This window comes from Cupressus sempervirens, chromosome 5 (assembly GCF_028749045.1).
Source record: "Cupressus sempervirens isolate cs-2001-9-10 chromosome 5, ASM2874904v1, whole genome shotgun sequence".
NCBI classification, from domain to species: domain Eukaryota; kingdom Viridiplantae; phylum Streptophyta; class Pinopsida; order Cupressales; family Cupressaceae; genus Cupressus; species Cupressus sempervirens.
The window spans coordinates 43,177,455-43,249,543 of record NC_143122.1 but is presented as its reverse complement, the minus strand read 5'-3'; the positions used below and the strand labels follow the sequence as shown (position 1 = coordinate 43,249,543).

At 32.9% G+C, this 72,089-nt stretch overlaps 1 protein-coding gene across 4 annotated transcripts; it reads right to left on the bottom strand.

Annotated features, from left to right (window-relative positions):
• Positions 1-13,589: 13,589 nt before the first annotated feature.
• LOC149554468 (agamous-like MADS-box protein AGL11) lies at positions 13,590-65,408 on the bottom strand. 4 transcript variants are annotated; one of them, XR_016365235.1, is made up of 4 exons: positions 65,252-65,408; positions 64,918-65,126; positions 21,776-21,915; positions 13,590-14,055 (listed from the first exon to the last, which is right to left on the bottom strand). XR_016365235.1 is itself a non-coding variant. In XM_089833478.1 (3 exons), the coding sequence occupies exons 2-3, from the start codon at positions 65,097-65,099 to the stop codon at positions 14,043-14,045; spliced, it is 186 nt and encodes a 61-aa protein (XP_089689604.1). In that variant the 5' UTR covers positions 65,100-65,126; positions 65,252-65,408; the 3' UTR covers positions 13,590-14,042. The 4 variants fall into 4 exon arrangements, 3 of the variants coding, with proteins under 3 accessions (XP_089689604.1, XP_089689603.1, XP_089689602.1); XM_089833478.1 differs by lacking the exon at positions 21,776-21,915 and having other exon boundaries at positions 13,590-14,046; XM_089833477.1 differs by lacking the exon at positions 21,776-21,915 and having other exon boundaries at positions 65,252-65,400.
• Between the last annotated feature and the right edge of the window lie 6,681 nt (positions 65,409-72,089).

Genomic DNA, 72,089 nt, shown 5'->3' with positions numbered 1-72,089 from the left:
GAAATCATAATTTTGAAATTAGTGATGAGGTAATGGTTCATTTGAGAAAAGGAAGAGTTCCTATTGGAGCATACAAAAAACTAAAGATGAAGAATGTTTAACCTTGTAAGATCTTGATGAAGTTGTCTAGTGGTAATGCTTATGAAGTTGAGTTACCTAATGACATGGACATATCTCCTATATTCAATGTTGTCATTTTGTATAAATATCATGAGTCAAATGATGAAGCTGTGGTATCAGATAATGATCCTAATAAGTCGATTGAAGATGTTGAATGGATATTGGATGAAAGAGTTGGTAAGAGCATATGAGGAAATGATTACTATAAGTATTTGACAAAATGGAAGAACAAACCTATAAAAGATTGTACATGGATTTCCTGATCTACGTTAGATTCACTTCATGTTCTGACATCTCAATGATTGAGGAGAAAAATTTTCTTTCAATCCCTATCGTCATATGTAGGAGCATCCTAGGTTGCATTTCTATCATGCATATTTTCTTTCTTTCTTGTTGCTATCGAGTTGCAATGTACTACATTGCTAAGTCTCTTAGTTGTTCCCAACTTTGTAGTTGGTGCCAAGTTCATAGTGGTTGTTGAGTTCTCTATGTCTATCAAGTTCATAGTTGCTAGCAATTTATCCTTTGTTTATTGAGCTTTATTTGGTTTCCAAGTTATTCTTTTGTGTCCAAGTTCCTTTAGTGTCTAAGTGCTACCGAGTTTCTTTGGTTGTTGAGTTGCAACATTTTGTTGGATTCTTTGGTTGTCGAGTTGTCTATGTGCAACTTCTTGTTGGACCCAAACTTTGCATTTAATTTAGTAATAGGTATCTATTATGAGCTAACTTGTGGTTTATCTAAGAATTTAATATGAGAATTTTTTTTTGGTTGTATTGAACTAGGTCAACTTGTGGTCATACATGTATTTAAAGAGGGCATTGGTAGAGTATTAGATATAGAGTTAAGATGGTAGAAATTTAGTAGGAACATAAGCAATCTAAGATGCAAAGTTTGATCATTGAAGATCAAATTTGAATTCTAATGTTCCTAAAACCTAGAAGTCCTTATAGCTAGCCATGTATCTAATATCTTTGATGAATATGTGAAAGCATTTAATCCTCTATCTCCTAATTTTGCTATTATTTGTTGTTTTTTATTTTGCATAGTGTTTACTCTTTTAGGTGGTTGTATAGTTTTAGGTGTGCCTTTGGCTCTAGTTATCTCATCCCTCCATAGGTCAATGAGATACATAATTCTATTTCTTACTACCATATGTATCTAATTTTTTATACAAGAATAATGCATCTCCAGTTGTACTCATTATTTAATCCACATTTCCTATCCATTTTGCATGATTATAGGTTCATAAGGTGAAATTTTTAGCTTTATCATTTGATATGTCAATATTGATTATGCATTTCAGTTATTTGAATATCCTCTTCATAGAGACTTTGTGTGATTCATTTAGTTTAGGTTGAAATTATCACTACAAAAGATTCTACATTTATGATATCAAGCCATGTGTTAGTCAAATATAGTAAGCCACTGATCACAAATTAATACCTTGTCTATATTACCTTCAATGAGTAATCATATTTTTTTAGCTTAAAACTAGCCACTATAGGATTTCAAAAAGGTTTAGAGCTCTCCATTCTAAAATCCTTTAGTTATTCCTTTACATGGATTGAGATAAAAAAATAATATCAAGTTTTTAGACTTCTCAACTTGTTACAAATGAAGAATTTAACCTCTCCTATAATAAAGACATCAATGTCAATTTGCATTTCATTTGTGAGCTTCTTTCTTGAAACATATTTACCTCAAAATGTAATTTCATTAAATGGAATTTCAATGATGATCATTATACCTTAATAAAATTTATAGTATATATTATTTTTAGTATTACTTTATTAAAATTAATCTTTAGGAGATAATTTTATAATTTTAATCCATACAAATCCTTTTACAACTTGACAACCATACTATATTCATATGATAATGTTGAAACATCAAGTTGTTCCATGGACAATTCTACTTTGAAGCCATTTAAGAATTTAGACTTGACATCCATTTGGTAATTGTTGAGATCCTCCAAAGTGGCATAAGAAATAAATAATATAATTTCCTTAAACATAGGAATAGGAATTTTTATTTATTGAAGATAATTGCTTCCCTTGATGTATATCCATTGCAAACTAATACGGCCTTGTTTCTTATTACTTCTTTTGCTTTGTTTTATCTATTTTTAAACACATGGTTTGTATTGATTTCATTCTCATCATTAGGTATAGCAACCAAAATTGAAGTATTTTCCTTGTGAATATTATTCATCTCCTTTTCATGGAATCAATCTAAATCTCATATTTTTATTCTCTATAGATATTTTTTTGGTTCTACTTTTTCAATAAAAGAAATTTATTCTTTTTCTTTAGTTAACTTCCTTCTAGTTTTCATAACTTTATTTTCTCTTGGAATATCATTATTAGAATGATTCACTATTACATACCTTGATATCTTTAGAGTTTCTTGAATTTTTCATTTTTGGCTCTCATCTTTTATATGAATATCTACATTTTAAACATTTTGTACAATAGGAATAATTTGACGTCGACTCCATGGTAAGGTATATTTTCATTGATTTGTATTTGTATCTTATTCATCTAAATCATAACACCTAGCTCTTGGCTAAATCTAAATTTCCTTATCCACTCTAACATTTGAACTTTCATTTTTTAACTTTTTATTGTAATCATTTTTGGTCTTACTCTTGGCATACTATCTGACAAATATTCATTGACCATTTCAAGGATAAAGAATTTCTCAAATGGTGTATCTTCATATAATATTTTCTTCAAAAAAAAAAAATTACATAGCAGATTTTCTACCATACTAGATTCCATATGGAATCTTACAAATTCTACTCTTCATCTATATATTGTTAAAGATATAGTGTCTTATCAGTGTTGCCTCTCTCAAATAGGTATTTTATTTCACAACAATTTAGAATAAGTAAATGTAGGGGGATTGAATGAGTTAACCTCAGGTACAAATGTACAAATTTAACTTTTATTCACTTTGAATACTTCAAATCTAATCATTAAGTAGCTCATCCTTATAGAAAATAATTAGCAACATAAAACTTGTAGTCCACTATCCTAATTGTAAAATACTTGTAGAATGTAAAACATTAACAATAAAACATCTTAGTAATATATACACAAGTATGATAGAAGGATTTAATGTGGAAACCCAATTTAGGAAAAAACCACCAATAACATGTTACCAAATTTTCACTCTTCTCAACTGAGTTTTGTGAGAAGCAAACCATGTTAATGGTTATAAAACATACTATTAAATATGACCATTTTAAAGGATTTAATCACCCTATTAGGTGTGGCCTTCTTAGAGGGGTTTAGAATATTCCATTAGAATGTCACCTTGATTAAATGATTTCAAACTTATATAATGGTTAGAAAGTAACAAAATGTTGATTTGATAAATACAAATCACTTTGCAAATACAAATCACAATGTAGCTCATACGTTGATCAAATAGCTGACCTCTATTATCATTTACATGTATGATATGTTTGACACTCCTTCAAGCTATCACACTTCACTTCTTCATAAATATTCTCAATCTCCTCCTTTATTTTGCCAAGAAATAGCATGAACAAAAAATCTAGTTGTTCATCTTGTTAGGTCAAATTTATGACTCCTTAAATAGGTAGTTCTTATCTTTTTTGACTTAAACATCATCATGCATCTTAGAGTTTCGTTAGATTCACTAAATCCTTCCATATTTTCATTTTCTCTTTTCTCTTCTCAAAAATTCTTCAAACTTCTCTTTGAATGCATGCATAAAAATGCTCAAATATAGTTTTTAATGCATTAAATGCTCCTGGTCATCCATTCTTATCTTCAAAAACACTTTCCATATTCTAAGAATTCAATTGTGTTGGACAAAAATTAAGATTTCCTCACAAACTGAAAAATGTTGTCACTTTTCCAACACTTGGTTTTGATGCTCAATCATCACTAAATTACTTGGTCAATACTAATTGTTTTGTCCAGCATACTCTCTGATACTTGATCGACAATGATGCTTGGTTGACGCTGCATTTTTCTCCACTTATACTATTGCTTGATCAACACTCATGTCACTTGGCATATACTTCTAGTTTCTTAATCTTATGCTCTTTTTCTTGATCAAGCCTATGTACTTGATCTTCTATTGATAATTTCTTCTAGGCTTCAATACAACTATCTTATCCACTTGGGTTATGTTTAAACAATCATATTATCTTGTCAAAGTCCAACTGATCAAGCTCCCATTCTAGTTTCCCAAAACTCAACATTTCATCTAGGTCCTTTTGATATCTCTTCTTCTCAAATCCTCTTCATTAATCATCTTGATATGGTGCTCTCCTCAAATAGAAACTTTCTCACCAATAATATTTGACATCAATGGAAACATTAGAATTATTTGAATTATAGATCCAAAAATCTCCCTCTTTGGTATTGATGGCAACACCTCTAGTTACAATGAAATAAAAAATATTCAATTGCTTTGATAAGCTCCATCTATATTTAGTATCAGATCTTCATTAATATCCTTATTTTTACTTTTATTCACATCTTAGTGTCCAACAATCATGTCTCCTTTTAGTTTCATTATAATTTCCATCCATCCAAATTTGATCTTCAACACAAAGACTGCCTTTATCTTAACAGATCATAAAATTAACCACCTCCATTTTTAATTGCTCAGAACACGTTGCATTGATTTGAAAATTCACTTTACTTTATCTCTTTATAAAATCTTCCTCTAAATGTCTTCATATACTCTCCCTTTGGATGGTACTATCATAACATTCTTTCTCTTTGATAACAATGCTAAAGAAAGCTCATCCTTCATATTCACCATGTATATATCTTCATGTTACTATTCTAAATTTTATTCATCATCTATCATCATTGTTTCATCATTTATAAAACATTTGTGCTTCTCTATTTAATACTTTATGAAACTCCTAAAGTATGATTTTCTTCATCGACATGTAATATATTATGATCAACACATTGTTGTAATTCTTTAGAATAATGGAGAGGGGGTGAATTAGTTATCCAAGGTCCAAATGTACAAACAAAACTTTTCAATGCTAATTAGAGACATATCCATAACACCATAACATGCATGGATCCATTAGATCATACAATACCTTAACATAGTAGTGGTGAAAATATAAGAGTAACTAAGAGGGGAGGGGTGAATCAGTTACCAAAAAAATAAATCACAAATCCCTTATATGTATATACTAATCAAAACTAAAATATTTTGTAACTCAGTAAACACACAAGAAAAATGCTTAACATGAAAATCTTAAGATATTATCTTTGATTGATCCTACTTTAACTTAGCTACATAAAAATAAAAGAAATAGCATGAACACAATTGACACTAAGAATTAACATGGAAACTCAATTTGGGGAAAACCACTGATTGAAACTAGTTACTAATTTTCACTCTTCTAAAGTGAGCCCTATTAAGAGTCAACCCTGTCAAAGGTTACAAAACACACTATTAGGTGTGACTCTATTAGAGGATTTAGTCACCTTGTCAGAAGTGGCCTTTTTAGATGTCTTTAGAAAATTCAATAGAAATTCTAGCTTGTTAGAAGTTTTACAAATACGTGATAAGCCAACTCTATTAAGAGATTTGGATCACTACTACAATGGTTAGAGAGTAACAATGTGGAGACCTAATTTCTGATGCAACTAAATTGCTGATTATAAATCTCAATTTTGGCATGTATACTTGATCATTCCTGATTCAATGTATCTTTTCATATAAACAAGGATATTATATTCATCTTTCTAATTTTCTTCCTCTAAGCATCATTAAATCTTCAATTATGTTCTAGACATTCAATCTTCAACTTGACCTTATATTTATATCTTACACATTATCAAGTTAGCTTGAATACAACTTATATAAGTGTCATTTTATCTCCTTCATCACTAGATTCATCTTTTATAGCAATACATACCATTTCAACTTCACTATTATCATAATCTTTATCCATAAAAAAATCTTTTTTACCTTTTTCCTTGTAGTCCTTGTAGTTTTTGAATTCCTTCTTGCCTTCCAACTTATTCTTTTCTTTTCATCCTTGTTTTCTCTATTTGGGTGCCTTGCAGCAATGTGACCAACTTCTTCATTAGAAAAATAGATTAGAGGAATATTACCTTTGTACTATCTTCTACCTTTGGAATATTTTATTGAAAGTAGGGCTTCAACAACTTCAAGATCACTATTTGAACTTTCTTCTTCTTCACTTTCTAATTGACTGGCCTTTTATTTCTTACCCTTTTTCTTCAATGAAATCTTTGCTTCAAATGAAGACTCAATACCTTTGGTACTAGGGACATAATTATCATAGTAATCCAACTCAAAAGCTATCAATCTTCCAAATAGAGCATCCAATGATATAGTGCTTTTTGGATCACATATCATTTCTTGAATAGTAGACACTCTAATTGCATAGATAGGATGAAGGATTCTAAGTACCTTGCTTACAATTATTTTGTCATCAATGTCTCCTACATATGCTTTTATTGCACTCACACTTGCTTTAATTCTCTCAACATGTTTTGTAATGTTTTCATCTTCTCTCATCTTCATCTAATCAAACTATCCTCTAAGACTTTATGCTTTAGTTCTTCTTACATTATCATCTCCTCCATAGATAACTTTTAGTTTGATCCACATATCATAAGTTGTAGTGCAACTTTTGACTTCATCAAAGTTAGCATAATTAAGAGTAGAAGCAATGCCAATCATTATGATTTTATGAATTTTCTTTTCAACAATATCTTCAACTGATAATGCTCTAGTAGGAGTTATTCACTATAAAGATATTTACAAGCTAAATCACTTATAGTTTCCAAATATAACCTCATAAATCCTTTCCATGTTGCAAAGTTGTCTCAGTTCAACTTGGGAATCTCTCTTTTGTAAGACATCCTAATCTTTAGCTTTTTTCTTGAAGACCTTCACTACAAGTACCAAAAGATTTGATAAAAAATGTTGGAAATATAAGAGGAGTAACTAGGAGGGGAGGGGTGAATTAGTTACCACAAAACTAAATCATAGATCCCTTAGACATCAATATAAATCAAAATTGAACTCTACTGTAACTTAGTAGACAGACAAGAAAAATGTTGTAACTTGATAAACACTGAAATAACTTGGCATATGCTTAGCAAGAAAATCCTAAGATATTATTTGTGATTGATATTAATTTAACTTAGTTTCATACATATAAAAGAATATTCACTCTTCTGAAGTGAGCTCTTTTAGGAGGAAACCCTGTTAGAGGATTTAATCACCCTGTTAGGAGTGGCTTTTTTAGAGGTCTTTAGGCAATTCAATAGAAATGCCACCTTGTTAAAGAATTTATAAATAGTTGTTAAGCCAACTCTATTAAGAGATTTAGATCAGTGCTACAATGGTTAGAGAGAAACAATGAGAAGATCTCATTTCTAATGCAATTGAATTACTAATTAAAGATCTCAATTATGGCTTGTATACTTGATCTTTCCTAATCAAATTTATCTTTGCATCTCAATAAGGATATTATGCTTATCCTTCTAATTTTCTTTCTCTAAGCATCACCAAATCTTCAACTATGTTCTACACATTCAATTGTCAACTTTGCCTTATATTTATATCTTACACATTATCAAATCAGCTTGAATACAACTTAGAATAATTAATATTTATCTTCTTGGTTGGTTAGAACAAACAAACAAAACTATTTAACTCAATATGACAAAGCAAGAAAATTCTTTGTTAGCTGACCTTGCTCATTAGATACTAACTCAAAGTGATTTTTCTATGTTAACCAAGTGAACTCAGTTAACATAGCATATTCAAAAAGTTCCTTTGGTAACCAAGTGAGATCAACTAACACTAGTTCCATCCAACATTTTCTTCATAAACCAAGTGAACTCAGTTAAAGTCAACTTCTGCAAACATTCCTTTGTCACCTAAGTGAACTCGGTAGACATTGTCTTCTAAACTAGGAAAACTGTAGAGTGCTTAATAGACACAAGAAAATTTCTTCAATGACTAAGTGAGCTTGGCATACATTGATTGGTAATGATATGACATTCTATGTAACATCAAAGATATTACACAATTAATCAGTTGTTTCCAACAAGTAGGTTCATGTCCTAGGTCAATATAACATTTCATCAATGTGAAAATGAAATACTATAAACACATTCACATAATTTGACTCAAATATTTTACATGGAAACCCAATTTGACAAAACCCAAGTTAGTAACATGCTACAAATTCTCACTCTTGTGAAGTGATTCCCTATGAAAGGCTAACCCTTTTAAAGGTTATAATACACACTGTTAAATGTGACCTGGTTAAAGGATTTCAATCACCGTGTTAAGAGTGATCCTTGTTAGAGAAATTTAGAACATTACATTAGAATGTTACTCAATTAAAGGATTTACAAATGACTTTTAGGTCAACCTTAATTAAAAGAATTTCATCCACATTAGTACAATTGTTAGAAAGTAACAATAGGACTTGATCTAATAAAAACTTACAATATAGATTATAGATCTCTAGTTCAATCCTTCATTCTTCTTGGTGTTCATATTTTTTTTTAGCTCTAATAGCTTGTTCACCCTTCAAGGATTCATCCCCTTTAGCCTTCTTTCTTTACATGCCAACTCCAATCTCTTCTATTCATCCACTAGACAAAGCAATGCCCCATACTTCTTGTTGTCCTTAGGTTCTTTCACATGACAACCTTTTCTTTTGGCCAATTATCTCTATATATAGAGAATTTAGATCTTTTGTTTCTTAACCACAATTGTCCATCATAGGGTTAGGTAGGGTTCAATGAATCTACACAGTTTTCCATTTCACCTCAAAATGGGTTACCTTGAGTTATGTGCCACCAGTTCATCATAGTTATCTTCCACATGCCAGCTGGTTCAAATTTGTCAAATCTTCAATGTAACATTGTTTGTTATCAATGAACATCTATGTTGTTCTATCACTCAACTAACACTAGTTCACTCAACAAACACTAAAGTGTACAGATGCTTGACACCAGCTAAAATTTTCTCAACATATACTATATTTCACTTGGCTTGCACTATTTTTCTTTTTTCTTAGAACCTATTGATTTATGCTTAGCTTGCACTGATTGCTTGACAAGGCTTGGTAAACATCTTATTTCATTCTTTTATTGGATAATATTTCATTTCAAACTTTAATTAAATAAACAATACTCTATAGTATCAATTTTGTTTCTTAATAGTCATCAAATGATTCTCCTTAGCATTTACAAAAAATCTTGTAACAATCCAACAACTAATACAATTCATATATGCTATGTACTACATTTTGCAACTTGTCAATCATAGACTTGTAAAATGTTTGATTTACTTTAGTAGAATCATTAGTTTTTGAATGTTTGTGTCGTCTCACCATAAGAGTAATATAAATACCATATTTCATCTAATATTCTTGCAAACCAACAAAGAACTTGATCTCTCCAAATAGGGACATCTCAAATTATTTCTTCATTTCATTTGAAAATTCCTTACATAGTTTATTTTGACCTCCAAATATGATATCATCAACAAAAATTTCAGCTACTAAAGTAACTTTACTTCCTTCTATCTTCAAATACATATTGTTTTTATTATCAATCTTCTCAAAACCAATCTTGACACGATAATTGTGAAGTCTTTTATACCATGCCCTTGGGGCTTGCTTTAAACCATATAAAGCTTTTTTTAGTCTACATACCATGTTATTTTTGTTTGAATCAACAAAACCTTCAAGTTTATCTATGTAAATCTCTTCTTCTAATATACCATTTTAAAAATGTAGACTTCACATCTATCTGATAAACTTTGAAACTAGTGTGTGTAGAGTAAGCAAGCAGAGTTTTTAATACTCCTTCCAATCTTGCAACTGAGGAAAATATTTCTCCATAGTCAATTCCTTCTTCCTATGAATACCCTTGCAAACTAATCTTTCCTTATTTCTTGTGACTTTACCATTCTCATCTAACTTGTTTCTGTAGACTGACTTGGTTCCAATCACACTCTTATTCTTTGGTCTAAGTACTAGAGTCCATGTTTTGTTCTTCTTAATCTAATTAATCTCTTCATTCATGGCTTTAGTCCATTCTTCATTCTCTAATGCATCTTTCACTGAATTAGGCTCATGCATGCTCAAAAAGCATGTATCACTTCTCAACCTGTTCCTTCTCAATGGTATAACTTCTTTATCTCCAATATTTTTTTAGTAGGGTGATGTCTTCCAACATAATTTGACAATCTTGTTTCTACTCTTATTTTTTTAATGGGTTTTTCAACTTTAGAATCACTATGTAATTCTCTATTAGGTAGATGGACATTCCTTTCATGTACACTTATCTTAGAATTAGAATGTACCTCAACTTTAGTCTACAACTTGACTCCTGAATGTAACTTGGTTCGTAGATGCAACTTGGTTCCTAAATGAAATTTTACATTTAATGTATGTGATTCAATAGTTATTGAAACTTGATGTTGTTGATTTACAACTTGGTTTATAGCACCTTCATAAGTAGGCATATCTTCATAAAAGTATACAAAAGATTTGTACTCTTTAGATTCCTTCATAGGTTTCACTTCATGTACCTTTGTATGTTAGTATTTAAATACCTATAAGGTTTACTTCTTGTGGAATAGCCTAGAAATATATCATCTTCACTTTTGGCATCAAATTTACCATTCCTATTGTCTTTAATAATGTAAAATTGGCTTCCAAATACCTTGAAATAATTTATATTGGGGGAGTATCCATACCATAATTCAAAAGGTGTTGAATGAGTATGTTTTTTTTTCCTTGCACATGGTTCAAGGTATATACAGTTGTACTTATAGCTTCTCTCCAATATTTCAAAAAAAATTCCTCTCCATCATGTGTGTTCTAGCATAGTCCATTACAAATTTTTTCCTCCTTTTAGAAATCTCATTTTGTGTAGGGGTTCTAGGTGCAGAAGTCTATCTTTTGATTCCTCTATCATTATAGAATATCTCAAACTCATTTGATGTAAATTCTCCACCTCTATCAGATCTCAATCATTTCAAGATTTTTCTAGTCTCCTTTTCATCTCTAGCTAAGTACCACTTAAACATTTGGAAAGTGTCAAATTTTTGTTTCAAAAACATAACTTTCATCATCCTATAATAATCATAAATAAATAGGATAATGTACTTGTCACCTTTGTAGCTTTTCACATCAGTTGGTCCACACAAGTCAGTATGAACTAATTAGATAATTTCTTCAGAGGATTGAGTCTTACTTTTAAAATTATATTTTTCCATCTTGCCTAGTTGACATTGTTTGAAAATCACATTATTAGGTTTCTTTAGTTTAGCCAAACCTCTCACTCTTTTCATGTTATTGATATAGACTAAGTTATCAAATTTGACATAACCTCTTGTGCCATACCCATACATCATCAAATTCTACAACAAGATAAGTAGTGTCATTCACATCAAGATAAAATATATTACCTTTAGTCTAATCGCCTCTTCCAACTAGTTTCCCATCAGTGTTATAGATCTTCGCTTTCTTGTTCTCAAATTCACCTTTGTAGCTTGAACTATTTAGTTGTGACAAACTCAACAAGTTATAGTTAATTCCTACAAAATAATCATTGCCACACATGATCTTTTTTGCCAGTTTGATTGATCCTTTTTCCTTTTATCAGAGTTGGTGCATCATTACCAAATCTTACACTATTTCCATTTTATTAATTAAGGGTAATGAACTTACTTTTATCTCTAGTCATATGATGTGAACACCCATTGCCAATTATTTATTTATCACTCTTTTTCACATAAGATACAATTGTAGTTTCCTCATCCTAATTAGAATCATCCTTCACAACAACATACACAACTTCATCATCATGGTCATCAAACTCATCTTAAATTTCCTCTTCAACAATATAGCATAACTTCTTTCCTTTATCTTTATAATATTTTTTGTCATAATTTCTTTTACATATGTATTTGTCTCCACTTCTATTTTTCTTCTTCTCTAGACATCTAGTAGCAATATGACCAACCTCATTACAATTAAAGCACATGATAGATAACTTAGCTTTGTATTTGTCTTTGCCTCTATGAAATCTCCATGTCAACAATGCTTCAAGCTTTTCTAAATATTTCTCATCTATATCACTATCACTAGAAATATGTTTGACCTTTTTATTTTTCTCTTTAGGTTCCTTTAATGATATTTTAGCTTTCAAAATAGATTCAAGATTAGAGAGTTCAAAGGTAGTGAATCTACCCATTAGTCCTTCAAGGGTTAGATTACTACCAATAGTGTTCTTAGTACTTTTATGATTACAATCTCATCTTCAATAATACCATAAGCTCCTCTAATAGCATTCACAACATCTTTGATTCTAGTGCAATGTTGGAAAATGGTCTCACCTTCTTGCATTCTCATGTCATTGAAATTTCCCTTGAGACATTTAGGTTTGGCTCTCAAAACATTCTTATCTCTTCCATAGATCATCTTAATATCATGCCACATCTTCTTAGCAATGTTGTATCCTTTGATGTCATCTAACTCTAAGTATCTTAGGGCAAAGGCAAGGTCTAGTATAGCCTAATTATGTTCTTTATTTCTTTTTCATACTTTTTTTTCTAGAGCATCAACATCTAGGTATCCAGTAGGATCAACATACTCAATGGTGATGGTAGATTGTGCATAGTCTCTAAGACCTTTTATGTAGCTTCATCAAACTTTTCCAAGTAGGAAAGTTTTCCTTGTTCAATTTGGGCACCTCATTTCTATACATCTTGAACTTTATCTTTTAGTACCTTCAAACTATTCCTCTCAAACACTAGTGCTCTAATACCAATTGTTGGAATTCTTTAGAATAATTGAGAGGGGGTTGAATTAGTTACCCAAGGTACAGATGAACAAAAAAACTATTCAGTGCTAATCACATCCATAACATAAACATTTAACATGCATGCATTCATTAGATATGATTTTCCTTATAATAGGTGTCTAATAGCCATGCTCTAGGCCATGGTTACAAATAATATATTCAAACTGAGGATTATTTTTCCCACTATGAGGTGCATTTAATCTTGTCAACCTAGGGACATATACTTGAAATGGTCAGCACAGTATGTGCACTAGGTCTCTTAATGAGTCACTAAGCTTATGTTGCAGAAAAGTAAAATGCAAGGAAAAAAACTTACACTATTGCTATAGGAAACTAACACAATTAACTCTATGAATACTAGAAATACAATGAAAGGATAGAAAATATTTCAACTCAATTCATCCACTATAACTGTTCTCACATATGCTATAGGAACATTCACAAAGTGTGATGCTATAGGAAGGAACTTAAAACTTCTACTTATAAAACTAAGAATGCTTGGAAATTAGTCTATTCTATGCTAATCTAATCCACTTTTTGAGTGTCCCCCCTTGGTTAGATTTACTAAAATATTAACACAAAAGAGAAGCCAAAGACTAATTCATTAGATTTAAGAAATTCATTACATAACATAGAATTGTAAAAAGACAACTATAAAAGTTAAGAATCTGTTCTCATAAACTCTTTCTTCTAACTGGCTAAAAACTAACACACTTGAGTAAATTCCTATATATATAGGACATCAACACTTCTTCCATAAAAAAAAATTAAATGACATAGCTTTAGATCTATAGCAGAGAAAATATGAGGATAACAATTGAAGGTGGGAAGAAGGAATACTGGCTTAAGGTGGGAATAATAAAGTCTGAACATCTTCTTGCCATAACATAAATGCAAAAAAGCTAATAAGTCTTCATAGCTCCTCCTTACTCCCTATGAAGTCTTCTAGAACCATTGCTACTTTCGTCCATCGTGGCTGCTCCTTAGCATTCTCCTCTACTTGAATGTTGTTGATGTTCAACTTTTGAATTCCCCCAATCATCTTTTCAGCCTTCATTAATAGGTTAGTTTCAATACAAAGACATGTTTTCAAATAAACATTTATCAAATTAAATTCAAATAAAGGAACACACATTTTGATAACTATATGAAATACTACATAATACACACACACACACACACACACACACACACACACACACACACACATATATATAATAGTAGCAAAATATGGCATAGTTTCTACCCATAGGTTTATCATAGGTTCAGTAAACATAGCTCCAAAAATGTTTTGACAAAGATAAAACAGAGTATCAAAAAAGTATCTTAAAAACTATCATGAAATAAAGGAAAATTTTGGTCTCATCATGCCCCCTACTAAAATAATTCTTGTCCTCAAGTATTGCACATTTTCTTGGGTCTCTTCAGCTTTAGCCTTTTGGGTATTTTGTTCAGTAGGCTCATTGGTAGGGACATTTTTGTCACTAGGCTATTCACTTGGGGTAAGTTGGGGTTGCAGACTTTTGGCTTTCACAAATTCATCCCATGTCATGAGAGAAACATCCCTAAGTGACCCCTCTATTAGTAACTTGATTAAAGCATGATGAGTAATGGAATTATCTTTTCCTTTCTGAGTCTCTTTTGCACTAATACCGAGCTTATTATACAAGATTATGCCTTACACAAATAAGCAATTTGAAATGATGTGCATGCAAGTATGAGAATCTACCTTCACATGTAAAATACCTGATTATATGCATGGTTAATTCATTGTATGGCGGTAGTTACGTTCTCTTGCAACCTTGCTTTGTAATATCCATTTGGGGATCAAGCAGTCTAGTAAATTGAGCTCTTGCTAACCTCGCATCATGTGTGCTGGGGTAATGTTCTCCAACTACAAGCAACCCATTCAATTCAGCAATGCATTTCTCTATTACAATCACTATAAAAACCCAAACATAAGCTTCACCCTCATCGAATGTTCTTGTAAATTATGTGGCTTCCTCCTCATCAATTGCAGTCAAACTTAGGAAATACCCTAGCCATTTGCACGCATTAAACCTTCTTACAACTTCTACATTTGAGAGTAACACATTATTTTCCACTAGTTCTCTCCTTTGAACCTATCCAACCATTCTCTTAACACTACCTTTGTTTTCTTTGTTTTCCCCCTTTTGAATTCAAGCTTCAAGCTACTTCATTATTTTATAGACTCAACTCACACTTCTTTGTTTTAATAGGCAATCAATGTCATAAAAAATTGTTATGGACAATAATATGAATTTTAATGAAGGAAAATCATGAATATGTGTGAGAATAATCCAAAAATATGGTTCAAATCACATAAAATTTAAACATAAGTTACATCACAGCTTGGCACAAAAAATCATTCAAAAATAGGGAGTAAAACACCTCACTTGTATACTTATGGAAATTAATTTTCATTAATGAAAGGAATGCGAAGAATTTGAAAAATCTTTATAGATAGAGAAAAATGCCATTGGATATTAGTGACCTTCCTTGCCCCCTACTAAATTTGGACAAGTGTCCACACTTGTCAAAGCTAGTACAAGAAAGGGACTAGCATAATGCTGCCATCATATAAATTATGTAGTATTAAAAATAATTAATGAAATTTGTAGACTATAAGTGAAGAATAATTTGAAAATTTTATACTTGTCAATTTGATTATCACACATACCAAAAGAAAGGTGGCAAAAGTGATATCATTATCAGTAGCATCCATCAAAATCTCATAGAGTTTATAAAAAACATGAAAAATTGATGATGTGGAAAGTAGATGGATGGAGGAGAAAGACATGAGATGATATGGAAAGAAAAAGTGAATAGGAAACTAAACTTTATGTGAGCATAAAGTCTTTATTATGAGCATGCACAGAGAAACTAATGTCGAAGAACGACAGTCGAAAGGTTGACACCTTCGATTGTAGGAAGAGTTACTTGATTTGTTTTTGAATCTAGTTGTTGAAACTCCTGCAAGAAGTCTGCTTTTGTTTTGGGTCATTTGTATAATTTCAATTAGTGAGCATTGAATAACAATTTGAAAGGTACTAGATCAATGGTAGTTAGTTGAACAGCTCCATTATCAAAGACATGACTAATTTCATATGGTCCCAACCATCTTGTCTATAGCTTTCCTAACATATCTTTAAATCTGGAATCATATAGTAGTGCCCAATCACCAACTTGAAATTCTTTATTGATAATATGAGAATCATGCCATTGTTTCATTTATTTTTGTATTAGTTCAGTATATTCCAAAGTAGTTTGGTGCATCTCATCCAAAGAATTGAGATGTAGAACACATTCTCTTTGTTCTACAGGAAGTTCAATATCCAATGCCAATGTTGTCCTTAGAGTTTTCTATTTAAATTAAATTGGAAGCATTTCTACCTTACCATATAAGAACTCAAATGGTGTGAATCCTATAGTAGTCTTCCAGGTTGTTCTATAATCCCAAATAGCTTCTTGTAATCTACTGGTCCAATCCCTACGATGTAGATGAACTATTTTTGTTAGGATATTTTCTAGTTCATAGTTTGTGACCTCTACTTGTCCATTAGCTTGAGGGTGATAAGGAATAAATTTTTGGTGTCTAATGTTTAACTATTTCATCAACTTTGAGATTATATTAGAGGCAAATTGTGCACCTTGGTTAGTGACTAGCTCTTTGGGTACACCATAGTGAGTAAAGATCTCCTCATACAAACATTCAGCTACGTTTTCATCATGAGCATGCTTCATAGCCTTAACTTCAACCCATTTTTTTAGGTAATCAATGCACACAAGAATATAAGATTTCCCACTAGATGGAGGATCAATTGGACCAATGAAGTCCATGCCCATTTGTCAAATGGTGCTAATGTCATCTGAGGATTAAGAGGAATTTCATCTATTCTTGTTGGCTAACCCATCCTTTGACACTTGTCACACTTTCTTGTATAGTTGATTACATCCTTGTGAAGTGTAGGCTAATAATAACTAGTTGTGAAGCATAGGCCAATGATAACAAATATGGAATAGCCAACTATGTAATGTTAAAAATTGTTCAGGGCATAAATTACTGCTAACAATTCTTTTTCAATCACAGTGTAGGTTAGCTCTGGTTCATGAAGGCTCTTATTAATATAATAGATTGCATTTTCAATATTTTGATATTGATGTGCTAGGATGGCACCTATGGCATAATCAAAGGCATATTTATATATGTGAAAAGGTAAATTCCAATCTGGGCCTTGTAAGACTAGGGCTGTGGTCAAAAGTTTCTTAAGCTATAGGAAAGCTTCATCACATTTGGATGTCCAACTAAATTCAGCTTCATTTGTAAGTAACTTATAAAAGGGACTAGCTATTTTGTTGAAATCTTTTATGAAATGTTTGTAATATCCAACATGACCTAGAAAAGATCTTACATCTTTTGAATTTGTAGGTATGGTCAATGTTTGAATTACCTCTATCCTAGCTAGATCCACTTGTATTCTTGTAGGTGAAATGAAATGACCAAGTACTACACCTTCTTGCATGAGCAAGAAACACTTTTCACTATTAAGTGTCAAATTATGTTCTTGACATCTTACCAAAACCTTTTCAAGATTCACCATTACTTCTTCAAAAATGACTCCAAATGTTGTGAAGTCATCCATGTAGATTTTGATACAATCATGTGATATATTAGCAGAGATGCTAACAACTACTCTTTGGAATGTTGCAGGAGCATTACATAGACCAAATGGTAAAATAGAGTATGAAAAATTACCCCATGGACATGTGAATGTGGTTTTGTCTTGATCTTCAGGAACAATACTAATTTGATTATAACCACTATACCCATCTAGAAAAGAGAAATACTTCTTTCTGGCTAGTGTGTCTAGAACTCAGTCTATGAATGGTAAAGGGGTAAAAGCACAAACCTGTGTCACTTGTTATAAAGAAACAAGATATCAGAATGTGATAGTTCAACATTAATGACAAAAAAAATGGTATTCTATTTAACATATGAAGATGATGTAAACTGATGAAATGTGTAGAATTGCATGAATTTTATGCCTATAATTTTTATAATTTTTTTGATTAAGAATTTATTCATTTTATTTTATTTTGAACTCCATTTTTTAATTTTAAAAAATATAGGGTGTAGTTCCCATCAAAAAAGCATATGCAAATCATCTTTTGTTTTTCTGGTTTGAAAATATCTTATAGATGACATGTATAGCTAGTGAAAAAAGAAAAAAAATTATTTTTGATGTATATTTTCTTTGTTATAAGTACTCAAGTTCAACCTTATCAGAATCTAATAGTTTTTTACTCCCGTCAAAACTTCCCTATCAAATCTATAGCTTCTTGAAAAAAAATTACATTTACATGAAGATGACTCTCTCCTCTTGAGACAAATATAATATTTAAATTTTTTTGATATGATTTACTATTTTTTTTTACCTTTTTGAGAGAGGATCTTCTAAAATGTTGAAATATTGACTTATAATATTTTGACATTATAACATATTATAACTAATCAAAATAATTAAAAAATTATATAATAATGATATCGAATCGGAGATATATAAAAGGGTATTTTAAGTTCTTGAAAAAAAAAAGAGTTTTGATAGAGAAATAAGATTTGACCAATAGGTTTTGGTATCATAAATGGTGACACTAATCTATGCTTTTACCCAAAGGAAAGCAATCCTTTTTGGTACCTCTATTCAACTCTCTATAATCTACACAAATTTTACATTTTCCTTCCTTTTTAGGCACTATGACTAGGGGTGACACCCATCTACTATTAGATATAGGTTAAATAAAACCAACATCAAGAAATTTTTGCAATTTACTTTTAACTATCTCTCTAAAGCTTGGATTTATCCTTCTCTAGGGTTGAAGGAGTGGTAGACAACCTTGATTGATCTATATTCTATGAGTGTATAGTGTAGGACTCAACCCTTTCATATCGCTATGGTCCCATGCAAAGGCCTTTTCATGCCTTTGAAGAAATTCTTTCAAATTTTCCATCATGTGTGGGTGTTAATTTGGGATTAACATGGAGATTCTGACCTTTAGTCAGTTCAACAGTAGTGGTGGACCCTATCATAGTAGCTTTAGAGATTGGACTTGCTTCTAATTCACAAGGTAAAAGTGGATAAAGAATTTTAGGTTCTTTGAGCAAAGTATAATTCCTATCACATTCCTCATATGTTATTAGTTCCAACACAAAACTTTCAGATACATCTTTTTCTACCACACAACTATAAGTGAGGATAACCTAAAATATTGAATCTTCCTCTTACAATTTTAGAAAAGACTGTCTATGCAACATCATGAGCTATACTATAGAATTTAACTCTTCTTCTTTATCCCCTGAATCTGGCTAAACAAATGTGCTTAGATCTAGTAATGGTTGTGTTGGAGGATATAAATCAAATTTCTTTGTCGCTTGGCCATTTGATATGGTCATATTCCCTGATCTGGAACATATATTTACATCAGTTGTGGCTAACCATGGTCTACCTAAGATGACAAGGTAGATTAACTTTGGGGGATAAAATCATGAAGTCTATAGGATATTCTATAGAATCTAAGGTTACAACTATGTTTTATATAATCGCATCAAGGGTAATAGTGGAACTATCTGTAAGTTGTAGAATTGCTGGTGTAGCCCTTAGTCCTTCTATTTGCAACTTCTTCTTAGTATTCTTGGTCATAACATTTATAGCAGCTCCAACATCTATTAAAGAATTTTTAACAAACTGACTATTTATACAGACAATTACCATTAGAATTCTTGGATCAGAATATTTATGTGTGAACAATTTCCCTAGCATGATGTTAGCCAATTGTCCCAGAACATTGACTATGGTGGGATCCTTTTTCTTCCTTCCAGGCTTCTTCAAGTACGCTTCCCTAATAGCTTTTCTATAAACTAGAACATCCTAAATGGCTTGAAATAGAGGTATTTAGACATGTATGTTTTTTAGCAGATCAACAATATTAAAAGGTTTTTCCTTTGTTTGTTCAGGTTTCTTCTATATTAGCTTTTCTATAAAAGTAGGTTCCACTGCTGCTTGAGCTAGGGTCGACATAGTAACTTTGGTTGAGTAAATGGTTTCAGCAACTAAGGGTTCTAATTCTATAGGAGGGTTTGGTATTTCAGTTATAAGAGGTAGTTTAGGCACTGATAAAGTCATACCAGATCTTAGGTGTATATCTACAACACCCAAAGCATAAACAAGATACTACTAAGCATCAACACTATACATGGGCTGCTATGGTTGTTGGCTATCTGGATTTGGATGAGGTTGTGTACGTAACTATATTTGCTTTTGAGGTCTAGGATTTGTAGGTGGTGGCATTAGAGTAGGTTGCTGAACTAGAGGTGGTAATTGTAGAGCATGAGTATTTTGATTAGGCCATTATTGAGAAACTCTCCATTGGTTTGTAGGTTGCCAATTTCCTTGGGGTAGTTTCCATTGGTTCTACTAGTTTTTCTAGTAGTTATATTGGTTCTACCATTGGTTACTCTATTGGTTAGGCCAAAGTGGTTTTGAATTCTAAGGCCATTGGGATTATTGTAGGTTGTTTTTCTGAACATTGTCCCAATTAGGTTAATTTTGTAGAGGTCGTTGGGCATTATGATTTTGTCATTGATTACCATATGAATTTGAATTTTGCAAGGGATCTTGAGGCATACCTTGACGTTGAGCCCATGGTCATCATTGAGCAACAAAGAATAATTTCTCATCATCTCCATCTATCTTGATGTACTTAGTTGGAAGATGTCAGCTCTCCATGCTTGTGACCAGTTTACATTGGCAATACTTCTTTTGCTTCTAGCCAAAAAAGATCCTCCTCATAATAGGTATCTCATAGTCATTCTCTAGGCCATGCTTAGGAATAATATATTCAAACTAAGGACTATTTTTCCCACTATGAGTTGCATTTAATCTTTTTAACCCAAGGACGTATACTTCAACTAGTTAGCACAGTATGTGCACTAGGTCTCTTAATGAGTCACTAAGCTTATGCTGCAGGAAAGCAAAATGCAAGGAAAAGAAATTACAATAGTACTTCAGGAAACTAACACACTTAACTCTATGAATACTTGAAATACAATGAAAGGATAAAAAATATTCCAACTCAGTTCATCCACTTTAATTGTTCTCACATATGTTATAGGAACATTCCCAAAGTGCGATGCTATAGGGAGGAACCTACAACTTCTACTTATAAAACTAAGAATTCTTGCGAATAAACCTATTATATCCTAATCTAATACACCTTCCAATTGGTCCCCCTTGGTTGGCTTCACTAAACTACTAACACAAAAGAGGAACCAAAAAATATTGCATTAGATTTCAGAAATTCATTACATAACATAGAACTATAAAACACAACTATAAAAGTTAAAAGTTTCTTCTCATAAACTTTTTCTTCTAACTACCTAAATGCTAACATAATTTGGTTGATTCCTCTATATATATATATATATATATATATATATATATATATATATATATATATATATATATATATATATATATATATATATATATATATATATATATATATATATATATATATATATATATATATATATATATATATATATATATATATATATATATGAAATCAACACTTATTCCATAATAGAAAAGTAAATGACCTAGCTCTAAATCCACTAGGAGGATATCAACTGAAGGCGAGAAGAAGGAATAATGGCTTAAGGTGGGAATAATAAAGTTTGAACATCTACTCACCATATAATAAATGCAAAGAAGGTACTAAGTCTTCATAGCTCCTCCTTACTCATTGTTGTGTCTTCTAGAATCGTTACACCTTTCATCCACCATGGCTACTCCTTAGCATTCTCTTCTCCTTGAATGTTGTTGGTGTCAATCTTCATTAATAGGTTAGTTTCAATATAAAGACATGTTTGCAAATAAACATTTATCAAATTAAATTAAAATATAGGAACACACATTTTGATAACTATATGAAATACTACATAATATATACATAATACTAGCAAAAGATGACATAGTTTCTACCCATAGGTTTAGTAAACATAACTCCACAAATTTTTTGAAAAAGATAAAATAGAGTATCAGCAATGAATCTTAAAACTATCATGAAATAAAGGCAAATTTTGGTCTCATCATCTACCCCTACTAAACTAATGCTTGTCCTCAAGCATTGCACTTCCTTGTTAATGACCTAAACTATCCAATCTGTGTCCTTCCTTTTCTATTGTTCTTGTAAGTGTAGTAAAATCCTTTGGTTCTCTCCCACACTTTCCTTCTATGATCTTCCTACAGCTTATCAATTCTATTGGCATTGATGTCAAAAAAAGGCTAGAGAAGCATTGGAGGCTGCATGGTTAGGGGACACCACTACTCTCATCTAGCCTGCTTCCCTAGCTATAAATATTTTAGAACTCTGTGAAGTGATTTCTCCATGTTAATAGGACTATGTGGTTCTGACTTAAGAGATTTAGGTAGTCTAGCCTATCTACTCCTAACACCAGTCATAGCTCTCTAGAAAGCAAAGTACAACAAATTTTCATAATTAGCATAAATCTTAGCTCTAGCAGCAAGGATCCTATCCCTTAGTTTTGGATTCTTCTTTCCATAAGTTAATGTGAACCAATCGCTAAGAACTTCATCTGGCTTGCTACCCTCTATTCTTAAAGGCTAGTGTTCTATCATTTCCTCATCCATGTAATTATTCAAATGCCTATCATAATTTTCTTCATTGGACATTCAAGACATGAGGGATCTTAAGTGTATATCCCCTATGTAAAGAAAGGGATTCCATTGAGTCTCTGAAGGGATAACAAAATTATGAGCATATAATTCACAAAAGAAATTGCTCTTTCAAATAGAGAGCATAAACTCTTGTTTTTTGTCTACAAGCAAGAGCCTGATCAGCTAACGTGAGGGCATGGTCCATTCATTTCTTTTGGCTTGCTAACTATTTGTTTAAATATACAATCTCTTTACCTTGAGATACTATAATCTTATTCATTTTTTTCTTCTCTTCTTTCCACAAGGCTTCAGCAAATAGATGATGTCCATAAAACTAAAAAGGAAGCTTCTGCAGATCTTCTTCATGATCTCTTTTCCTCTTTCTCTATTCTGTCCATAAATATTATAAAAAACTAGTAATCCATGTTAATTTAAGGGGAACAAGGGTAGTTTTTGGATCAATATATTCAGGAACTATTTCATCCCTACAGCTGGAAGTACCTCGTAGGTCTACTAGGGTATCATTTAGATTTTCTTCAATTTCATCCCTACATTCTTGAGAAGGATTTTTATGAATGCTTGTAATCTTAGGTTGGGGAGGAGAGTCATTTGAAAAAAAATTCATAGGGGATTCCCTAGTAAATGTTTTAGACAAAGTAGAGTCAACTTGCCCTTTCATCCTAGGGCTTATCCTTATGGGGGTTTCTTCTTACATCATAGGATTTTTCCTACTTTTCTCTTTGGGTGTCTCTACTACACGAGTGGTTTCTACAAGACTTTTCTTTGTTCTCTTTTGTCTTACAATTGTAGGGTTCAGCTCTTTCTTTTCTTGAACAGAGATTTCTTCTTGTAGTTTTCATTTCCTCTTGGCTCTACAAGAAGTAGGTTTTGGGATCTCTTACATAGGTGAAGGCACATTTTCTTGAGTAGAGATAATTTGTTGCAAATTTTCTTAGGTCTTTTCTGCTTCAACCTCTTGGGTATTTTTTTTAGTAGACTCATTGGTGCAGACATTTTCCTCACTAGGCTATTCACTAGTGGTAACTTGGGGTTGCAAAGTTTTGGCTTGGAAAAATTCATCCCATGTCATGGGAGACACATCCCTAAATAAAATCTTTATTAGTAACTTGATTAAAACATGATGAGTAACAAAATTATCGTTTCCTTTCTGAGTCTCTTCTACACTAATACAGAGCATATTATATAGGAAATTTGGAATATTTACTACAAGATTATGCCTTACACAACTAAGTAATTTGAAATAATGTGGATGGATGCGTGAGAATCTACCTTTGCCTATAAAGTACCTAATTATATGCATTGCTAATTCATTGTATGGTAGTGATAGTGACATTCTCTTGCAACTTTGCTTTGTAATCTCCATTTGAGGATCAGGCAGTCTTGTAAGTTGAGCTCTTGCTGACTTCACATCATGTGTACTGGGGTAATTTTCTCCAACTATAGGTAACCTAGTCATGTTGGCAATGCATCTCTGTTGCAATCACTACTAAGCCTCAAATGGAAGCTTCACCATCATCGAATGTCCTTGTAAATTATGTGGTTACCTCCTCATCAAATGTGGTCAAACTCAAAAAATAACCTAGCCATCTACATGCATTAAATCTTCTTACAACTTCTACATCTAAGAGTAACATGGTGTGTTCCACTAGTTCTCTCCTCTAAAACTATCCACCCACTCTCTTAACACTTTCTATTTACTCTGTTTCCCCCCTTTTGAATTCAAGCTTCAAGCTGCTTCGCTATTTTACAAACTCAACTCACATTTCTTTGTTATAAGAGGCAATTAATGTCATAAAAAATTGTTATGTGCAACAATATGATTTTTAATGAAGACAAATCATAAATATGTGTAAGAATCATCCAAAAATTGGGTTCAAATCACATAAAATATAAACATAAGTTGCATCATATCTTGACATAGAAAATCATTCAAAAATAGGGAGTATGACACCTCACTTGTGTACTTATGGCAATTAATTTTCATTAATGAAAGGAATGTGAAAATTTCAAAAACTCTTTATAGATAAATAGAAATGCCATTGGATATTAGTGACCTTCCCTGCCCCCTACTAAATTTGGCAACCTAGTACGGGTAAGGGACTGGCATAACACTACCATCATATAAATTATGTAGTATTAAATATAATTCACAAAATTTATGAACTATAAGTGAAGAATAATTTGAAAATGTTATACTTGTCTATCTTATTATCACATGTACCAAAAAAGAAGGTGGTATAAGTGATATCATCATTGACAGTGTCTGTCAGCATCTTGCGAGGTTTATTGAAAACATGAAAAATTGATGACGTGGAAAGTGGATGGATGGAAGATAAAGAAATGAGATGAGGTGAATGGGTGGAAGGTAAAGAGATGAGATGGAAAGAAAAAGTGAATAGAAAAGTGAACTTTATTTGAACATAAAGTCTTTATTATGAGCATGCACAAAGAAACTAATGTTAAAGAGTGGTAGTCGAAAGGTTGACACCTTCGGCTACAGGAAGAGTTACTTGATTTATTTTTGAATTTGACTATTGAAATTGCTATAGGAAGTTTGCTATTGTTTGAGACCATTTGTATAATTTCAATCAGTGACCATTGACTAATAGTTTGAAAGGTACCAAATCAATGGTAGTTAGTTGAATAGCTCCATTATCAAAGACATGAGTAATTTCATATGGTTTGAACCATCTTTTTTGTAGCTTTCCTAGCATTTTTTTAAATTTGTAATCATATAGTAGTGCCCAATCACCAACTTGAAATTGTTTATTGATAATATTAGAATCATGCCATTATTTTCTTTGTTTCTGTATCAGTTCAGTATGTTCCAAAATAGTTTTGTGCATCTCATCCAAATAATTGAGGTTGTTCTATAATCCCAAATAGCTTCTTGTAATCTGCTGGTCCAATCCCTACAATGTAGATGAATTATTTTTGTTAGGATGTTTTCTAGTTCATGGTTTGACTTTTTCTTATCCATTAGCTTGAGGGTGATAAGGACTAAATTTTTGGTGCCTGATGTTATACTATTTCATCAACTCTAATATTAGATTAGAGGTAAATTTTACCCCTTGGTTAGTGACTAGCTCTTTGGGTACACTATAGTGAGTAAAGATCCCTTCATATAGAAATTCAACTACGTTTTCATCATGAGCATGCTTCATAGCCTTAACTTTAACCCATTTTTTCAGGTAATCAGTGCACACAAGAATACAAGATTTCCCATTAGATGGAGGATCAATTAGACCAGTGATGTCCATGCCCCATTTTTTAAAGGGTTCTAATGCCATCTGAGGATTAAGAGGCATTTCATCTATTCTTATTAGCCAACCCATCCTTTGACACTTTTCACACTTCCTTGTATAGTTGATTGCATCCTTGTGAAGTGTAGGCCAATAATTACCAATTATCAAGATTTTGAAAGCTATTCTTTTTGTTGCAAAGTGTCCTCTACATGGTTCATTATCACATGCATGTAGAATTTCATATGTCTCATGTTCTCTCACACATATTCTCATAACTTGATCATGTCCAGTGTAGAATAAGAGATTATCTATCCAAGAGAAATGGAAACTTTTTGCTACAAGTAGGTTCTTTTCCTCATAAGAAAAAGGTTCTAGTATTTTATTGGCTACAATGTAGTTAGCAATAGCTACATACTACAGAGTTTGAACAATAATATGAAATAAATGCTTATCCATAAATGCATCATCTACCAAAGTAGTGTCAATATCATCATGATGGATTCTTGATAAATAATAAGCAACAACATTGGATTTTCTAGGCTTATCAACAATAGTTATATGAAATTCTTGCAACAATAAAAACAATCTTGCTAACCTTCTTGTTATAGTAGGTTTGTTCATGAGATATTTAATTGTTGCATGATCAGTATGAACAAATATGGAATAGCTAGTTATGTAATGCCAAAATTTGTTTAGGGCATAAACTACTGCTAGCAATTCTTTTTTAGTCACAGTGTAGTTTAGCTCTAGTCCATGAAGGCTCTTACTAATATAATAGATTGCATTTTCAAGATTTTCGGATTGCTATGCTAGGACTACACCTATGGAATAATTAGTGGCATCTGTATTTATGTGAAAAGATAAATTCCAATCAAGGCCTTGTAAGACTAGGGCTATAGTCAAACATTTCTTAAGCTGGCGGAAGGTTTCATCACATCTGGATGTCCAACTAAATTAAACTTCATTTTTGAGTAACTTATACAAGGGACTAGTTATTTTGCTGAATTTTTTTATGGAACGTCTGTAATATCTAGCATGACCTAGAAAAGATCTTATATCTATTGACTTTTTAGGTATGAGCAATGTTTGAATTACCTCTATTTTGGCTGGATCCACTTGTATTCCTACAACTGAGATGAAATGACCAAGTACTACACCTTCTTGCATGAGCATGAAACACTTTTAACTATTAAGTGCCAAATTATGTTCTTGACATCTTACCAAAACCTTTTCAAGATTCACCATTGCTTCTTCAAAAAAGACTCCAAATTTTGTGAAGTCATCAATGTAGATTTTGATACAATCATGTGAGATATTAGCAAAGATGCTAATAACTGCTCTTTGGAATGTTGCAGGAGTATTACATAGACCAAATGGTAAAATAGAGTATGTAGAAGTACCCAATGGACATGTAAATGTGGTTTTGTCTTGATCTTCAGGAGCAATACTAATTTGATTATAACCATTATACCCATCTAGAAAAGAGAAATACTTCTTTCTGGCTAGTGTGTCCAAAACTTGGTCTATGAATGGTAAAGGAAAGTGGTCCTTTTTGGTAGCTCTGTTCAACTCTCTATAATATACACAAATTCTACATTTTACTCCCTTTTTGAGTGCTATGACTAGGGGAGACACCCATCTACTATCAGATATAGGATAAATAAAATTAGCATCAAGCAATTTTTGAAATTCAATTTTAACTATCTCTTTAAGGCTTGGATTTATCCTTCTTTGGGTTTGACGGAGTGGTAGACAACCTTCATTGATGTATATCCTATGAGTGCATAGTGTAGAACTCAACCCTTTCATATCACTATAGTCCCATGCAAAGGCCTTTTCATGCCTTTGAAGCAATTCTTTTAATTTTTCCATCTATGTGGGTGTTAATTTGGGATTAACATGGAGATTATGACCTTTAGTTAGTTCAATAGTAGTGATGGACACTATCATAGTAGCTTCAAGGATTGGACTTGCTTCTAATTCACAAGGTAAAAGTGGATAAAGAATTTCACGTTCTTTGAGCAAAGTATAATTCTTATCACATTCCTCATATGTTATTAATTTAAACACAAAACTTCTAGATACATCTTTTTCTACCACACAACTATTAGTGAGGATACTTTGAAGTACTGAATCTTTCACTTGCAATTTTAGAAAATATTTTTGATGCAACATCATGAGCTATACTATAGAATTTAACTCTTCTTCTTCATCCCCTAAATTTGGCCAAACAAATGTGCTTAGATCTGGGAATGTTTGGGCTAGAGGATATAAATCAAATTTCTTTGTTGCTTCGCCATTTGATATGGTCATATTTCTTGATCTGTAATTTATATTTACATTAGCTATAGCTAACCATGGTCTACCTAGGATGACAAAGTAACTAGATAGATTAACTTTGGGGGATAAAATTATGAAGTTTGTAGGATATTCTAGAGAATCTAAGGTTACAACTATGTATTTTATCATCCCATCAAGGGTATCAATGGAACTATCTGCAAGTTGTAGAATTGCTAGTGTAGCCCTTAGTTCTTCTATTTACAACTCCTTCATAGTATTCTTGGTGGCAACATTTAAAGCAGCTCCAAGATCTATTAAAGCATTTTAAAAAACTAACCATTTATACTGACATTTACTGTTGGACTTACTGGATCAAAATATTTGGGTGTGATCAATTTCCCTAGCATGATGTCAGCCAATTGTCCCACAACATAGACTATGGTAGGGTCCTTTTTCTTCCTTCTAGGCTTCTTCAAGTAGGCTTCCCTAATTGCTTTTCCATAAACTAGAACATCCTTAATGGCTTGAAATAGAGGTATTTGGACATGTATATTTTTTAGCTTATCAAAAATATTAAAATGTTGTTCCTTTGTCTATTCAGGTTTTTTTTGGTATCAACTTTTTTGGAAAAGGAGGTTCCATTGCTAGTTGAGCTAGGGTTGACATAGTAACATTGGTTGAATCAATGATTTTAGCAACTGAGGATTTTGATTCTGTAAGAGGGTTTGGTATTTTAGTTATGAGAGGTAGTTTAGTCACTAGTAAAGTCATACTAGATCTCAGGTGTATATCTGCAACACCCAAAGCATAAGCAAGATACTGTTGAGCATCAACACTATACATGAGTTGTTGTGGTTATTGGTGATTTGGATTTGGCTGAGGTTGCAAAGGTAACTGTGTTTTCTTTTTAGGTTGAGAATTTGTAGGTGGTGGCATTAGAGTAGGTTGTTGAACTAGAGGTGGTAATTGTGGAGCACCACTATTTTGGTTAAGCCATTGTTGAGATCTCCATCAGTTTGTAGACTACCAATTCCCCTATGGTGGTTGCCATTGCTTCTACTAGTTTCGCCAATACTTTTGTTTGTTCTACCATTGGTTACTGTGTTGGTTAGGTCAAGCTGAATGGGAATTTTGAGGCCATTGGGATTGTTGTGGGTTGTTTTGGCCAACATTTTTCGAATTGGGTTGATTTTGTGGAGGTCCTTGGGGATTACAGTTTTGCCATTGATTACCATATGAATTTGAATTTTGCAAAGAATCCTGAGGCATACCTTGACATTAAGCCCATGGTTTGTGTTGAGTAACAAAGAATAATTGCTCATCATCTCCATCTTTCTTGATTTACTCAGTTGGAAGATGTTCGTTCTCTATTCTTCCAACTAGTTTACGTTGGCAATCCTTCTTTTGCTTCTAGCCAAAAATGATCCGCCCCACAATAGGTGTCTCACAGTCATCCTCTACACCCTTCTTAGAAACAATATATTCAAACTAAGGACTATTTTTCCCTGGGTATATTCAAACCCAGGGATGTATACTTGAAATGGTTGGCACAGTATGTGCACTAGGTCTCTTAATGAGTCACTAAGCTTATGTTGCAGGAAAGTAAAATGCAAGGAAAAGAACTTACACTATTGTTGCAGGAAACCAACACACTTAAGTCTATGAATACTAGAAATAAAATGAAAGGATAAAAAGTATTCCAACTCGATTCATCCACTTTAACTATTCTCACATGTTCTACAGGAACATTAAAAAAGTGTGATGCTATAGCGAGGAACTTACAACTTCTATTTTAAAAACTAAGAATGCTTGGAAATAATTCTATTCTATCCTAATCTAATCCACCTTCTAAGTGGGCCCCCTTGGTTGGCTTCACTAAACTACTAACACAAAAGAGAAGCCAAAAATTATCTCATTAGACTTTAGAAATTCATTACATAACACAGAGCTGTAAAAACACAACTATAAAAGCTAATAGTTTGTTCTCATAAACTCTTTCTTCTAACTGTAGACACCTAAAAATCCTTTAGAAAATAATATTTTTATTTTCTGAAAAAAAAATCCCTGATGACATCATCATTTATTAATTAATTAATTTTTATGCCATTAAATCCCTTTATCTTAATTAAAAATATTTAATTAAGGAATCCCTCCCAAAAATGTTTAAATCTTATCTAAATATTATTTCCTTATTTATTAATTATTTAATTAATAAATTGACCAAAAATCCCAAAATAAATTTTTTTTTTTTTTTTCTCCAAAAGTTGGCCAATTTCCTTAAGACCAATAACCTCTTCCAAAATCTTCTAATCCTTCTTTAATTTTGATTAAAGGCTAATCCCATCATTTCCTACCCCTAATCCCAACTCAAAATATTTAATTAAGATTAAATATTAATCCTCATGTTTATTAAAAAAGTTTTAATAAATATCTCCTCAACCCAAACCCTTGAAATAAATAAAACTTTATTTATTTCTTAAAAATCTAATTTATCCTTATCCTAAGAAGTTCTAGACTCTTCTAGAAAGTCTTCATCCTCATCCTAGGAAATTCTAGACTATTTTAGAAAGTCTTTATCCTCATCCAAAGTCTAGACTCTTCTAGAAGATGTCTTTAAACCTAATCCTTATCCCCTCCTAACCTCGTCACATTCCCTAAACATGGGTTAAAACTTACTAACCCAAGCCAAAGTTAACAAATATCTCCTCCTTCACCCACCCTCATTAATTGCAATCCACTTTCCATCCACTTCCCTAGTCCTAAGCCATCTCTAACCCTTCCTCTAATCATTTTTACAACCCTAAGCAAGCTTAAAACCCCCCTAAACCCTCAAATTCGAATTTCATGGTATCTCTCACAAATATCTTCAACCACAAAACTTTATAAAGCCCACAAAGTCATAAATGTTCTTACAAAGCACTTATGAAGGGTCTTTATGAAGATTTTATCTCTTGAGCCTCCTTTGTTGACTCATCCTTGCCCTTTTCTCCATCCTCTCACCCTGTGACATGTGTCACTCCCTGATTGGATGTAAGGAAGCACAATCCATGTGCTCTCCTCTCATGCAATCTAAGCCCTCCATGAGCTTTTTCCCATCCTTGCATCCTATCCCTTGATCCCTCAAGCCCTTTGCCTATTTAAGGAATCCTCTCCCAAGCCATTTTAACACAATCCATGAAGTAAAGTCATAATGCCATTTTGAGAAGCCATTTTACATCAAAACCATACACTCACACCCAAATTCCAACTCCATTTGAAGCCCTTTTTGAAGAATAAGCTTGAGCATACATCCTATCTATTTAGACAAAGCTACTCAAAAAGAGAGCTTCTCATTGAGAGAGCCCATTAATGGCTCATATTCTCAATTGAGAGTTCATTTTAGTCTATCTTGAAGTTTATGAATTTTTTTTAGTTTGTAGAAGATTTATTTAAATTTGGTTTCTATTAGCATACTACCATTGCTCATATACATTTTGGCACGCCCGGTGGGACCCTGCATGGGTCATCTTCATTAGCTTTTTTAGTCAAGTTTTGTATGTCATTTGCTGATTTTGTCTAATTTTTCTTATTTTTGTGATTGGTAGGGTTGTATAAATTGGTTTTGTAGGTCCACATGAGCATGAAGAAGACAAAAGAACTCATAGTCTATCTCATAGTATTTGCAGATTTTTCAAGCTTATAGGTGGACAAAGCACTTGGAATTCTTCTTCCTCTTGTTGTCTATATTCTTCTTATTCCATCTACTTCTTCTTCTTCTTCTTGTGGGAGATCTTGGCCATTTTTTTAAAAGGAAGAAAAATCATACACACTTCTTTTTAGTGCTTAAAATGAACCCCCAAATCATGCTTAAATCTATTAAAAAATTAAAAATTTGCAAAAAAGAAAAAATCTTTTAACAAGTGAAACTAAACCAATCCAATCATTTGCATCCTTGCAACATCAAGGTTTTAGATGCATTCATGCAAAGTTAGGAACACTTCATTTTTGGGAATTTAAAAAGAACTTCAAGTTTCCATTTCAAAAGGTTCAAAATCAACACTAAGTGCACACTAAAATCTAAATCAAACTCAAAGCATCAATCAAGGATAAAATGAGCCTCATTTGCAAATATTTTAAAGTTCTTTTTAAAATCTCATGAAAACTAAGAGTCCTAAATGGTTGCCAAAAATTGTCCTAAAAGCTTTATTATTTGTTCCAAACAAATGTCTTGTTGCAAAATCTTGAATGTTTCTTATGTTTTTCATGCATCAAAACAATCTAGGAATATCATTTTTGGGCTTAAAATATGCAAACTAGAACACAAAATCTTGAATGAAAACCAAAGTCCAAAGAGTCATTTTCACTTTTGAGTCCAAAACAATCTTGAATGATCTAAGGTTAAAACAAAGAACTTCAGAGTTCTTAAAACAACACACAAAATCTCAATCTTGAATGCTCAAAAGAAAACACTTGAATGTTTAACCACTTGTCTTTGAATGCATGTTGCTAAAATCACTCTTGAATGCCATGGATTAAAATAAAATTTTCCTTAAATGCATGATTAAAACACCAAATCCAATCTTGAATGCCATAGATCAAATAATCATCTTTTGGGGCATAAAAAGAATCTACATTTTTGAAATCTTCTAAGTTATAAAAACTAATAAAGACGCTTTGAGTAAGTTTGTAGTTGGACTCACCCTCTTTAATCACCCATCAATTTAACCCATGGTTGCAATCTCAGCGCCATCTATGGGGATGGGTCTACCTAAGAGGGTGTTAAGTGCTCCACAAAGATCAAACTCCACTCACTTGGATCTTTAGTAGTTTTTCTAAGTTAGAAAATTCCTTGAATGTGCACTAATCTCGCTCACACTTCATTTGGGCATAAAAATTGGACAAATCTTGACGTGGAGGGCCTCCGGGCGCGCGCTTGGCAATCAAGTTTCACACATCTTTGTTTTGGGCTTAAAACAAACTCACACTCAATCTTGAATGCCTAAAAATCAATGAAGATTGCATGGTTTGGACGCATTTTCAATAACGCTCGCATTTCTTATGTTGACGATCTCTCGACTTTCATTATGCTGACGATGCTGTCAAATTGGAATGAACATTGTATGCCATAATCACAAGTGTCTTCAATCATAGCTTACAAAATCTAAATCATCAATTGGAATAAACATGTGCCTTTTAAAGCCCAAGATCATGTATGTGGTCTTGTTTTACACTTTTTAGGAGGCCTTCTTGGGGATTTCATCACCCCTTGGGACGACCTCAACTCCAGCATTCCGGCAGAGTATAAAGATCAGGAGGTGAATCCAAAGACACCTCTCTTGGGATCAAAATTTTGTCACTCGGGCTAAGCCTCAAGGAACTTTATACCCTTGAGAAGTGAAAGAGGAGAAGTGGGTTACCGCTCCTCTCGGCTATGTGACATCTTTTTGGTTTCATCTACGGATTTGGGCCTCACGTACCTTGTGTATATCGAGGACTCCCTAGCTAAACCAAATTTTATCCTTGTAGAAAGCTTCCTAGGATGTTGGTGTGTTTGACATGCTTGCTAAAAACTTTTGTCTGCTTGTTTGTTCATAGCTTTTGAATGAATGTTTGCCAATTTTGGTCGAAATCTCAGAATATTAGAAATCTCCTAGCTCAAGGCATACTTAGTGTAGTCACTGCCTTATCAGAAAATCATCCAAGCTCCCCCGCTGCAACCGAATCTATCTAGTTCTTTTCCTTAGAACAATCCCAAATCCAAAGTCCATCCAAATCATCCCCCCAGCCAGCTAGCAACCCAATCCAAAATCACCCAAGCCTTTAAAGAGTTGTTGTCACTTTGCCAAAATTTGCTATCCAATCAATCTATCCTACCAATCAACCAGTCTCACCAAGGTTATCCCTATGACAGAGCATTGTCTAGGGTAATCTAGCTTTGTCACTTGCATCCCTCATCACCTTGAGCTAAAGGTTGTTATCTACAAGTGGTCAATCTCGTGTCATGCCCATAGGATCATTAGTCTATCCTCAAGTTGACACAGCTACCACCAAATCTAATGCATAGGAAAGCAAACCTCTCACCTTTTGACAACATGCTCTTGAAGTCTTCCATCCACAGGAAAGCCAAAAATCTCCAGCCAATCCTCCTTAGGTCTGTCATGCAACTTTGACTCTCCCTAGGAAATCTTTCATCAGCCAATCCAAAATCTACGCTTAATCCAAATCCAACCATGGGCTTCTATGTTCATCCATATGCAAGACCCCATCCCCATCAAACTCATCATCAAAGCATGAAGTACCAATCCTATCATGATGTATTTGGTCGCATTGTCCTTGCTCCCACCACCTCCTATTCCAATGATGATGAAAATCTTGTTGACTATGACGGGTATATTGAAAGCCTTAGAAACATTCCCCCAAGCATCCTCCAAAATCCAAGAGTTATTCCAAAATATCTAGTCATGCCATCTGATATTCCAGCTTCCCCTCCATCACCCCATCAACCAAGCTTCCAATCTTCCACCCCCATCACACTAGCTATTCCTATCAATCCACCTCCACCTTCGACACACGAGTCTCCAAGGAATCTCCTAGAGGAAATACAAGAAAAGTTTCCTCCAATAGTCGATAAGCCATGTCATCTAATCCAACCATGTGAAGTAGTCAGTGATGAAGCTTCCCCATCTATAATATCACCTCCATCTCCCATAGCTATCATCCCCATACCATCCATCAAATTGCTTAAAATCCTTCCACTTCCCGCAAGCATCAAAATCCCACCACCTATCAAATCCCTCCAAATCCTATCCACATCGCCTCCAAGCATTTCCCAAATCTCTCGTAATGACCCTTCTGCGTCCATCTTCTACTCACCCATCTCCACTACTGAATCTCCCATCTATCCATCCGCTGCCTTTGAAGAATCCATCCCTTCACCTCCTATTGCACCATCCACTCCAAACCAATCCTATCAAGATCCTGCCCAAAAGCATGTTGACATCCCCCAAAGCATAAATGAAGATATCATCGTACCATGTCTTCCATCCATAGTGCAATCACCATCTCCTCCATCTCCAAAACCTCAAGCCATATCTCCTCTGCTACAAGATATCTTGTCATCCCACCAGCTACATCAAGATCCTATCCTTCCATCTCCCTCGCTCCATGCTTCCATCTTACCACCTATCCAAGCTATTCCACCATCTATAATCTACCCTCTTGGTTCACTTACATTCATCCATGGTGGCCCTCTCTCAGCAGAAGAATTAAGAACAGTATCTCCCCATTGCAATACACCTAATAAATCACTTCTACCGTTTTCTGCAAGCAAAAAGTTTCCTCAGCTTTTTCAAATGCTCAATCGATGGCATTATCAAGGTCAAGGTTTAGGACCACAAGAGCAAGGAATCAGAGAGCCTATTTTTGCACAAAAAAATCTAGGATTTCATGGTCTTGGATATGTATCCAAAGGCTCACCATCTAAAGGTGTTGGTACACCACACCCCCAAACCAAGCCTATCTCCAAGCCCACCATGCCAACCTCCCATCACTCCTTCAAGAAATCTTATGTCATCCCCCCTCCACCATCTTTGCAACCCGAAATAACCTACCATATGCCCCCTTCATCCGCTAAATCCATTTTTGCCCCCTATGTCCCAAAATCTACCATCCTCCATCCTCCTATCAGCCATCATAAAAATCCTATTCCACCCATTTCTATGCAAGATCAAAAAAGGCACATATCAGGGCACATCATCCATCATCATCCCCCTACATGCTCTTTCATATCCTCTCCATCTCACAAAGCTTCTCCTAACCATCTTCCCAAAGGTTACCACAGCAATGTGAATGCCAACTTCAAAATGCATAAATCTAAAAATCCACATCCTAGGCAATCATATGTCTATTCTAAAGGACATACTCCAAAAAGGAAAAATCCAATCAAAGAATACAAAACAATGCAAAAGCCTATGAAAAGAAAATCCAAAACCATGTGGATCCCTAAGAAAAAAGTTGAAACCCAATGCATAATGGCATCCACCATTGCTAATCCCCCATCTAGTGACTCATGTCCCCCATCTCCTAACTCCATCTTGGGTTCCTATATCCCCAAGCACGCTTCCTCAAATCCTCCATCACGCTTGCATCTACCATCTATCCCCCATATGCTCTTTTCACACCCGTCCCAACATGTGCCAATGTTGCTCTTGCAAGCATCCCCATCTCATGCTCCTTTCCAGCATTTTCATCCCTCCATCTCCTACCATCAATCCCATCTAATCCAATCTATTGCATAAATCACACATCCAGTGTACCAACAGCTAGCAACAAAATTGAACATTCCAACAGCCAGTGAAAAATCCCAAAAAAGCCAAAATAGCTGAAGAAAGCCAAAATCATTCTAGCTAAGTCCAAAGTCAAAAAGTCAAAAAAGAAAAGAAAAATAAAGCGTCCACTGGTGAAAACTTGGCAATTCAAGCACCTTGGACAAGTACTATGATGAAAACTTGGCAAACAAGCGTCATGCGTAATCCTGCCATCCCCAGCTTAGCCTATCACCCTCATGCTTTTGGTCATCTCTTGACATCCACCTCCATCTTCCAATCTATCCACCTATCCTCCATCCTCTAGCTTCCATCTCACACCATCCACTAATCTTATGAAGCTTCAGCCAATCATCTCAGCTATCATCCATCTCCCTAGCCCCTTCAGCTTTTTCCATCCTAGCTTCAATCCTATCACATCCATCATAAGACCTCCTTTCGCATGTTATCTTCTAATTGGGGGCACTATATTCCTTGGAGATCTTTTCTTGTCCATCCTCCCTTGTCATTGGTATCTAGCTCTAGGCTATCCTCATGCAAACCCAATGTCATCTCTTTATATCCATCATAATCCTAGCTATCTACCATCCTATCCAGCCATCTCATCCTGCTCCTCTAGCTATCCTTGGTCACAAAATCTCTCATCATCATTGGATGCATCCTGCCAAATCCATATCTTTCGCTATCACCCCGCCCTTAGCTTTTGCATCTTGCACAACATCGAACCATCCCACTATCCTCTCATCCTGAGCTTTTTATCCATCTGTATCATACTTATCATTGGTCTGTTAGCTTGTACCATATCTTGATTAGCTCGCTTGTAAATATCTTGGTCTGTCAGCTTGTACATCCTCTTTAGCTTAGTACCATTGTATCTATCCAGTGTTCATGTCTATTTGTGCTCGATCAGCATCTTGCACCCATCGCACATCTTGGTTAGCTATTCCAATGCATCCTTTAGCTAGATTTCTTGTCACCAAAGTGTTATCTTTCTTAGTTCAGCTTGCCAGGCACATCACTCATCCAGATCCATCAGCTTAGGTGCTCTCCGATAGATCCTTGCAGGATATAGCTTTCCTCATGTCTGATCTTGGTCCGTTAGTACCTCATCCTACCCATCTCGTTGGCAAACGGTTCTTTTTTGGATTTTTGCTTTCTTTTGATTTGGAATCTTCCCTTTTGGGTCTTGAAGTATCTTTTCCAAACAATCTTTTTGTTCCCTCCTCAAAGTTGCCACAATCTTCCATATCATGGTATGCTGCGAATGGGGCAATCAAATCGTAAGGTCTTCATCATGTCTTTTGTTTGTTTTTCTTTTTTGCTTGTGGGTTACCCAGTGTCGGTTCCATGCTGCTTCCTTCAGGAATCATGTGTGATGCTGGGGCAATCCTTGCGTGTTTGTTTTGAGTTAGTTCGTCAGTCCTTTGGACGGTTGGTGAAAAGGCCTTGATGTTCTTGGTAACCTTGGCAATTAACCAATAGTCCTATAGCAAATCTAGTGCTCAACTATATGGTGGTACTTCTCTTTGAAGTATCCCCTTGCTCAAAAAAAAGCTTCAATGGTTTCCCTTCATCTCCATTATCCTCCATCCATATCCAGCATCCGTCTCTCCTACCCCAGCTTATGCATCAGTATCTCTTTGAATCACTTATCACTCTTAGCTTTAGGGATCCACAATCCTAGTCTTAGGGATCCACCAATCCAAATCAATCCACCAAGCCTCATCTTTCGAGATCCACAATCCTAGTCCTAGGGATCTCCAAAACCCATCTTCCACCAATCTGAATCTTTGAAATCCTGTTGCATCAGCTTTATAATCCCCTCATCCATCTCCCTATCCTGGATTCCTTTTTATAGCGCTCTGCTCCTTCATCCTCCACCTTCCCTAAGGTCTTAAGCTTTCTTCCTCTTGTGCATCTGATTCTCCTTTATCATTCTCCCATAGTGAGAGTTTGAGCTAATTCAGCCCCTTCTCTTTGCCAATCTGAGTCTCCTTGCTCATCCCAGATTCTTGAATTTTTCAAGAAGCCATCGAGCCTTGCTTTCTCTCCCCGCTGCCTTCTTGGGGGGGCATCTCACAGTCTATTCTCTCCTCTTCTGCTCTAGCCTTGGGCATCTTATTTTCTTATCTTTGATGCCATGCCACTTGCGGCATCACATCAAAGAGGGGCAAAATGTAGACACCTAAAAATCCTTTAGAAAATAATATTTTTATTTTCTGAAAAAAAATCCCTTATGACATCATCATTTATTAATTAATTTTTATGCCATTAAATCCCTTTATCTTAATTAAAAATATTTAATTAAGGAATCCCTCCCAAAAATGTTTAAATCTTATTTAAACATTATTTCCTTATTTATTAATTATTTAATTAATAAATTGACCAAAAATCCCAAAATAAATTATTTATTTATTTATTTTTTTCCAAAAGTTGGCCAATTTCATTAATACCAATAACCTCTTCCACAATCTTCTAATCTTTCTTTAATTTCGATTAAAGGCTAATCCCATCATTTCCTACCCCTAATCCCAACTCAAAATATTTAATTAAGATTAAATATTAATCCTCATGTTTATTAAAAAAGTTTTAATAAATATCTCCTCAACCCAAACCCTTGAAATAAATAAAACTTTATTTATTTCCTAAAAATCTAATTTATCCTCATCCTAAGAAGTTCTAGACTCTTCTAGAAAGTCTTCATCCTCATCCTAGGAAATTCTAGACTATTCTAGAAAGTCTTTATCCTCATCCAAAGTCTAGACTCTTCTAGAAGATGTCTTTAAACCTAATCCTAATCCCCTCCTAACCTCGTCACATTCCCTAAACATGGGTTAAAACTTACTAACCCAAGCCAAAGTTAACAAATATCTCCTCCTTCACCCACCCTCATTAATTGCAATCCACTTGCCATCCACTTGCCTAGTCCTAAGCCATCTCTAACCCTTCCTCTAATCATTTTTAAAACCCTAAGCAAGCTTAAGACCCCCTTAAACCCTCAAATTTGAATTTCATGGTATCTCTCACAAATATCTTCAACCACAAAACTTTATAAAGCCCACAAAGTCATAAATGTTCTTACAAAGCACTTATGAAGGGTCTTTATGAAGATTTTATCTCTTGAGCCTCCTTTGTTGACTCATCCTTGCCCTTTTCTCCATCCTCTCACCCTGTGACATGTGTCACTCCCTAATTGGTTGTAAGGATTCACAATCTATGTTCTCTCCTCTCATGCAATCTAAGCCCTCCATGAGCTTTTTCCCATCTGTGCATCCTAGCCCTTGATCCCTCAAGCCCTTTGCATATTTAAGGAATCCTCTCCCAAGCCATTTTAACACAATCCATGAAGTAAAGTCATAATGCCATTTTGAGAAGCCATTTTACATCAAAACCATACACTCACACCCAAATTCCAACTCCATTTGAAGCCCTTTTTGAAGAATAAGCTTGAGCATACATCCTATCTATTTAGACAAAGCTACTCAACAAGAGAGCTTCTCATTGAGAGAGCCCATTAATGGCTCATATTCTCAATTGAGAGTTCATCTTAGTCTATCTTGAAGTTTATGAATTTTGTTTAGTTTGTAGAAGCTTTATTTAAATTTGGTTTCTATTAGCATACTAACATTGCTCATATACACTAACTCGCTAAAAACTAATAGACTTTGGTTGATTCTTATATATATAGGAAATCAACACTCATTCCATAGCAGAAAAGTAAATGACCTAGCTTTAAATCCATAGGAGAGAAAATAGGAGGATAACAACTAAAGGAAGGAAGAAGGAATAACGGCTTAAGGTGGGAATAATAAATTCTGAACATCCACTTGCCATAGTATAAATGCAAAGAAGGTAATAATTCTTCATAGCTCCTAATTACTCGCTATCATGTCTTCTGGAACCATTGTGCCTTTCCTCCACCGTGGCTACTCCTTAGCATTCTCTTCTCCTTAAATTCTATTAGCGCTCAACTTTTGAATTCTTCCAATCATCTTTTTAGTCTTCATTAACATGTTAGTTTCAATACAAAGACATGTTTGTAAATAAACATTTATCAAATTAAATTCAAATATATGAACACATATTTTGATAACTATATGGAATACTGCATAATATATATAATACTAGCAAAAGATGGCATAGTTTTTACCCATAGGTTTATCATACATTCGATAAACATAGCTCTACAAATGTCTTGACAAAGATAAAATAGAGTATCATCAAAGTATCTTAAAACTATCATGAAATAAATGTAAATTTTGGTCTCATCATCAGCTCTTGCTAAACTAATTATTGTCCTCAAGCATTGCACGCACTTGTTAATGACCTAAAATCTCCAATCTATGTCCTTCCTTTTTTGTTGCACTTGAAAGTGTAGTAAAATCATCTGGTTCACTCTCACACTTCCCTTTTGTGATCTTGCTGAAGCTTGTCAAGTCTATCGACATTGATGTCATACAAAGACTATAGAAGCCTTGGAGGCTGTATGGTTAGGCGACACCACAACTCTTGTCTAACCTGCTTCCCTAACTCTAAATATTTTTAAACTTTGTGAAGTGTTGCCTCTAAGTTAATAGGACTATGTGGTTCTGACTTTTTAAGAGATTCAAGTATTCTAGCCCATCTACTTCTAGCACCAGTCAGAGCTCTCTAGAAAGAAAAGTAGGGAAAATTATCATAATCAACATTAACCTTAGCTCTGATAGAAAAGATCCTATCCCTTACTTTTAGATTCTTCTTTCCATAAGTTAATGTGAACCAATCCCTAAGAACTTCATCAAGCTTTCTACACTTTTCTCTTAAAGGTAAGGGTTCTATCCATTCCTTGTCCCTATAATTATTTAGATACCTATCATAATTTGCTTCATTGGACATCCAGGACATGAGGGCTCTTAAGTGTATATCCCCTATGTAAAGCAAGGGATTCCATTTAGTCTCTGAAGTGATAACAAAATTATGAACATATAATTCACAAAGTAAATTCTACTGCCAATGTGGAAAAGTCTGATATAGTCCATAAAATTTTTGTGCTGATTTGAATTCTACATTAACATTCTTAAGAGTTAATGTTAATTGAAACAAAAGAAATTTCTCTTTCAAATAAAGAGCATAAACTCTTGGTTGTCATCTAGAAGCAAGCGTCCGATTAGCTAACTTAAGGGCATGGTCCATTCGTTGCTTTTGGCTTGCTAACTATTCCTTTAAATCTTCAATTTCTTCACCTTGAGATACTATAATCTTATTCATATTTTGTACTCTTCTTTCCACAAGGCTTTAGCAAATAGATGCATTCCATACAAGTATAAAAGGAGTTTCTATAGTGTGATAGAACCACTGTCTTCTTCATGATCTTTTTTCCTCTTTCCTTATTCTTTCCATAAATATTATACAAAACTAGTAATCCATGTTGATTTATGGGGAACAAAGGCAATTTTTGGATCAACATATTCAAGAACTATTTCATCCCTACAACTAGAAGTACCTAGTAGGTCTATTGAGGTATCATCTAGATTTTCTCTAATTTTGTCCCTCAATTCCTTAGTAGGATTTTTGGGAATTCTTATAATCTTAGGATGGGGAAGAGAGTGATCTAGAAGAATTTGCATAGGGGACTCCCTAGTAAATGTTTTAGGCAAACTAGAGTCCTTAGAAACTTTCCCTCTCATCCTAAGGCTTCTCCTGACAGGGGTTTCTTCTTACATCATAGGCTTTTGCCTACTTTTCACTTTGGGTGTCTCTACTATAGGAGTGGTTACTATAGGACATTTCTTTGTTCTCTTTTGTCTTACAATTGTAGGGTTTAGCTCTTCCTTTTCCTAAATAGACATTTCTTCTAGCAGTTTTCATTTCCTCTTGGCTCTATTAGAGGTAGGTTTCAGGGTCTCTTGCACAGGTGAAGGCACATTTTTTATATCAGAGATAGTTTCTTGCACATTTTTTGAGGTTTTTTCAGCTTCAGCCTCTTTGGTATTTTGTTTAGTAAGCTCATTGGTAGGGATATTTTCCTCACTAGGTTGTTCACTAGGGGCAGCTTGGGGTTGCAAAGTTTTGGCTTGCACAAACTAATCCCATGTCATGGGAGGCACATCCCTAAGTGACCTCTTTATCAATAATTTGGGTAAAGAATGATGAGTAATGGAATTATCTTTTCCTTTCTGAGTGTCTTCTGTACTAATACAGTGCATATTATATAGGAAATTTGGAATATTTACTACAAGATTATGCCTTACACAACTAAGTAATTTGAAATGATGTGCATGCAAGTATGAGAATGTGCCTTCACATGTAAAATACCTAATTATCTGCATGACTAATTCATTGTATGTCAGTGGAAGTGATCCATTCTCTTACAACCTTACTTTGTAATGTCCATTTGAGGATCAGGAGATCTTTTAAATTGAGTTCTTGCTGACCTCACATCATGTGTGTTGGGGCAATGTTCTCCAATCGCAAGCAACCCACTCACATTAGCAATATGCTCCTTTTTTGCAATCACTATTAAGCCCTAAAGGGAAGCTATACCCTTGTCTAATGTCCTTGTAAATTTTTTGGCTGCCTCCTCATCAAATGTGGTCAAACTCAAAAAATAACCTAGCCATCCGCATGCATTAAATGGTTTGTGATCTTGCTTGTCCATTAGCTTGAGGATGATAAGGGTTGGATTTCCAATGCCTAATGTTATACTGTTTCATAAAATTTGAGATCATATTAGAGGTAAATTGTGCACCTTGGTCAGTGACTAGCTCTTTGGGTATACCATAGCGAGTAAAGATCTCTTCATACAAAAATTTAGCTACTTTTTTATCATGAGCATGCTTCATAGCCTTAACTTCAACCCATTTTTTAGGTAATCAGCAGACACAAGAATATAAGATTTTGCATTAGATGGAGGATCAATTGGACCAATGACGTCCATGCCCCATTTGAAAAAGGATGCAAATACCATTTAAGGATTAAGAGGCATTTCATCTATTCTTATTGGTCGACCCATCCTTTGACACTTGTCACACTTCCTTGTATAGTTGACTGCATCCTTGTGAACTATAGGCCAATAATAACTAGTTGTCAAGATTTTGAAAGTTGTTCTCTTTGCTGAAAAGTGTCCTTTGCATGGTTCATTATGACATGCATGTAGAATTTCATATGTCTCATCTTGTCTCACACATCTTCTCATAATTTGATCAGGTCCAGTATAGAACAAGAGATTATTTATCTAGGAGAAACATACACTTTTCTCTACAAGTAGCTTCTTTTTCTTGTAAGAAAAATGTTCTGGTATTTAATTGGCTGCAATGTAGTTAGTAATGTCTACATACCATGGAGTTTGAATAGCAATATGAAATAAATTTTCATCCATAAATGCATCATCTACCAAGGTAGTCTCATTATCATCAAGATGGATTGTTGATAAATAATCAGCTACAACATTGGTTTTTCCATGCTTATCCACAATAGTTATATCAAATTTTTGCAACAATGATAACCATCTTGCTAACCTTCCTGTTATAGGAGATATTTTCATGAGATATTTAATCACTGCATGATCAGTATGAACAAATATGGAATAGCCAGTTATGTAATGCCAAAATGTGTTCAGCATGTAAACTATTGCTAGCAATTTTTTTATAGTCATAGTGTTGTTTAGCTTTGGTCCATGAAGGCTCTTACTGATATAATGGAATGCATTTTCAGGATATTGGGATTGTTGTGCTAGGATTGCACCTATGGCATAATCAAAGGCATCTATATATATGTAAAAAGGAAAATTCCAATCAAGGCCTTGTAAGGCAGGGGCTGTAGTCAAAAGTTTCTTATGCTGCAAGAAGGCTTCATCACATTTGGATTTCCAACTAAATTTAGCTTCTTTTGTGAGTAACTTATATAAGAGACTAGCGATTTTGCTGAAATATTTAATGAAATGTCTGTAATATCCAGCATGACCTAGAAAAGATCTTACATCTTTTGACTTTGTAGGTATGGGAAATGTTTGAATTACCTCTATCTTAGTTGGATACACTTGTATTTCTGCAACTAAGATGAAATGACCAAGTACTACGCCTTCCTAGATGAGCATGAAACTCTTTTCACTATTAAGTGCCAAATTATGTTCTTGACACCTTACCAAAACCTTTCCATAATTCACCATTTCTTCTTAAAAAATGACTCCAAATGTTGTGAAGTCATCCATGCAGATTTCCATACAATCATGTGATATATCAACAAAGATGGTTATAACTGCTCTTTGGAATGTTGTAGGAGCATTAAATAAAGAAAATGGTAAAAAAAAAAGTATGCAAAAGTACCCCATGGACATGTAAATGTGATTTTGTCTTGATCTTCAATAGCAATATTCATTTGATTATAAACACTATACCCATTTAGAAAAGAGAAATACCTATTTCCAGCTAGTGTGTCTAGAGCTTGGTCTATGAATGGTAAAGGAAAGTTTTCCTTTTTGGTAGCTTTGTTCAACTCTCTATAATCTACAAAAATTCTCTATTTCCCTCCCTTTTTAGGCACTATGACCAGTGGTGACACCCATCTACTATTAGATATAGGATAAATAAAACTAGCATCAAGCAATTTTTGCAATTCAGTTTTAACTATCTCTCTAAGGCTTGAATTCATCCTTCTCTTGGGTTAATAGAGTAGTAGATAGCCTATATTGGTGTATATCCTATGAGTTCATAGTGTAACACTCAACCCTTTCATATCACTATAGTCTCATGCAAAGGCCTTTTCATCCCTTTGAAGCAATTCCTTTAATTGTTCCATCTATGTGGGTGTTAATTTAGGATTAACATGGAGATTATGACCTTTAGTCAGTTCAACATAGTGGTGGACTCTATCATAGTTTCTTCAAAGATTGGACTTGCTTCTAATTCACAAGGTAAAAGTGGATAAATAATTTCAGGTTCTTTTAGAAAAGTAAAATTCTTATCACATTCATCATATTTTATTAATTCCAACACAAAACTTTTAGATACATTTTTTTCTACCTCACAAATCTTAGTGAGGATACTCTAAAGTACTAAATCTTCCTCTTGCAATTTAAAAAAAGATTATATATGCAACATCATGAGTTTTACTATAGAATTTAACTCTTCTTCTTCATCCCCTAAATTTGGCCAAATAGATGTGCTTAGATCTAGTAATGGTTGGGTTGGAGGATATAAATCAAATTTCTTTGTTGCTTGGCCATTTGATATGGTCATATTCCCTGATCTACAACTTATATTTGCATTAGTGTGGCCAAACATGGTCTACCTAGGATGACAGGGTAACCAAATAAATTAACTTTGGGGGATAAAATCATGAAGTCTATAGGATATTCTAGAGAATCTAAGGTTACAACTATGTTTTCTATCATCTCATCAGGGGTAATAGTAGAACTATCTACAAGTTGCAGAATTGTTGGTGTAGCCCTTAGTCCTTCTATTTGTGACTTCCTTATAGTATTCTTGGTCATAACACTTATAACAGCTCCAAGATCTATTAAATCATTTTTAACAAACTGACCATTTATACTAATATTTACTACTGGAATTTCTGGATTAGAATATTTGGGTGTGATCAATTTCCCTAACATGATGTTAGACAATTGTCCCACAACATGGACTATGGTGGGGTCCTTTTTCTTCCTTCCAAGCTTCTTCAAGTAGGCTTCCCTAATAGCTTTTCCATAAACTAGAACATCCTTAATAGATTGAAATAGAGGTATTTGGACATGTATGTTTTTCAGCTAATCAACAATATTAAAATGTTGTTGCTCTGTTTGTTTAGGTTTGTTTTGTATCAGCTTTTCTAGGAAAGGAGCTTCCACTACTAGTTGCACTGGGGTTTACTTAGTAACATTGGTTGAGTCAATGGTTTTAGCAACCGAGGGTTCTGATGTTGCAGGAGGGTCTTGTATTTTAGTTATAAGAAGCAATTTAGGTGCTGGTAAAGTCATACTAGATCTCAGGTGTATATCTACAAGACCAAAAGTGTAAGTAGGATACTGTTGAGCATCAACACTATACATGGGCTACTATGGCTATTGGCTATTTGGATTTGGATGAGGTTGTGTAGGTAACTATGTTTTCTTTTGAGGTCAAAGATTTGTAGGTGGTGGCATTAGAGTAGGTTGTTGAAATTTAGTTGGTAATTACAGAGCATTGGTATTTTGGTTAGGCCATTGATGGGATCCCCTCCATTGGTTTGTAGACTGCCAATTCATTTGCAGTGTTTGCCATTAGTGTTGTTGGTTTTACCAGTAGTCCTTTTGGTTCAGCCATTGGTTACTCTATTGGTTAGGCCAAGGTGATTGGGAATTCTATGGCCATTGGGATTGTTGTGGGTTGTTTTGCCTAGCATTGTTCCTATTGGGTTGATTTTGTGGAGGTCCTTAGGGGTTACAGTTTTTCCATTGATTACCATATGAATTTGAATTTTTCAAGGGATCTTGAGGGATACCTTGACATTGAGCAACAAAGAATGCTTGCTCATCATCTCCATCTATCTTGACGTACTCAATTAGAAGATGTTGGTTCTCCATGCTTGTGACCAGTTTACATTGACAATCCTTCTTTTGCTTCCAACCAAAAATCATTTTCCTTACAATAGGTGTCTCATAGTCATGCTCTAGGCCATGCTTAGGAATAATATATTCAAACTAAGGACTATTTTTCCCACTATGAGGTGCATTTAATCTTGTCAACCTAGGGATGTATGCTTAAAATAGTCAGCATAGTATGTGCACTAGGTCTCTTAATGAGTTACTAAGCTTATGCTGGAGGAAAGTAAAATCCAAGGAAAAGAACTTATAGTATTGCTATAGGAAACTAACACACTTAACTCTATGAATACTAGAAATGTAATGAAAGGATAACAAATATTCCAACACGGTTCATCCACTATAACTCTTCTGACATATGTTATAGGAACATTCGCAAAGTGTGATGCTACAGGAAGGAGATTACAACTTCTACTTGTAAAACTAAGAATGCTTAAAAATAAATCTATTCTATCCTAATCTAATCCACCTTCCAAGTAGGCCCCCTTGGTCGGCTTCACTAAACTACTAACACAAAAGAGAAGCCAAAAAATATTTCAGTAGATTTCAAAAATTCATTACATAACACAGAACTATAAAAACACAACTATAAAATTTAACAGTCTGTTCTTATAAACTCTTTCTTCTAACTATCTAAAATCTAACACATTTGGGTTGATTCCTATATATATAGGAAATCAACACTTATTCCATAATAGAATAGTAAATCACCAAGGTTTAGATCTGCAAGAGAGAAAATAGGAGGATATCAATTGAAGGCGGGAAGAAGGAATAATGGATTAAGGTAGAAATAATAAGGTTTGGACATCCGCTTGCCATAGTTTTATGCTCAACTTGCACTAATTTATGCTTAGCTTGAACTAATTTCTTGGCAAGGCTTGACTGGAACTCTTCTTACTTGATCTTGTTTTAGTATGTTCTTGAGTAATGTTTCATTTCAAACTTTTACTAGATAAACAATACAATAGAATATCAATGTCCTACTTGGTCTCAGTGCTCCTCTTATACACCAAATAACTCAACCTTTCTCTAGGTTCTCTTATTATCTCATCTTTTCAACTCCTCTTCATCAATCAATCAAATGATAGTATTCAAACACAAAAGAAATTATCTCACTAGCTAGTAGCAGGTTTGACATCATTGACAAAATAATTATTGTTCCATTATAGGTTCTACACTTCAAAACAATCTTTTTTCAACACACATTTGATGCAGAGATCCATCTTAGCTAAAGTATCTTAAATTAGGGGAATCACCCTGAATTTAACTCTTAGATACTCATGTGCAACCTTAGGTAAAGCCTTATTTAAAATATCATCTATTTAATCCTTAGTATTGACATATTCCAATCTCACTTCTTTGTCTTGATCTAGTTCCCTCAAGGAACGTACTTGATTGAAATATGCTTGGTCTTTATGGGAAATACAAGGTTCTTCGATATATTTATAGTGTTTGGATTATCACAATAGATAACAACTAGATCAATGATTTATTCCTTCATTCCTTTTAACCATTGTGTGATCCACACAATGTTAGAACAATTAACCACTATTGCTATATATTCAATATATACTATTGATTGTGAAGTACAATTCTGCTTCACTTTTTTTTTTTGTAAAGCTAGTCTCTTTCCTAGAATGGAAGATCAACCACATGGACTCTTTTTGTTATCATCATTTCCTAGTGAATCAACATTTAAGTACACTTCTAGTTCAAAATTGTCATTCTTTTTGTAATATTGTCCATAGTCATTTTTTAGTGGCTAATATTCATCAGTTGGCTAATTTTACAAATTTTTGGCTGGTAATTTGGCTAATAATTTAGGACTTAGTGAAACCTGAATCATCATATATTTATAAATTTTAGATCTAAAATATTGAAAATTGCTCAGTAATCTATTTTATTAAAAAAAATATATCCAAAGATTTTTCATAATATTTGATATATGATTAGATTTGATTCACCTAAATATTATATATTATTGGAGAAATTAAAATTCATTCACCAATAATTATCATAATGATTAGTTACTTTAGGGATATATCAGCAATATTTAGTTCTTGCTATTGATTTAAAATATAATATAATGATCCTTGTAATATTCCATGATTTTAAAAAAATTCAAATTTCATTTGTAATATTGTATAGTGATTAATGAAATTTCTATTATTATTGAGATTCACTAATATTTTCTATACAAAAATTATGATTCCAAAATAATAGCCAATATAAATAATATTCAAAATAAAAAAATTGAAAGATTTGCCAATAGATTTTTTTTTTTTCAAAATAATGAAAGGTTCACCATTATTTTACATCTTTTTTCATAGGAGGGTTTCTTAAAAATTAGCCTTCTTTTAGATATCTTAGTATTCTTTTCACCACAATCATATGATTCTCCTTGGTATTTGAAAAGAATCTTCCAACAATTCCAATTGCTAATGCAATATCTAGTCTACTATAAACAACATATTGTAGCTTCCTAATTATTGATATATATAATTTCTGGTTCACATTAGTAGAATCATCATTCTTAGACAACTTATGTCTAATAGCCATAGATGTGTTGACTCATGTATCTTCCATCTGAAAGGTTTTTAGTATGTCCTTGATATACTTTGATTGACTAATATAGAGGCCTTCCTTCATTTGATATACTCATAAACTAACAAAGAATTTGATTTCCCCAAACATAGACATTTCAAATTCCTTCTACATCTCATTATAAAATTATTTTCATAATATATCTTTTCCTCCAAATATGATATCATTCACAAGTATTTCAGCTAACACTATCCCTTTAACACCTTTAGTTTTCAAGTACAGATTACTATTTCCATTGGTCCTTGCAAAATCATTTTTTACCAAATAGTTATGCAACATTTCATACCATGCTCTAGGGGCTTCTTTCAATCCATATAGTTCTTTGTGTAGTTTACATATCATGTTATTTTTTATAGGGTCAACAAATCCTCCTAGTTGTTCAATGTAAACATCTTCTTCCAATATTCCATTCAAAAATGAAGATTTGACATCCATTTCATATACTTTAAATCCTTTGTATGCACAGATTATGCAAAGAGAGTTGTAACTCCTCCCAATCTTCCTATTGGGGAAAATATTTCTCCATAGTCAATGTCTTCTTCTTGTACATATCCTTTACATACCAGCCTATTCTTATTCATTGTTACTTCTCCTTTCTCATTTTAATTGTTCCTAAATACCCACTTGGTTCCAAAAAGATTCTTCTCCTTTGGTCTAGGTAGTAGTGACCAAGTATTGTTCTTCTCTATTTGTTCTATTGCTTCATTCATTGCTTGAATCCAATCTTCATTGTGCAAAGACTCCTTTACTGATTTAGGCTCAAAGTCACAAAGTAAACATACATTTCTTTTTAGTCTCATCCTTTTCATAACTCCACTATCTTTATTTTCAATGATTTTCTTAGATGCATGATGTCTTCTCACTTATTTTCCTAGTGTAGGATCTTCTCCTCTTTCTTCTTCTTCATGTTCATCTTCAAATTTTATTCAAGTTCATTTGGTATCACTTTTTCTAGTTCTAGTTTCTTTGAATTAGTTTCTTTGTGCTCGATAGCTTCTTCTTGTATCTCAACATCATAGTGCTAACATTCAACACCTACAATTTTTTTCTTGGCACCCAGTTGTTGCAACTCAACATTCACAATTTTCTCGTACTTAGTAGCCTTGTTAACTAAGTTAGGTAAGGGTAAGGGACCACCATCATTGACATATATGAATGTGTTTTAATCATCAGGTTCCTTTATGCATTCTACTTCATTCTATTCGACATATTCATCAATTTTCACCAATTTTCACATTTTCACTTTCCACAACTTTGTTAGTGTTAGAATTCAAACATTTATAAGGTTTCATCCTAGTTGGCTATCCTAGGAATATGCCACCATCACTTTTAGAATCAAGTTTCTTCCAAAAACTTTAAAATATTTCACAATAGGTGCATAACCATACCATAGCTCAAAGGGTCTAATTTTGTACCTTTCTTGACTTGTACTCAGTTCAAAGTATAGACTGTTATAATTTAAAGATTCTCTCCACTATTTTTGTGATACATTCTTCTCCATCATCAATGTTCTAACACAATCCATGATTAATATGTTCTTTTTTTCAACTATTCCATTCTGTGGAGGGGTTTTGGGTGTTAATATTTGTTTCTTAATTCCTCTACCATTGCAGAATATGTTGAATTCATTAGAGATAAAATATCATCCTCTTTCAAATCTTAGACACTTTAGAGTTTTACCTATTTCCTTTTCAACTCTTTCTAAAGACCACTCAAGAAATTGAAAAGTGTCATATTTTTCTTTTAGAAACATTGCAGTCATCATTCTATTATAGTCATTAACAAATAGAACATAATATCTATCACCATAGCCACTTTGCAATTCAATAGGTTCACAAAGATTAGTATGAACCAATTAAAAAATATCATTTGATGATTATGTTTTTCTCTTAAAACTAGACTTTGTCATTTTTCCAAACTAACATTGTTTACACATAGCATTATCACATTTCTTCAATCTCGGTAATCCTCTTACTAATGCTTTCCAAATTATTAAATTTCACATGGAATAACCTCTTAATCCATAACCATATTGTTAACATCATATTTTGTGAACAAGCATGTCTCATTAGATAAATCTCGATTGAAAAAATTAACTCTTATCTATCCTCCACTTCCAATCAGTTCATCACTAGCATTAAATACCTTCGCCTTCTTGTGATAAAATTAAACTCTATACCTTGATTTTTTCAACTTTGAAATGATTAAAAAATTATATTCAAGTACTTAAACTGAATAAACATTATTGCACTTGATCTTATCAGTCAATTATATTGATCCTTTGTTGTAGTGGAGAACCAAATGAACACCCAATGGAGGTGATCGAGCTGCTAGCAAATAACCACATATTAGAAATATAACACAGGATCCAAGATCTGATACAAAACTCAATGGTTTATTGATAAAACAAAAGATTATGTGATTATGTTAGGCTATAAAGACTTTTTAGTTAGGCCAAACCCAAAGCAAGAAATAGTTTTGGAAGATCCCTTGTGATCAAACTCAAACTTTAGCTTATCTAGATCTATAAAACAACAATAGTCTATTATAAACCTCTAACAAGATCTAAACATGTGCTTGCAAGCCACCAAGCAATCTTCTTGTTTCCCAAGCCTTATCTACTAGCTTTGCTACACTTCACTCTTTCTAAATTACTTTCGCTTCTCTATGTTGGATGATTATGATTTGAAATACTCCAAAATACCCTCTACTCATACCTAACTAAGACACAAGTTGGCTTACAACATATATTAAATAGAAAATTCCTTAGAAGGCTAAAAAAATCCATTAATACAGATAAGACAAATAAAAAAGACCCAAATAGGCTCACCTATGACTGCTCCATGTCACAATCACTCTCCTTACATATTAAATGCACCAAGTTGGTTGATTGATTCCATAAGAATTCCATCCCACAAGACACTTGATGAGCATCAACAAAATCGACAAGCATCATCAAGCTCCCACAAGGATTGTTATGTTGCATAGGTGCGAAATAGCCAATAGTTGTCAAAAACTATAGAGAGTACTAAGAAACATAGTATAATATTTGCAATAGTATATGTTGAGCTCATTTGAAAATTAATTCCCTGAACCAAAACTACACCTAGTAGAGACTAGCACTACTCCTTTGGTGACTAAGCCCTCAACTCCAAAGCCAAAATCCCTCCAACATCTTGGATCACAAACTACTGTATGATGCTCCTACATTAGACACCCTAGGTGTGAAAATATGTTCTTAGTAGCTGGAGGAACATCTTCTTGAATTCAACACATAAATCCCAAATTATTTCTTCACCTACTTGTCCTCCAAGCACTCAAATTTCACACCCTTTCCTTTGTTCCACTTCTTCCAATCCTTTACAAAAAAAAACAATTATTTTATTTACTTCTTCACATCCATCCTTGGTGTTTCACAAGTTTATTTTCTATGCTGATCTCTAATCCTATCAGAATCCTTCATAGTTCCAAGGTCTAGCAAGCAATATGTGACAACTTCTCATGTCCACTTGATATCACACAACACTAGATCCTTATATTGCTGAATATTGAGATCAACAAGACATTGCTCCCTCACTTCCAAATCATGTTCATCTTGCAGCTGACTAATATTATAAGGACAAATATGTCTTACTCTCTTCAAAAAATGTTTTGAACCATGTCCTTACCAATTAGGTTATCCATACTACCACTATCCTTAATCACATTGCATATTTTACCAATAGATTTACAATGAGTCCTAAATGAATTACTCATTTGACAAGGTTATAGTACCTTCTTTCCAAATAGTACTTGCAAAGTCAAAAAATTATTTTCTTCCTTCTCAAGTTCATTGACATGGTCTTCAACTTCATTCATCATAATTACTCTTCTATCACAAGTCTTTTTTGAAAATTTAGAAGCTCTATGACCTTCTTCACCACATTGAAAATAGTACCTCTAAATTCACCTCTACCTATCCTCTTCCTCTGTTCAATAGGTTTTGGTTCACCTTCTACACTTTGTTTAGCCTTTACTAAGTGATCAAGCTACTCTTTCACTTAGGAACTACATGGATCTCTCCTCTTCAACTTATCTACTACCTTCATAGAATACTTATAATAATTGTCAATCGAATCAATATTTAGCATACCAACCTTGTTATGTCTATTAAATCTCAAATCGTTAATGTATTGAGCCACCTTATACATAGAAAGTTCTCTATGTCTAGACCAAATAGTCAACTTGTAGAGCCCTAAGTATAATCTTTCATAGACAAGTACTTCTATTTTAGATTGTTCAAAATTAGTACGAATGAACATAGGCTTCAATTTAGTCATCATTAATCTCCACCTAGTGATCTTTATTTCACCTTCTTCTTCTCTGTCCCTATGTAATTCTTTCCACCATAAATTAGCACGTCCCTTCAAATTATTCTTTGCTAATCTCACTCTCAAGAGATCCCTAGTATCCTCTAACTCAAATTACTATTCCATCTCACCAATCCAATCAATTATGTCATTGGGATTCAAAGTACTAAATAAATTAGACATATCCATCTTATGTTTCAGTTCTAAGTGATCTCCAGATATATCAAATTGATTGACCATATTTCTTAAAAGTCTCTCCATGCAATCACTTATTTCTTCATCACTAGATCTAGCAACTATAAAAAAATTTGGAACTTCCTTATAACCATCTTTAATACCCACATTCCTAAGTACACTAGCAATAGCTCTCATGATCTCATTCTACGTCAACTCCATCTAAGATTTGAAATCTCTTTTAGCCTTCTCTGTAATCCTCACTTCCATGGCATCATAGAGATCTTGAATCATCCTAGGGTTGAATCTTCTTGGAGGAAACTTCCAAAACCCTATGTAAAAAATCTCTAACCAGATCAAACCTTCACTTTGATACTATTTGATGGAGTACAAAACTAAATAAATCCCTCAATGGAGGTGGTGATTCACTTCCCAAAAAATAACCACATGCCAAAAATACAATACAAGATACAAGATCCATTACCAAAAATAGTTCTTTATTCATTAAAAAATGACTACATGCAATATGTCAAGTTGTAAGGTCTTTTTGGTTATGGCCAAATACAAAGAAAGTGATTTGTACAAGATCCCTCGATATGGAACCCAAACCCTAGCTAGCCCAGATCTATAACCCAACAACACTTTGGTAGAAACCTCCAATGAGATCTAAACTTGTTCTCTCAAGCCACCAAGAAATCTCCTTCTTTCCAAAGCCTCAACTACTAACTCTATTAAACATCAATCCTTCTCAACTACTTCCTCTTCTCCATGCTAGATGATTATGATTCAAGAATCCACAATATCCTTTGCTTATACTGACTAAACCACATGTCTTCCTAGCAAGTTACAAATTAAGAAAACCCATACATTAAATGTATAATTAATCCACAACTCAGCCTACAACAAATATTAAATTCCAAATGTGTTAGAATGCTTAAAACACCTATTAAATACACATAGGATGAATAAACAACACCCAGAAAGGCCCACACAAACTGCAATGACTACTTTACGTAATGACCACACTCCTCACACATTAAATGCACCAAATCATTTGATCCAATCAACAAAAAATCTATTCCATAAGTCACACTATTGAGCATCAACAAAAACCACAAGCATTGTCAAGGTCCCACAAGAATCGTCAAGTTCCACACATGTTCAATAGATAGTTCAAATGTTGAGAACTGCAGACAGTGTTGAGAAAAATTGTATAAGCTGATAAATAGTATGTGTAAAGATCCTTCTATTAACGAGTCCCTCAGCCAACATTGCACTTAGTAATAACCAAGAACCCCTCCATTGGGGACCACACCCTCAACTCCAAACCCAAAATCCCTCCAATGTGTAGGATTGCAAACTACCATAGGATGCTCTTGCATCATCCTTTACCTTTCACAAGATGTGGTTCATCATTACCAAACTTGATAGAGCCACCTTTATAGTTCCAAGGTTTCAAACTTACTTTTATCAACAGTAATGTGTTGAGAGTAGTCATATCAATTATCTATATATCACCTTTACTCACATATAAATTTAATGTAGGTTTCTCATCTTCATCAGAATCATCTTTCATAGCAACATGGACAACTTCTTCATCATTATTATGAGTTCCTTCTTAATTTCTTCTTAAACAATATAATAATATTTCTTAACTTTTTCTTTGTAGTCTGTATTTCTTCTATTATCTATGTAATATCTTCTTCCTTTGTACTTTCTTTCCCTCCTATCATCTGTGTCTTCTTTGTCAAAGCATCTTGCAGTAGTATGACTAACTCTTTTACATAGAAAACATATTATAGAAAGTTTACATTTGAATTTCCCTTTTCCTCTTGGAAGTCTTCTAGCCATTAATACTCCAAGCTCATCAAGATCATCATCAAAGATATCGCTCTCAATACTCACACATTTTATTTTTCTTTCCTATGAAGAACTAATTGAGATCTAAAAAGCAATTCAATATTAGTAGAGTAAAATTATCAAAGTTTGACAATTCAAAAGCAACAATCCTACAAGTTCTAATCCTTCTAAAGTTAGATTGTTACCAAATGTACATCTTAGTTCTTGTATTACTGAAACTCTAATAGCATATATAGGAAGCAATGTTCTCACTACCTTGCTGACCATAGTTTCATCATGAATTTTTCCATTAGGTCCATTTACAAGATTTACCACCTCTTTGACTCATCCATGGTATTGATAAATTGTTTCACCTTCTATCATACTAATCTCGTCAAATTTTTTTCTCTAGCTTTTTGATTTTTCTCTTAAAACATTTGTGTCTCCTCCATAGATAATGTACAATTTATCCAACATTTTCTTGACATTAGTCCACTCCTTTATATCATCAAACTTGGTATAGCTTAGGGTGGATGAAATCTTTAACATTATCTAATTGTTTTCTTGCTTCTCTTTAATTTGTTGATCTATTAGAGGCTATGGCATGTCTACATATTTATGTTCCCCATAATATATTTCTCCTTCTCTAGTTCTTGTCAGATGTAACTTCATCAGACTCTTCCATGTAGGGAAGTTCTCCTTGTTTAGCCTTGGCATTTCCGTTTTGTACATCTTGACCTTTATCTTCAAGTACCTTCAAACATTTTTTTCGAAGAACCAATGCTTTGATACCAATTATTAGAATAAATTAGAATAACTAAGAGAGATGGGGGATTCTACTCACCTCAAGTCTAGATGTACCAATTAAACTTTTAATCACTTCAAATACTTCTTGTCTAATCAGTAAGTAGCTTACTCTCTATAGAAAATAATTAGTAACATAAAACTTGTGGTCCACTATCCTAATAGTAACAAACTTACATAATATAAAATATTAACAATAAGACATCTCATATAACATCTAGACAATTATGCAACTAGGATTTAATAGGAAGGCCCAATTTTGGAAAAACCACTAGTAACATGCTACTAATTTTGCACTCTTCTAAAGTGAGCTTTGTGAGGAGCCATCCCTATTAAAGGTTACAAAACACACTATTGAATGTGACCATGTTAAATGATTTAATCACCCTATTAGGAGTGGCCTTGTCAAAGTGATTTAGAACATTCCATTAGAATGTCACCTTGATTAGAGGACTTCAAATGAATTTTAGGTAAACCTTGATTAAAGAATTTCAAACTGATTCAGTGGTTGAAAAGTAACAAAAGGTTGATCTACTAAAAACAATGCACTTTGAAAATACAAATAATAATGTAGACCATATACTGATACACTTACTGGCCTCCACTATCATCTATATCTTTGATCTTCTTGGCACTCCTTCAAGTGATCACATATCACTTCTTCATAACTCTTCTTAGCCTCCTAATTAAGTTTTCCAATTAATACCATGAACAAAACATATGCTTGTTCACTTTTTTAGGTCACCCTTATGCCTCCTTAAATACATAGTTCTTATCTTGTTCTACATAAACATCATCATAGATCTTAGGGTTTGGTCATATTCATCAAATCCTTCCATCTTTTCATTTCTTATTTTCTCTTCTCGAAGCTTATTCAAACTTCTCTTTGAATCCATGCATAGAAATGCTCAAACACAATTTTTTCTATAGTAAATAGTCTAGGTCATCCATTTTTATCTTCAACATGCTTTCCATATTCCAAGAATTCAATTGTGTTAGATGAAAATCAAAATTTTCTCACAAGCTAAAATTTTTTGTCAGTCGGCCAACCTTAGATTCTGACCCTTAGTTGTTGCTGAATTTATCACTCAATACTAGATGTTATGTTGACCATACCTTATGATACTCATTCAATATTGATGCTTCATCAACACTATATTCTACTCAGGTTATAATGTCTCTTGATCCACAATAGCTTCACTCAACATTATATTATAGTTCCTTAATCTTCTATACTTTTGCATAGTCAAGCCTATGCATTTGGTCTTCTATTGATAATTTCTTATAGGCTTCAATACAACTATTTTCTCCAATTGGCTTATGTTTAAACAATCATAGTTTCTTTTCAAGGTCTAATTGATCAAGTGTTTATTGTAGTTTCTCATAACTCAACCTTTCCTCTAGGTCCTTTTGTTATCTCTTTTTTCTGAACTCATCTTCACCAATCATCTTGATATGATACTCTACTCAGATAGAAATTATGTTACCAATAAGGTTTGACATCAATGAAAACATGAATATTTCTCTAATTGTAGTTCCAACATATGATACATTCCATTATATTATCATGGTCCTAGATCATTATAATATTTTTATAATTCTTTTTTCTACATGTCCAAAATGTTATGGAATGTTTATAACCAATGATTATTAATTTAACTAATAGTCATTAAAAATGTGCATAGAACCCATTGTATGTTAATTGACAATGACTATTTGATCTCATGAATTTCACTTTTTATCTTTTGTTTAGCTTAAAGATTTCCATAATAATTTTTCACTTCTCAATAGTTTCAAATTTAACTCTTTGGAGGGTAACCTACATCATCCTTGAAATGACATCTCAAAAAAAAAGAAAAAATCTATCTCCACGTTTAATTTTAGTCCTAAATAGACTACACAATTCATTATGCATAATATGTATTGACTTTCTTTTGATCAATGAATTTTTCCCTTGAACTATAATTTCTCTAGTTTGTGTTTCCAATCAAACACCCCTTACAAATAGGATTGACCATGTTTTGTCAACTTTGGTGAATACCTAATGGCACTTGTATGAATTGCCTTCACAATATTATCAAAATTTACATGACACATCCTTTGATTCCATTATTATTTATCATTAACATTAAAAATTATGTATCTCTTGTTAGTTCTAGTCAATAAAAGGATTGTAGCACTTGATTTAGTACTTGGCACAATCTCATTCCCTAAGATTTCCAATATTTTGTATTTTCCATGCTTGAATTTTTGATCTTATTACTGGTAAATTAGTTTGCAAAATATCAAAATGCTATTATTTAAGAATTCAATGTGCATATCCAAATTTATATTAGTGTTACCATCAAGCTTAATTGATCCTCTGCCTTTGATTACACAAAGAATTATGTCACTAAACCTAGAAATACCACCATCATATCTGACTAACTTGACCAATATTATTTTCTCTCGTATTATATCATGTGAACATCCACTCTCAATGACCCTAACTTTTCATTCCTCCAAATGAAATATCATTAATCTTTCTCCATCCATGGTAGCTCTATGATATCCTTTCTTGATAGTAATAAATCCCCATTCTACATCATTGTTAGTCTCTTTTTAGATTCTTTGTCAATTACTCCATTACAAATGTGACACTATTCTTTATGTACAGACTAATAACCTTTAAGATTTAGGATCCTACAAGAGTTCCTTGTTGTAAAATAATGAATCTTTTAAAATGAGTCATGTGAAAGGTATTTATCCTTCATACTTACTAGAACCCATTGTTAAGCTCCTAGCAATTAGTGCTTCAAGTATTTGAAGTTTTCTTTGTTTCTAAATGATTTATTCCAAATCTCACTCCCATTAATCCTTTATTTCATGTGATGAAATCACCGCATTTTAATTTTTTTGTGTTCCTTAAAATAGAATCTTGAATGTAGCTTCAACCTTTAGTAAGGCATCACTAGATTTAGCAATCTAAAAGAATATATTTCCAAGAAACAGAACATATATCACTACATATATTGTCCTATATTTCCTAAATAGTGTAAACCTTATTTTAAATATATGAGGTGGGGATCCTATAACATTACCAACATTTTCATGAATACTTTTATTCACTCATTGCAAATGAATGAATTGGCATTTTCACCTTTTTTGATATTTAGGGAATCAACTTCCATTTCAGGATCAACATTTACACTATGTTCACATAAATTTTCCTTTTAGAGAGAGTCTCTAATAATTGCACTAAAATTCTTCTTCTCATATCTAGTGGCTTGTTTGAAATTAAAAGTAGTGTAGAGCATTTCAATAATCTATTAACTCTAATTTTCAAGACAAACTATGTTTCTTCATCTAATCTAACTACTAGGAATAGTTATTACCATAAAACCTAAAACTATCGTTCTTGAAAGTTATCATTCTAATGTCCTAAAGTTGTTGAGCCTCAAACGATGAACATAATTATGATTCCAATTATTAGAATAGAAGTATATACACAACTAAGAGAATGGGGTTGAATCAGTTGTGTTGAGATCTCAGAAACTTTGAAGGATTTATAATTAAACCTCATATATTTAATGATAAAGAAAAAGGCATCATAACTATTCAACAAGATGAATAACTAAGAAGATAGTTAAATATTTATTCCTACACAACCTACAAGTCTTTCCATATTTTTGTAAGCCCTTATTATACATCCACTACCACTTAAGATATTCTAGTTACAACACAACAATACACCATAAAAAGATAATGATGAAAAAAATACGTATGTATAGAAAAAAGGAAAACCAAATTTTTATGTGAAAAAAAAGGATATTGAAAAAAATGAAGAATCTTATTCTCATTAAATGGATAACAATGCTGGTTAAGGTGACACCAATTAGGTGATTTAATACAACAAGAAAGGGTACCATTGGTAAGCTATCTTCCTAAATAGCCTCACCCCAAATATATAAAGGCTCACGTCCAATACAAAGGATCACTTCCTACTAGAATAAAGTGTAAAAGTAAAATATATTAAATTGTCTAACCTCTATAAATTTTATTTAAGAATTGTTTGTACCCCCTTGAGACAATTTTTTTTGAGTAGTTCATAATTTTAATATGGACACTTGAATGCTTGCGTGTTCATGAATATATTTACTTCTTAAAATAATTATACATATATATTCTAGTGCTAAACTTGTTGGATAAAGTAAATTTAAAATAGGAAATACCAACTTTAGTAATACAATGATCCTTAGGAATATCATCACATTACTACCATGATGTTTGATGTCAATAGATATGATAATCTTGGTAGGAAAAATTATTCCAACCAAAATTATTCATATGTTTTGCAAAGGATTGAATCAAAACATAAGATACATGTAATCACCAAGATGATTCAAACAACTGTCAAGACATACAATTGTAAAAAAGTTATCTCTATTCCAATAATAAAGAATGGTATTGAACCACTTACCATATGTGAGAGGGATAATTAATGCCTAGATACAAATGCACCACTACTATTGCACCTACTTTATGTATATGGATGTACCAAAAAGTCACTAGAGTTTGGAACAAGGATTTTGACACTAATAACAACCATACTGACATAAATGACAGCAAAATGAGAACTATCATCCTCACATTTTCACTGATGACAAATACTTGTCCCCCTTAACTTTTACACTCATATGATATATGAGGAAACTACCCAATACCGATCTAGAAATATTTGAAGTGAAAAGCACTAGATCAATGCGCAGACCGATGCTTCTTACCAAACAAGGCGAATGGGAAAAATGCCCGAGTTTCCCGAAAGATACTCAAATGTATCTTTGCGCAACATATTACTGGATATGTATGCTATCCCCAATTGAACTTCTCCTATCACAAATATACATTGGACAAAGTGAGATGTAATATCAATATGATTTTCTTTTTGCACTGTATTATAGGGTTTCCTGACATTAACTTTATTGTCACACATTAAGTGGAACAATCTGGGAGAGATGATACAAACACTCATCCCCGTCTCTTTAATCCATAATAGTTGTGTAAAAGAAGATTGTGCTAATACATTCTATTTCAACACTAGGCTTGCTTTCAGCTCGCCCAAGAAACAAGCCAAGAAAGGATGAAGATGGTGCTCCACTTGCACTGTTGTTGGGATCTTCACCCTTGTAGTATCTGTGGGTTGAAGAGTCATAGTCAAGAGTCATGTTGGAGCTTGTGTAAAAAATTTCTATTTTATTCTATTTTCTTTGTGTGGCTGCATTCAGTTTCTACAACCATTTCAGTCATTCAAAGACTCTTCCTAATTAGCATTTGTCTATTTCATCAAAGTAAAATAGAATCATTTTGGATACCATAGGAGATAATCCTCAATTCCTATTCAATATTTGAAAACCCTTTTCACATACGTGATGCAATTCTTTTGGTTATTGATAAAATCTAATTATTTAATATATGAAATGAGTATCACATATAGAAGACCTTCAACTATTGAACTATATTTTCTTGCATTTAATATTATTGAATTACATTTCTTTGTCAAATTTCTTTTATGTGTGTGTGTGTGTGTGTGTGTTTACTAACTAGTGAGTTTTGTAACCTAAATTTATTCAAAATCTCCTTCACATGCTTAAATTTAATGATAAATTTACCATTTAAATTTTGGCTCACTTGAAATATAGGTTATTTTGACTCTAATGATAATATCTTCAACATACACAACAAAAATTAGAATTCTATCGATATCATCTTTCAGTTATAGGTTCATGCTAGCCCAATACTTCTTGAAATTTTGATTGCTCAAATACTACATGAATACATAAAGTGTCTTCCTCAATGTGAGAACTGCATCTAAATCTATCTCTTATTTGAGACCTTTAGGTTGTTCAAATAAAACCTCTTCTTTCACCTTAAAATTTAGTAATGTCAAATTGACATATATTTTATAGAAAAAGAAATTCTAAAATTCTTTTTGATAAAAGATCAGCGAAAAGCCAAGGGGCTAGGCCTTTACAACACTGGTAGAATAACCATAAAAAACCTGATGACAACTAGCACAAAACTAGCTGTTAACCAACACACAACCAAATAGTTCCCCTAATGGTTCATATCAAAAAAATAAAAAACAAACCAGCGAGGAATTCTAAAATTGTTACTAGCCACCATTCTTCCAACAAATCCATAAGCATCATCAAAAGATATACCTTCAATCTATGAATAGGCTTTATATACATCTCTAGATTTGTTTCTTACCACTTTTCGATTCTTCTCTAACTTATTTCTATTGACATTCTTTTCTTTTTGTCTAGAAACAATTTCCCAAGTCTAATTATCTTCAATCTGATTTAGCCCCTTCATTCATTGCTTCAATCCCACTAGGGTCATGGAAATCATTTTTCACAACTTTTTGTTCAAAGTTTAGAAGAAAATAGTAGAATGATTTTTCACTTTCTATGCTACTCCTAGTAGAAACTCTTTTTCTATTACCACAAATAATGTATATCCTAGAATAATACCTCTATACATACTTTGATATCTTACTAGATGAAACAAATGTCATTGTGCATTCTTCTTCCTTCTTTCCTCTGAATCAGCCTAAATTCAGAGACATTTTTTGAAAGTCTTCAACAACTCTCACATTCTCAATCTTTAGAACTTTTTATAGCCTTTTGTTGTAACATTGATATGGCTTTCTACTCAAGGTATAGACTAGAAATATGTCTTCATCAAATTTGACCTCAAACTTATCCATATTATCTTCATCTCTTGGGATATAACATTTGTTTCCAAACACCTTTAGGTATTTAATAGACAGCATTTTGTTCTTCCATGCCAACGTTCATAAGATATTTTGAAATATGTTTGTTTTCTATAGAACATTTTTAAAAGTGTACATATCTATTAGTAGTGTGTAGAACTTCTTTCTAGTAAATATCCAAAAATATAAGATGGATATTTAGCAACAGAATTATTTTTTATTTGTTTATAAAATATTTATGAATAAAATTAAAAAGATTTTTTTATATATGATTTAAAGTCTGAACAATGCGTGGAAATATTGTTTTCTTGCTAACTATGTGAAACAATTAGGCTCTTCGAAGATTGTTGTTACAAACTCAAATTATATTTTGAAAAAAGAGTTTTGTGGATTTACATATACATTAATTAGAAGGAAAATTAATTCTTATAAATCAAATAATATTTATATTTTATCAATTTACTGAACAATCTATAATTAGATTATATGAATTTAACATGTTTATTGAAAACCTTCCCATATATTTCGTGCTCGAAATGAAGTTTCTCATTACTTTGATATCTCCCTGGTTTGGATTGATGTCATTCAATTTGTAATTGTTGTATTTTGCTTTCCATAAGGTGGGAAAGGCGAAACTTCGGCCAAACCTATCGAACTTGATGGGTACATTTTTTTGGAAAAAGGGATTCCTTCCCATAACTGCTCCCTTTTAGTTTCAATTCTAAATTCTTCCATTAGTGTTGTAAAATTTTCCTATATTTTTAAATGCAGAGCTCAACATACAAAACAAAAATCAGAGAACCGATTAATCCAGAGGTGATTTGGGAAGCTGATAAATGCTAAAATGGAACAACACAGTGTGTCCCACTCCATACTTTTGGAAGCTAAATGACGTTATTTAGTAATATACGTTATTTCGGTCAATATTGCGCATGAATTATTAATATGTGTACTTCATGCCCTAAATATTTCTTGAAGAGGAGTGTTCGAATAATTGGAAGTTTGATTTATATCATGTTGGGGCACCGTGAGCCTTTTCGCACACTTTATCAGCATTAACTAAGACTAAGTAATTCAAGCTTTCCTTCGAGTTTACTACACTGGAGATTTAAGGTTTACAGAAATAATTGCAATAATCTAGCTCCAGGTATTTACCTAAAATGAATAAGAATAATGAACAGGAGGAATGAGGTCAAATATGGGATATATGGAAGTTATGGAAAGTACCTGTGACTGGAGAACTCGTAGAGCTTGCCAGTGTTGGCGAAGAGAAAGAGAGCCACTTCTGCGTCGCACAGCACAGAGAGCTCCCAGGCCTTCTTTAGCAATCCACTTTTCCTCTTACAGAAAGTAACTTGCCTGTTCGTCCTCTTCTCTATCTTTTTCAGCTCAACCTTCCCTCGCCCCATGATTAGTGCTTTCGAGCAACTCTCAACCTAATCAAACCAAATCCATTCAGCTCATTAAAAATCCCCATTATGAAGCACAAAAACATATGTAAATCTTATATGAATCGCCTAAATTCATGTCCACTGGTTGATAATCATACATCCCAACTCACCTTCAATTGATATGCGTCGACTGAGCAGAGAATTATTATTATTATTGTTGTTATTGTTATTGCTATTATGCTTCTGATCTGATTGTGTAAGGAATTTACCTCACCGAATTGGTTTAGAAGATTTTATGTTACTTTGAAGATTAGGATAAGGTTCGCAGGTAATTCTTTAATGTGGTAACTGAAAAAATGTAGAGCATTCGTTGAAGGAATAATTGACTGTCTGACCAGAGGCAGGTACGATGGCGACATTCTTCCATGGCCCATGTGAAACCAATAATAGAAAAATGGAATTTTACTCTACTAAGCACTCTTTTCGATCACAATGACATTTAATAATTATAATGCTAATAATAAAGAGACCTCTAAGGATATAACATATTAATAAGAACAATAATAATATCCTCCACACATTTTTATTTCAAGAGGATGTAACTTATCCACAAAAATTATATGATGTGGATGGAATATATAGAAATTTTAATGTGAGTCAAGCATGACATGGGTTGATTAATTAAAGACACTAAGCATGTTTGGGAGTTAGGAGTTAGATGTGTTTTTATTTAAAATGAATATAATATTTGTATTTTATTTATGTTTTGAAATATATTTTTATATATTTGAATGAGTAAATATATTATTGAAATTTAAAGACCAAGTAAATAAATGAATTGAAAAATTTAATATTTTGTATTGTTTAGGAAGAGAGGTCTTACTAATAATCAAACATACAAACAATATTTACTTTCACGTAATATATTTTGTGGTTTCCTTTTCTGTACATCAATATTTCTAATATTTAATTAATATAGAAGGGACTATTAATAATAATAAAATAAAATTTAATAGGGTTCTACAAATGACTAACATCCATAAGTATGGATTTTGATAACATTAGAAGCAATTATGTATGATGGGAAGATGAATCTATGCAAGATTTGTCACCCCATCCAATTTCATCTATTTGCATTCCTTAAATAGTTTTACAAAAAGGTGAGTGAGTTGTAAATGAAAAACATACATTCTCACTTTAAAATTCTCATGTACAAATTTGATTAAGCCTGAAAATATAAAATGGGAAGATATTGATTGTAATGTAAAGGTCTCTCCACTTCAATCTATTTCTTCTAATCTTGTTTAGGGTAAGGGAAAGATTGCTAGTGAAAATAAGATAAATTATGTATGTATTCAATTTTAAAATTATTGCTTTTGTAATTAATTCATGAATCTCATGGATTTTCCTATAATCATAAAGGGAAGGGTCTATTGATTAGATCATATCTATTGCCAAATTCTTTTATCTCAAATGGGTGGCATTCTTTGTTTCTATGATATTTTGTATGATAAATCTTTTTATTTAACTATGAAGATATTTAAATATTAAATTTAAATCATATTTTGTTTTAGGTTAGAAAGAATTTTATATTTACTTTTTTATGCAAGAGTGGTGTAAGGGAAATCTTGCATTAACTCAAAATAATGTTACTTTTAACTTTTCTATTTTGTGTTTGCAATAAGGGCTATTCCTCAGCGAAGTTGTTATTTTTGGAACTTGTTCATTTTTGTAATTTGGTATTATATCTTGTGATTATTCTAATCTAATATGTGAGGGTTCATCTTTAACATATCAACCTGACATATGAGTTTTATTTTCAAATCATATATATGAGTGCAATTATTATCAATTTGTCGTATGGAGTTTGGCTATCTAAACTTCACATCCAACGATGAAGGCCTAAATGGCTCTAGAACAAAGCAAAACCTCATTTAATGGATGCTTGTTTGAATAATCCATTGTACATCTTTAGCTAAGGATTCCAAAAATGGGTTATAATATTCCACTGGGCCAATGGTATGTTAGTTATGGTCTCCAGAAAAGGACCCATCCCAAAATGCAATTTTTAATTTTCCTTGGGCAATTCTATGTATTAAAATATAATATGAGGATAGCCAGCCTCAAGGGTTGCCATATAAGGAGCTCTCATAAGTTATCTAGGGTACTTCTAGATAATAATTTTTAATTTTTCTTGTAGACTTTTGAAATTAAGGTGACCATGTGGGTTTTCATGTTTTATTTAATAAGAAGCCAATATTTGTTTATCTTAATTTGTGTTTCTTCTGTATTTCTATTGTGTGTATCCTATGGTATGAAAGTGAGAGGTCTTGAGTGTGTAAAGAGATCATCAATTGGGAGGAAGTTTGCAACAAGATAGAGGTATGGCATAAGCATGTGGATATATCACTAATTGTGAGGCAATTTTTAGTACGTTTTCAATGGAAATGTGAAAATCCCTCGTTGATGAGAATGTGGTGCTCGAGGTGTTGCACTTGAGGTTTGAGTCCTCAAGAGGAAAATGCAATCATTGCAAGAGTAAATGTGTAAATGGATGAATCTCACTATAATAGAAGAGAGTGAGGATGAAAGAGAAGAAGAAGGACATATTGACCATGGAGAAGAGGAAGAAAATTGTTTAGGGAAATTTGAAGGCTTGGAAAAAGATCTAAATTTGGGGTTCCCATATTTTTTAGAAATGTCAATTCAGAGGGATTGATCGACTGGATCAATGAATTAGAAGATTACTTTGAGCATGAGGATACTAAGGATCTAGATAGGGTCAAATTTGTGGAGGCCAAACTCAAGGGTCTTGCAAAGATCTAGTGATAAGAGATTCAACTAGAAAAAAATATGAGAGGGACAAATAAAATCACAGCTTGGGATTAGATGATACATAAATTGAAGTAACAATTAATTCACTTGGATTGTGATCTTCATCTACTAAAGAAAATACGATCTTTGAAGCAAGCGGGAAGATGTTTCAAAGAGTATACTAAAGACTTGGACCTAGTTCTCATAAGAACTGATGATCCAAAGGTTGACAAGAAGAAATTTGTATGTTATATTAATGGATTGAGGCCAAATATTCAATAGTAGATGAGATTGGTCTAAATAAAAATTATTGAGGAGGTATACTAGTTTTCCCTAAGAGTTGAGGAAAAGGTAAAAAAAAAAGTTTGATAACAAAAATAGTGGTAAAGGTCATTGTGGAAGATCTGAAAGATGATCTTATAGAGGTTGAAGTGATGATGAAAAGAAGGATGAGCATATTAGTAGAAATTATAATCAAAAAGTAAAAAATTATTTCCGTCATTAAAATAATAGAGATAAGAGAGGAAGAGAAAGAGGTCAAAGTGTTGAAAATATAAGAGGAGTAACTAAGAGAGGAGGGGTGAATTAGTTACAACTAAAATAAATCCTAGATCCCTTAGATGTTAGCACAAAATATAAAATTCACTATAAAAAATTGTTACTCAATGAACACACAGGCACTCATTTAATATTGATAATATGTTGTAACTTGGTAAATGCTTAACAAAAAAATCTTAAGATATTATCTGTGATTAACCTTAATTAACTTAGTTGCATACACATGAAATAAATAGCATGAACACAAGTGACACCAAGATTTAACATGGAAACCCAATTTGGGAAAAACCACCTATTGCAACTAATTATTATTTTTAACTCTTTTGAAGTGAGCCCTACTAGGAGCCAACCCTGTTAAAAGTTACAAAACACACTGCTAGGTGTTACCCTATTAAAGGATCTAATCACCCTATTAGGAGTGGCCTTGTTAGAGGTCTTTAGACACTTCAATCTAGAAATGTCACCTTATAAGAGGATTTACAAATAGCTGTTAAGAGAACTTTGTTATGAGATTTAGATCACTACTAAAATGGTTAGAGAGTAACAAAGAGATGACCTAATTTTTGATGCAACTAAATTGCTAATTATAGATCTCAATTCTAGCTCAAATACTTGATCCTTCCTACTTGAATGTATCTTTTCAACTCCTAAAGGATATTCTGCTTATCCTTCTAATTCACTTCCTCTAAGCATCTTCTATTCTTCCTTAAACTTATACACATTCAATCCTCACTTAACTTTATAAACTCTATTCATATCCATTGTCAAGTTAGCTTGAATACAACTTAGAGTAATTAGTATTCATCTCCTTAGTAGTCTAGAACTAGAAAATAAATCTAGTAAACTCAATATTCCAAAATAACAAAATCCTTCATTAGTTGGCCCTACTCTGTAGACACTAATTCTGAAATAATTTTCTTATGTTAACCTAGTGAACTTGGTTAACATTGCATCTTCACAAATTTTCTTTCATAACCCAGTGAGCTCAGTTAACACTAGTTCCATCCAACTTTTCCTTTGTTACCCATGTGAGCTCAATTAAGACTCACTTTTAGTGAACTTCTCTTTGATGCCTGAGTGAACTCAGTAGTTATTTCCTTCTAAAATTGGCAAGCACTAGAATTCTTGGTAGACACAGGAAACTATCTCCATCATTCGAGTGAGCTTGACATACACTATTTGGTAAAAATATGACATTTTTTGTAACATTAAAGAAAATACATAATTAACTAACTATTTTCAACAATCTCCCTCTTTGGCATTGATGGCAACAAAACATGTCATAATACAATAAAATTTTAGGGAAAAATAAAGTAAGAAAAATATCCTTAGTTTTATTCTCATCCATGAGAACTCTCTCTGTCAGTGTGAACTCCCTCTACCTCCAATTTCTCTTTCTATTAGGAAACTCTATCTTCAACATCTTCTTCTTATAGAAAAATATCCTTCTTTGATATCAAACCAAGTTCTTCCTCTATGATGTTTTTTCAAATTCTCCCTCATCACATAACTCTCCTTCTTTATAAAATTTCTATGAATATGACATCAAACTCTCCCTCTTGACATCTCATGCCAAAGACAATATTCAATGAATATAAATATACCTTGTATATTGATTCATATGCAATCTCCCCTTTCTAATACTACATCAATTTGACTAATATTCAACATTCACTAGTTGATGCTATTGGGATTCAAAATTGAAGCTTCAATTTTGAGTACCATTGAAAAATTAAACCCCATAAGCACTTTTAATGCATATGTACTCAGCTATCCATTCAAAGCCTAAGAGGTGTTTTATGTTTTTAACACCTTGCATTTGGTACACCTATGTGTTCCATGAAGATAAATTGCCATTCCGAGCCATTATGTGAAGTCCCATTTTGAGCAATTTTTAAATCTGCATTTTTGCCTATGTGAAATAGCGATAAGAGCCTATGTTTGCAATTGAATATCTTGCACCTAGTAATATTTCATGATTCACCACTTTCAAAGTGTTTAGTGTCCATACGTAAGAGCCTATGTTTTAGATTTTGAGTCATTTCAAGTCTGTTTGACTAGGTTTTGAATTTGTCAAAGTTGGTCATTTATTGATATCATGCTGATGTGAATTATTTTGAATTCTAGAAAGACCTGTTTGACTTGTTATAACATTGATCCAGATGATCAAAATGCTAAAATTCCTTTTCAACTACATTTTAGAGGTCAGAGAATTGCTATGTTTTAATTTTGAGCTTATAACAAATTGATTTTATCCATTTTTTAGAATGATTCCAAATGCAATATGCAACTTTTTATTGGTGTCAAGAAGTGCAAACTTATCAGAACCCCTGTTCATCATGTCATAGCTCAAAATCAGTAATAGGTGAGATCAAATGTATTGTACCACTATGTTCTACTTTGAAAATAATTTAAGTGTACAAGTTTGCAAGATTTGATGAATCTATCTATACACCTTCCTAAGTCCATTCTATTTGCAAAAAATGCTCTTATGTCATTACTTCTAGTCTGCAAATTCTGAGTAGCCCACTTTGACTACTTGCCAAATGCATCCTGTTATTTTTCATGAGCCCTAATCATAAATTTATACTATCTTCATGATAGTGAAAAACACCCTAGGTTTTATGCCCCCAAGTGTCAGTTTACCCAATTTTTGAAGCCAAATCCAAAAGCATTTTATGGTTTTCCGACTTATTTTCCTGCAAGTAGTTCTCAGAGGGAAAATTTGACAATCAATATCTTTTGACTGAGAATTCATCATGAGACGATATTTGACAGGGTAGGAGTATGTGGAATAGAGAAATAGTGTGTCCATTTTTAGAGCCTGGTCAGGTGTTTTTGTCAATTTTCAAAGTCAATCAAAGGACCTCTTGGCACCAAATTGACAAGTTCTAGAAAGAGGTGAAATAAGTTTTAAAGAGTTGAAAAAGTGATGTAAACTAATTGATTCTTCATCAAATTAGTATCAGATGTTCTAATGATCAATTTTAGGATTCAATAGCTCAATAATGAATTTTTTTTAGCTTGACCCATTTATGGCTTGACTGATTCCATCAGATAAATGTAGCAATGGGAAATTGAAATTGGCCAATCACAATAGAAATATTGGCATATGTGGAGCTTTCTAACTAGTATAATTAAGAAGAATTATCACATGATATTGCAGAGATAATCCATAGCCACTATCAAAATGAGGAGGTTTCTCTATTGTATGATGTCTTAACAACACTTGTTCTTCACCATGTAGAACATGGTCATACATTTATCCATCCATTGTTGTCATTGATAATAAATAGAATTATAATATATGACAAGTAGACCCCTCCATTTAGTTCCTTTATATCTTTGTTTAGTCCATACAGTAAGAAGGACCATCCTGAGCAATGGGGTATCACATGTTTAGGGATATTGAGAGTATTAACACACTACAATCAACCACTACTAGATAATGAAGATGATAGAGTAAAGAAAGGAGTAATTGATAGGAGTGTGAGTGGGAATAGTGCAAGTATAATCAAGAGTAGAAATAAAGAACCATTGGTTGGTTGTGCTCAAAAACATCAAGAGAATAAACCTTTATGGGTTTTGACACCATAGATTATAGATAGTTTTCTTGCTACATCAATGGGAATAAGA

Coding starts and splice junctions, on each gene's coding strand:
- LOC149554468 (XM_089833476.1), bottom strand. CDS start 65,099: ATGGGGCGAGGGAAGGTTGAGCTGAAAAAGATAGAGAAGAGGACGAAC. Junction 62,109..64,917: donor TACGAGTTCTCCAGTCACAG/GTACTTTCCATA, acceptor TTCAACCCACAG/ATACTACAAGGGTGAAGATC.